This window comes from Tenrec ecaudatus, chromosome 13, assembly GCF_050624435.1.
Source record: "Tenrec ecaudatus isolate mTenEca1 chromosome 13, mTenEca1.hap1, whole genome shotgun sequence".
NCBI classification, from domain to species: domain Eukaryota; kingdom Metazoa; phylum Chordata; class Mammalia; order Afrosoricida; family Tenrecidae; genus Tenrec; species Tenrec ecaudatus.
The window spans coordinates 18,997,627-19,058,574 of NC_134542.1; the positions used below are offsets into that span (position 1 = coordinate 18,997,627).

At 60.3% G+C, this 60,948-nt stretch overlaps 5 protein-coding genes across 7 annotated transcripts; 2 read left to right on the top strand and 3 right to left on the bottom strand.

The window, feature by feature from the left end:
• Positions 1 to 3,271: 3,271 nt before the first annotated feature.
• On the bottom strand, positions 3,272 to 7,305 carry INHA (inhibin subunit alpha). The gene is made up of 2 exons (XM_075528963.1): positions 5,757 to 7,305; positions 3,272 to 4,603 (listed from the first exon to the last, which is right to left on the bottom strand). Exons 1-2 carry the CDS (start codon positions 6,208 to 6,210, stop codon positions 3,765 to 3,767), a joined length of 1,293 nt encoding a protein of 430 aa, XP_075385078.1. The 5' UTR covers positions 6,211 to 7,305; the 3' UTR covers positions 3,272 to 3,764.
• Positions 6,768 to 26,659, top strand: OBSL1 (obscurin like cytoskeletal adaptor 1). Of its 2 annotated transcripts, XM_075528962.1 has the most exons (20): positions 6,768 to 8,070; positions 9,932 to 10,201; positions 10,288 to 10,539; positions 10,689 to 10,991; positions 11,137 to 11,433; positions 12,872 to 13,144; positions 14,448 to 14,720; positions 16,124 to 16,396; positions 19,089 to 19,361; positions 19,954 to 20,229; positions 20,303 to 20,590; positions 20,743 to 21,018; positions 21,821 to 22,090; positions 22,241 to 22,513; positions 23,367 to 23,633; positions 24,434 to 24,546; positions 25,294 to 25,450; positions 25,582 to 25,743; positions 26,041 to 26,145; positions 26,382 to 26,659. In XM_075528962.1, the coding sequence occupies exons 1-20, from the start codon at positions 7,047 to 7,049 to the stop codon at positions 26,657 to 26,659; spliced, it is 5,703 nt and encodes a 1,900-aa protein (XP_075385077.1). In that variant the 5' UTR covers positions 6,768 to 7,046. The 2 variants fall into 2 exon arrangements, with proteins under 2 accessions (XP_075385077.1, XP_075385076.1); XM_075528961.1 differs by lacking the exons at positions 19,089 to 19,361; positions 19,954 to 20,229; positions 20,303 to 20,590; ... (7 more) ...; positions 26,041 to 26,145; positions 26,382 to 26,659 and adding an exon at positions 16,662 to 16,931 and having other exon boundaries at positions 6,771 to 8,070.
• Positions 26,660 to 27,493: 834 nt separating this feature from the next.
• Positions 27,494 to 33,740, bottom strand: TMEM198 (transmembrane protein 198). Its single transcript, XM_075528855.1, has 5 exons — positions 33,248 to 33,740; positions 32,775 to 32,984; positions 29,658 to 30,233; positions 28,592 to 28,797; positions 27,494 to 28,257 (listed from the first exon to the last, which is right to left on the bottom strand). Exons 2-5 carry the CDS (start codon positions 32,944 to 32,946, stop codon positions 28,120 to 28,122), a joined length of 1,092 nt encoding a protein of 363 aa, XP_075384970.1. The 5' UTR covers positions 32,947 to 32,984; positions 33,248 to 33,740; the 3' UTR covers positions 27,494 to 28,119.
• A 51-nt stretch (positions 33,741 to 33,791) lies between these two features.
• Positions 33,792 to 39,029, top strand: CHPF (chondroitin polymerizing factor). The gene is made up of 4 exons (XM_075528854.1): positions 33,792 to 34,412; positions 35,409 to 35,982; positions 36,950 to 37,129; positions 37,418 to 39,029. Exons 1-4 carry the CDS (start codon positions 34,105 to 34,107, stop codon positions 38,675 to 38,677), a joined length of 2,322 nt encoding a protein of 773 aa, XP_075384969.1. The 5' UTR covers positions 33,792 to 34,104; the 3' UTR covers positions 38,678 to 39,029.
• Positions 39,030 to 40,035: 1,006 nt separating this feature from the next.
• ASIC4 (acid sensing ion channel subunit family member 4) lies at positions 40,036 to 60,731 on the bottom strand. Of its 2 annotated transcripts, XM_075529539.1 has the most exons (10): positions 60,135 to 60,716; positions 44,553 to 44,697; positions 44,335 to 44,462; positions 44,044 to 44,206; positions 43,558 to 43,614; positions 41,923 to 42,076; positions 40,952 to 41,043; positions 40,741 to 40,820; positions 40,400 to 40,504; positions 40,036 to 40,215 (listed from the first exon to the last, which is right to left on the bottom strand). In XM_075529539.1, the coding sequence occupies exons 1-10, from the start codon at positions 60,714 to 60,716 to the stop codon at positions 40,102 to 40,104; spliced, it is 1,620 nt and encodes a 539-aa protein (XP_075385654.1). In that variant the 3' UTR covers positions 40,036 to 40,101. The 2 variants fall into 2 exon arrangements, with proteins under 2 accessions (XP_075385654.1, XP_075385653.1); XM_075529538.1 differs by lacking the exon at positions 43,558 to 43,614 and having other exon boundaries at positions 60,135 to 60,731.
• Between the last annotated feature and the right edge of the window lie 217 nt (positions 60,732 to 60,948).

A 60,948-nucleotide genomic window follows, 5' to 3' on the forward strand; every position in this document is an offset into this window, starting at 1 on the left:
GGCAGGAAGCTGCCTTGTGGAGGGAAGCAGCTCCCGGAGCAGCTGAAGCTAAGCTGGCTGGTTAAGCAATGAATGATTGATAGCTGGAGCCACCCTGCCAGAGGCCCAGCGCCATATGCACACAAATAGAGACCGTGGAGAAGAGATCAAACGTGGATACTTTATAAACGGCTGAGTGTTTATCTGACTACACTAAGGATGTTGAACGTTTCTACATGCTATTATAACCAGACCTACACGTGTGATAGAAACCAATATGCTCATCAGTGGATAAAAATTCATAGGGGTCAGGGACCACAGAGTTTGTAAGCTTGACTTCAGCCTGTACTGGATTGGCTCTGCTAACATGAGAATTAGGGATCACCTTGAAGGACGAGACTTTAAGCCAGAAGCCCATGTACTGTGGGGGGCTTTGGTGGAGAACGGGCTTGCACCCAGAACTTCTGAGGGAGCGAGTAGGTAGGACACACGGTTCACTCATTCTACTCCCCAGGCCACTTTTTAGGAAAAGGACATAACCCTAATCAGGCCGATCAGGGCATCAAACCCCATTCTGGAACTTTCGTAAGCAAACGTCCTCCGGCTGGACTGGGGGTGGGGATGGTGGGAGCCTAGAGCCACACGAGCTACCGTGGGCCTGGGACGGCACCCACCCCAGGGAGGGAGAGCTGGTGGAGGGGTCCTGGTAGCCTCTTTCGAGCCCAGAACCAAGCTAGGCCTGAGCCAGTTGTGCTGGGGACTTAGCATGAGCAAGTGATTATTTGTTTTGTTTTGGTCTAAGTCATTCTGAATGACTCAGAATGGAGCGTATTGAGTGTCCCTCACTCTTAGCAGTGGGGATGGGGAAGCATCTCTGAAGTCTGCTCCCCTTGGGCCCGTGGCAAAGACAAAGAGAGACGCCCTTAGCCGCTGCCATGACTCCCTTAGCTAGGCGAGCAGGCTTAGCACCCTACGCTGTGAACTGAGCAGAATCTAAGGCACCAGCGTGACACGGAGAACTGATGAAAGACTTAGGGAGTTGCCAACGAATATTGAAAGTACATGGGCTACCGGGACACACAGATCTGTCTTGGAGAAAGTAGAGCCGAAATACTCCTTAGCAGCAAAGGTAGTGACACTTCATTTCACATACTCTGGGCATGCTATCGAGAGAGGCCAGTTCCCTGGAGAAGGGCATCGTTCTTGGTCCAGTCGAGGGTCAGCACGACGGTGGAAGGTGGAGTGACACTGTGGCATGACAATTATGAGGATGACACAGGGCCGAGCAGGGTGTCCTTCTGTTGTTGTACCAAAGGTTGCTATAAGGCCTCAGAGCTAGGAGCCCTATGGTGGAGAGTTTGGCTGCTAAGTGGAAGGTTGATGGTTCAAACCTGCCCAGTAGATTCATAAGGAAAAGATTGCTGATCTGTTCCCTAAAGTAGGCAGTCTCTGGGACAGTTTTCTACTCTGGTTCATGGCTAAGTCAATTCAGTAGCATCGAGCAGTCATGCTTAAAGAGACTCGGAGTGACTCCTGGGTTCTGGGATTTCACGGCTGTCAGATTCCAAAGAAAACTCTTAGGGTCCAAACTAAAATTCCCAAGTTTTAATTTTGTTAAAGAAGTTAAAGACTGAAACAAAACACTGCCACCCACCATCACCACATCTAGAAGAAATCTCTCTTCCCCATAATTCTCCCTCATATACCCCTCTCTCTCTTCTCCCTCCCCGACTTCTCTTTCTAAGGATCATTTGAGCAAAAAGGGCCAGGCCCATTGCTCCGTGAATCCATTCCTTGCTGGCCACCCTGTACACACCCTTTGTAAAGGAGTACGTGCACTTCATGAAGGGCTCACTCTGCACTCACCTCTCTCTGCCAACACCATCTTACTAGGTGACAAGTGGAGACTCCCTTCCCCCCAACCCCCCCCCCCCAATGGAGTGCCCCTAGCCTCAGATCTCATGTCCCTGGGACAGGGAATCTCTGGACGACTGGGACTGACAACACAGGTCGGGGGTCCCAGGAGAAGAATGAGGAGCCCACAGCTCATCCTGTGTGAAGACAGCAGGGAAAGGTCTCACCCTCAGAGCCAGGGGGTCTGGCCAGGGAAGCCAGGCAGGAACAGAGTTGACCACAGATGGGCTAGACAAGAAACTTTGCATCCCCACCGCTGCACGTCCAATCTGCTCTTCACCCGACCACCAGCCACTGCTTGCCTGAAACCCCCCAGGAACCCAGAGCACAGAGAGGTACCAGTGCAGGGTCTGGAGGAAGGTGTGGGGTGACCTCAGAGCCATGCATCCAAGGGCAGCAGCAGGCTCCCTGGGGACTCCATGTCCACAGGGGCAGGGCATGTGTAGAACGTGTGCATGGCTGTGCTGGCCAGCCAGCGAGGGACAGAAAGCAGCTCATTCAGGGAGCGCAAGTGGGGGAATAGGGTGGGATCCTAAGTGTGACTGGATGGGACTCTGGCTCATAGAGGGAGTCTTTGACAAGTCGCACACCTTGTTAGCATAAGTACACACTAGAGTTGTGCAGTCTGTCTCAGAAGGGCCCTCAAAGTTTCCGTCGGAACACCACCACCACCACCCGGCTCCCACCCCACACCCCTTAATGGGAGACCGGCTAGAACCAAGCGGCTGAGTGCCAGGACCCTAGAGCAGGGCAGGAGGCTGGAAAAGGACGCTGCTGATGGAAAGGCTGGAGATTCGATCCATCCTGTGATGCTCGGGAAGAAAGAACCAGTGTCCTCGTTGCAGAAACTGAGCCGCTGAAAGCCCTCGGGAGCTTGTTTCTATCCCGACTCATGTGAGTGGGGTCGCCGAGAGTCTAGTCTTGTGAGAAGGGAAGAGCCGGGCAAGGAGACAGGCGGAGTTGGCAGGAAAGACAGAGAACCGTCTCCTATGCCCCTCACCGGGCTCTTGAGAGTACGCACCACCCAAGAGCAGCTCGGGACCACCTCCCTTTACAAGCAGATACACAGGGAGCATCAGGGAGCCAGGGGGGACGAGGCCCATGAGGCCCAGGACAACAAGGTCCAGAGCCAGCTGTAGATTCAAAGGGGCCCCAGGACCCTTGGCACATTGGCAATCACAGGTGACCTCCCAACAAATCCTGATAGCTGACCTGAACATGCCGCCACCTCTGTTCTTATACCCCCTCCCCAGCACCCCCACTTTCTGATGCTGCCAATCCACACGGCGGCTTTTTACTCTCCGCCCAAGAGACACCAAGATATGCCCAGCGTCTTATCAAATGCCAAGGCCACCGTCTCTGGCCAGCCTATGACCTCACTGACCTTGGGCTGGGTTGCCTATCAGCTAGGGCCAAGAACGGCAGGGAGAGGGGCGGCTGTCCTGAGTGAGGGCGCGGTGGGGGCACTGTGGGTGCGCTAAGGGCAACGGTCGGTCACCTGATTTCCAAGGGGTTCGACTTGCATGGCTAGTCTGTGTCCAGAGTGGCTGTCTGGGGGAACTTCCCAACAGCTGAGGTCAGGTGAGGCTGGGTGACCCGAAGTCCCACGGTAACATGATCCCAGATTGTCCCACCCATATCAAAGATGCCTGAGAATGCATGCCAAGCCATAGGCAGTACGCTGTTTACTGTCACACGTCACCCATGGAACAGCAGGTGTGGGGTGAGCCCTCAGGCAGAGAAGCGGAAGCCAGGGGGGGGGCGGTGAAGGAGGGCAGAGGGGGCCTTCATCTTTATCACTTCTCCTGAGTGGTCTCCCAGCGGCTAGCCAGGCCTGACCAGCAGCCGTGGGGCCATGAGACAGGACGCCCTCAGATGCAGGCACAGTCCTGTGTGATGAGGTTGGGTATGGTCTCATACTTGAAGGAGTAGCCCCCATCTGAGGTGGTGCGGACGTGGAGGGGCTTCCTGGTCCCCACGTGACTGGCACAACAGGGCCTGATCCCTGATACCAGAGAGAGGGGCCGTGGAGTGACGGAGGTGCCCGTCTGGGAGCTCAACAGGGGCTGGCCCGGGGAGATGGGCAGCGGGCAGGTCCCATGGCAGTAGTAGAAGGTGAAGCTGGGTGGGTGCACGATCCAGTGCTCCCAGCCCAGCTCCTGGAAGGAGATGTTGAGAGCGGCGCGGTGGCAGTGGGCATGGATGGACGGCTCATTGGGAGGCCTCTGCAGCAGGTCCAGCGAGGTCGGAGACCAAGGCCAGGCCAGCGGGGAACTTGAGCCTGGTGCGTGTCTCCTCTCTCTGTTGGCTGCTCTGGCCCGGGTGCAGGCCATCAGGAAGGGCCTGGTCTCGGGCCGGGCTGAGCAGGAGCAGAGGGGACAACGTAACCGGAACACCAGATCCGGCTGGGTGAACAGGGGGAGGGCAGAGGCGTCCAGGTGCAGCACGATCCAGTGAGGAGACGCTTGGCCCGGTGACACGGGCACTGCCCTGGGCCCCTCGGGAGATAACACTAACAGGCTGGGCTGGGACTCAGAGCTCCTAGAGGTTGCTGGGTCCTGCTTGGTCAGCCTGGTGTGTACCCACAGCTGGGCCGAGCTCACCTGCCGGCTGCGAGTGTGCTGGGATGGCCGGAAGACATAGGTGAAGAACCCCTCAATGGCCTCCCGGGCCAGCTTACCCGTGCCGGGCTCCCGCTCACAGCTGGAACCTGCAGAGAGAGAGGGGAGAGGACCATGTCAACGCAGGGGCCAGGGCCTCCTCCACTCCACGAGGGCTGGCCACCTGTCACATACTCTGTCCAGGACCTTACCACCCTTGGGGGGCTCCTAGACTTGGGGGGAGTGACAGAGGCAGCCCCTCCTTTACTGACTCGTAAAAGAACTCAACAACAGGGCCCAGTTAACCCTCATCTGTAACGTGTCAGACAACCCGGCCCCTGGGCCCTCGCCAACACTGGGCATTGTGGGGTCGCAACTGGCACGGCGCTGACAAGGCAGAGCTGTACCGGGAACCGGGGTGCTCCTGAGCTCTCACTCTATGGTTAAGTTCCTGTGTGGCAGAAATAGTACATGCTACTCGATCTTAAGTCATTCCCCTTTTTTTTAAATAATGTGTTCGCACCCCCAAAAAAGGGGGAAAGGAGGACAGAAGTAACTCGGCTTAAAAGACAGTTCTTTCTTAAGAGTACAGTTGGCATCTTTACTCTACAAAAGGTGAAGTTGAGGGCCAGCGCCGGGCAGAGGCCTGCCCAGGGGCTACACTGTCACATGCAGTCACATGGGGCTCCTAGCAACAAACTGTCCCTTTTGCAGATAAGGACACTGAGGCTTGATGGAGGGAGGTGGCGTTCGGCTCCTTGGTGGCCCACTGGGATCCTGCAGAATCCTCAAGCCGCATTTTTAGTTTTAGGGTACGAACCGATTCCAGAGAAGGGCGGGGCAGGTACAAGAAGCACCCCTGTCACCATCTCTCCCTCCCCCACCCCACCTCTGTGCTCACTGGCAGTGGACCGTGGGGAGTAGGGGAGGGATGGGAAGAGGAGGCAGCCACGGTTCCCAGAAGTTCCGCAGGTCTTCTTTTCCCATGGGTCGGCAGGCTTCTCAAGTCCCAGAGGACTTGGGTTCGAAGCAGCGAGCAGGGTCAGAGCAAGAAGTGGCCAGAACGGGCCTGGCCTCCAACACCTGCCTCTATCTGGAGGCCCTTGATCTCTCACACAGAGCTCCCAGACCCACGGTAGATCCCATTTCAACAGGTGAGACGTTGGGAGGTTTAGTCACCTGCGCTTGCAGTCAAAGTGGTCGAGTAGCCAGGCTGGCATTCAAACTCAGGTCTGCCTGGCTCCCAACCCCCACCTGACTTACCTGTGGCGGGAAAAAGGATGACTTTGGAGACATCCTCCTCCTTGTCTCTGGGTTCCCGGGCCTGGGACTCCAAGCCAGTGAGCATGAGGCCCCCGAAGGCATCCTCCTCTTCTGTGTTCTCCAGGGCATGTCTCCGGTGCAGCCGCCTGCCTCCGGGCTCCCCATCTTTACCGGTCACTGGCGCGGGCCCCAGGGCATCCAGTAACAGGTCCTTCACCTTGGCCAGGATCAGCTCTCGCTCCACCTCCACCCCGCTGCAGCCCCCTGCGCCATGCAGGGCCAGCAGCCCCAAGAACAGCATTGGCCCCAGGAGCACCATGGTCCACCTGGCTCTTGCCAATGACACACACCCACACACCCTGCTGTGTGTCCCTCTATCAGCGGCTGCCTGGGCCCTCCCCATGCCACATCCCACCTCTTCTACCCTTCTCATCCCCCATCTTCCCACGCCCATCTGTCCCAGCTGCCCCTGCCCATGGCATTGAGACTATCTTGGACACAGACGTCTGTGGCCCTGAGCCTTATCTCTCACTCCCAACAGGAATGTGAGGGAGGGGGCTGGTACCGCTTTTCACCCCAAGTGACCCGGCCCAGCAAGTACAGCCCCTCCCTCCCTGCACACCCTCACCCACTGCGCCCAGGTCTACGAGCCAGGTGACCTCAGGTGGAACCAAGCCTGGGAGATGGGGTTCTGCCAGTTCCTGAAGGTCTTATTTGTCAGGGAGGCAGACTGGCCAGCCCCCTTCCATCTTCTGGGGGCCCCTCGTAACCAAGTTGCTGTGTGGCTCGTCCTTGGGGGAAGGGCCAGGGCTGGGGCTTGAGCAGGGGGCCTGGTGGTCCCGCCCGCTCTATACTTAGCCCGAAGGGGCCCGTCTGGGCTCTCGTCCTCCGGCTGTGTCATCAGAGAATATTTTTGGGATTGGCAGCTGCAGGCGCCTCTGCCACTCAGGCCCTCGGCGGGCGGGCGGCTGGAGACCTGGCGGCTGGAGGTGGGAGGGAGGAGGGGAAAGAGGCCCGGGCGGTGGGAGGGGGCCGGGAAGGGAGGCTCCGAGAGCAGGAAGCCAGGCCGCGGGCAGAGGCGGCTGCGGGCCCCCGCGACGCAAGCAAACAGGAAACGCTGGCCCTTGCTCGCGCGCCCGGGCCTGGGAGGCTCGGTGCCGAAGCGCCGCACGCAGCTTGCAGCTCGGGCCGGCCGAGGGTAAGAAGGCAGCGCGGAGCGGCCGGCGAGCGCGCCGCGCGCCCCCCCGCGTGTCCTCCCCGCGTCCCCGCAGGCCGTCCCCAGGCGCGGCGATGAAGGCGGGCTCGGGGGTCCAGGGGAGCCCCCCGTGCTTCCTGCGCTTCCCGCGGCCCGCGCGAGTGGTGAGCGGCGGCCAGGCCGAGCTGCAGTGCGTGGTGCTGGGCGAGCCGCCGCCCACCGTGGTGTGGGAGAAGGGCGGGCAGCCGCTGGCCGCCTCGGAGCGCCTGAGCTTCCCGGCCGACGGCGCCGAGCACGGCCTGCTGCTCAGCGGCGCGCTGCCCACCGACGCGGGGGTCTACGTGTGCCGCGCCCGCAACGCGGCGGGCGAGGCCTACGCGGCGGCCGCCGTCACCGTGCTGGAGCCGCCAGTGCCCGCGCCCGCGCCCGCCCCGGAGCCGCCGGCCGCCGAGCGCGCCCAGTCGCCGCCCGAGACCGGGGAGGGCGCCCCGGTGTTCCTGACGGGCCCCGGGTCGCAGTGGGTGCTGCGGGGCGCCGAGGTGGTGCTGACGTGCCAGGTGGGGGGCCTGCCCGAGCCCACGCTGTCCTGGGAGAAGGACGGGATGGCGCTGGACGAAGTGTGGGACAGCAGCCACTTCGCGCTCGTGCCGGGCCGCGCCGAGGGCAGCCGGGGCGTGAGCCTGGCGCTGCGCATCCTGGCGGCGCGGCTGCCCGACTCGGGCGTCTACGTGTGCCACGCCCGCAACCCGCACGGCCACGCGCAGGCCGGCGCGCTGCTCCAGGTACACCAGCCCCCCGAGAGCCCGCCCTCCGACCCCGACGCACCGCCGGCGCCCGTGGTGGAGCCGCTCAAGTGCGCGCCCAAGACCTTCTGGGTGAACGAGGGCAAGCACGCCAAATTCCGCTGCTACGTGATGGGCAAGCCCGAGCCCGAGATCGAATGGCACTGGGAGGGCCGCCCGCTGCCGCCGGACCGCCGCCGCCTCATGTACCGCGACCGCGACGGCGGCTTTGTGCTCAAGGTGCTCTACTGCCAGGCCAAGGACCGCGGGCTCTACGTGTGCGCCGCGCGCAACTCCGCGGGCCAGACGCTCAGCGCCGTGCAGTTGCACGTCAAAGGTACCGCGGGCCTCCGGGCGTGGGTGCCACTCTGGGACAGTCGGGAGGGTCTCTAGAAGCTTCTGGAAACTCCTTTAGGGAGCCTCAGACAGAAGGTGCCGGGAGTGGGGGGGGGCACACCAAGAGGGGCCCCTTCCACCTCTTCCAGTACAGTGGTTGCCGGAGAGATAGCTGGCCCACCCCTCCTCGCTGAATGCCAAGAGATCTCCTGGTAGCCGGGTGCAAGAAGCATCCCGGGTGTGTGTTTAGGTCCAGACTCTAACATGTAGCTAAGAGTTGAGCTTTTGGGGTGGGGGATGCACAAACATTTAAAATGGAGGCTGCCCTCCAAACCCCGTCTAGCCTGTGACCCTGCACGGCGTCCTGTGGAGAAATCCCTGACTTACAGGCAGGGTGGTGGTCTGTCATCAGGGCAGTTTCTACACCTAGAGCCTCCAAGCCACATAATGGGGCTGCCCCAGGGGGTGCTCGGCTGTAACATTCCAGGGAGCCCATTGCAGAGCTTGTCCAGGGAGCCAGCGAGCGAGCTTTTCTGTTCACAGTGCTGCTCCGGCACCACTTGACACTAAGAGATTCGTTGCTGTTGAGTGGATTCTGACTCCTGGTGACCCTTTGGGACAGAGCAGAACTGCTCTGGAGTAGGAGTTTCCTGAGACTGTAAATCTTTGCAGAAACAGACCCCCGTGTCTTTCTCCCTCAGAGCTGAGCACCTTATCTCCTGCTCCCTGCCCCCCACCCCCAGCTGACCCTGACCACCTATCTCTCTCCAGCAGAACTGCCTGTCGGGCTTGGGGCTTAGCAGCTGGTTAGCAGTCCATCCCTTAACCCCACCGTGCCCCCTCTTACACTAAAACCGCACCTTAAAAAAGAGAGGCTGAAAAGTAACCGCTCCCTGGATCTGAAGGCAGAGGGAATCAAAGGAGCGGGAATGTGGGCTTCCACAGCGGGTCATTGGCGATGTCCAATCGATACTTTTATCAGTGATAAAGGAGAACGCCTAGGGGCCAGGGAGAAATACCCAGAACTCGCCCTGGAAGTGAATACTCTTCATAATAGGGCTTCATATTACACCTTCCCTAGGGGTTGCCCAACTTGTTCCCTCAAGGGAGGAAAAGCTGGTACATTACCCCCCCCTCCTTGTGCCCTGCCTGGCCTGCCTCGGGTGTGTTGGCTCCACCCGTGCCTTCTGCGCCCCCTGGGGAGGCAGGAGCAGCAGCCCTGTGCGGGGCAGAAACTTGCTCCACCAGCAGCCCACTGGACTTTCTTTAAGGACACAGTTTTGAAAGTGGCCAAAATGCTTTCGACGTGGAGTTTTCAAGGTACCCTCTGAGTGGGGCAAATGGCGAAGCGCTGAACTACCAGGTGGATGGTTAGAGCTTAGAGGCCTTGGAAGACAGTCCAGGCAACTTCCTTCTGAATGATCGGACAAGCTGGGAGCCACACGGGCATCGCCCCAGTCAGAATGGACTCAGCGGCTGCCAGCAATGTCCTGAGGGTCCCTAGTGAGCAGCCTGGGCCCTGGTGGCGTAGTAGGTACTCATGGGGCTGCTCACCACAAGACCAGCAGTTCAAAACCTCCAGCCATTGCAAAAGAGAGACGAGGCTTTCTACTCCTGTAAAAAGTTAGTCTCGGAAAACCACCGGGGCAGCTCTACCCTGCCCTACAGGGTCACTGCAAGTCAGAATCCACTCGGCAGCAGTGAATTTGGTTCTTTCAGTCTCTGTTCCACTTTACAAGGGTCATTAAAGGGGACTTGCTCGAGGGCCTGGGGCTTGGTGATGGGGTTTTGCTGGCGTCCACAGTGCAGGGGGACCAGGAGGATGTGCCCTGCACAGCCATCTCTGACCCCCTTCTCTGCAGAGCCCCGCCTCCGGTTCTCGAGGCCCTTGCAGGACGTGGAAGGCCGGGAGCAGGGCATCGCCGTGCTGGAGTGTAAAGTCCCCAACTCGCGCATCCCCACGGCCTGGTTCCGGGAAGACCAGCGGCTGCTGCCGTGCCGCAAGTATGAGCAGATTGAGGAGGGCACCGTCCGGCGCCTCATCATCCACCGGCTCAAGGCCGACGACGACGGCGTCTACCTGTGCGAGATGCGGGGCCGGGTGCGCTCCGTGGCCAACGTCACAGTTAAAGGTCGGCCGGCCGGCCGGCGGGAGGCAGCAAGGCGGCAGCAGGCAGATGCCCACACCCTGAGCTGATGGCACCCATCCGCCTCCTAGGGCCCATCTTAAAGCGGCTGCCCAGGAAGCTGGATGTCCTGGAGGGGGAGAATGCTGTGCTGCTGGTGGAGACACGGGAGGCAGGGACCGAGGGCCGCTGGAGCCGAGACGGAGAGGACCTCCCAGCCACCTGCCAGAGCAGCTCTGGCCACATGCATGCCCTGGTCCTGCCAGGAGTCACACGAGAGGATGCTGGCGAGGTCACCTTTAGTGTGGGCAACTCCCGGACCACCACTCTGCTCCGAGTCAAATGTGAGGGCCGAGGCAGTGGGCTGGCCTCTCAGGGGCAGGGCAGGAGCGGGGGGCGGGATGCAGGAGCCTGGGGATGGCAACGAGGATCCCAGGGAAGGGGGCATGAGAGGTCTGCCAGGCTCTGCAGCAAAATGCCACCTCTGTCTCAGGCGTCAAGCACAGCCCACCGGGCCCGCCGGTGCTGGCAGAAATGTTCAAAGGCCACAAGAACACCGTCCTGCTGACCTGGAAGCCTCCAGAACCGGCTCCCGAGACCCCCTTCATCTACAGGCTGGAGCGGCAGGAGGTGGGCTCCGAGGACTGGGCTCAGTGCTTCAGCATTGAGAAAGCCGGCGCCGTGGAGGTGCCGGGCGACTGCGTGCCCACCGAAGGCGACTACCGCTTCCGTGTCTGCACGGTCAGCGAGCACGGCCGCAGCCCCCACGTGGTGTTCCAGGGCTCTGCCCACCTCGGTGAGCCGGTCCTGCCAGAGCCTGCCTACCTGCTGTGCCCTCCCCACCAACCTATCCACACCTACCTTCCTGCCCCTGAGATGCCATGCCCCCTGTTGCCTCTGCCCCTCTCCTGGTCCTGATGCTGGCTCCACCCCCACCCCAGTGCCCACGGCTCGCCTGGTGGCTGGTCTGGAGGACGTGCAGGTGTATGATGGGGAGGACGCCGTCTTCTCCCTGGATCTCTCCACTATCATCCAGGGCACCTGGTTCCTCAACGGCCAGGAGCTGCCGAGCAGTGAGCCAGAGGGCCAGGTGGAGCCTGGGGCCCTGCGCTACCGCGTGGAGCAGAAGGGCCTACAGCATAAGCTCATCCTCCAGGCTGTCCAGCAACGCGACCACGGGGCCCTGGTTGGCTTTACCTGCCCTGGCGTGCAGGACTCGGCTGCCCTCACCATCCAAGGTGAGTGCAGGAGTGGGTGGTGCTCAGGTAGGGCCAAGACCTAAGTCCTGTCAACACTCCCCACTCCACACACCTGGGTGTCAGTGGTGGGCTCACACCGAGGGCCCAGTGGTCCAAAGGACCTATTCCAACACACATGAAATGGGGGGTTTGGGGGGTTGTCATGGTTATCTGCATCATCAGTCCCTCTAAAATTTCCGGATCACTTACGGAAACTTCCAAGCGGTTGCCGCCACGTCAATGCCGATTGGTGGGGAGCCCACGTGCTTCAGAGTAAACTGCTCCGTGTGAGGTTTGCGCCGGCTGGTGCTTCCAAAGAGATTGCCAGGCGTTTCTTCTGAGGAGCCTCTGGGCAGACTCAAACCACTAACCAACAAGGGCTAATGGTCTGCTCCACTGCGTCCTCTGGGGCCTCCCTAAGTCTGTCGCCCTAGTCATCTCACTCAAGAGGTCCCTGGTACCTGGTCCCTGGCCTGTCATCTGGCAAGGAAGCTTCAAGATGCTAGTGGGAAAATGGGATCCAGATAGAATGGAATTTTCCCATGAGCTTATTGAAGCCCCCTCGGACATTACGGTTTCCTGGGAGCCCAGCCCCATTCTAATCACCTGAACTCTGTCCTTCACGGCGCTGTAAGGGGCTGTAAGGTTAGGATTCGGGGAGATGGGAGCACCCTCCAGGGGGCCTCTCCAGGGAGGCAAGTGCTGCTACCACTGAGTTGACGGTGGGCCCATCTTACATGTAGGCAGATCCAGGCCCAGAGTAGCTATGCGACGCACCCAAGACCACCTCACCAGTGAGTGGTGGTGCGTGCGGGGTTGGAGCCCTGGCTGGCTGGCTCCCCCAGTGAATTGAGGAAGGAGAGGGAATGAATGGAGTCTGGGGGACACTCTAGCCTGTGTATCTCCCACCACTGGAGTTCGGAAGGCTGACCAGGGACTTATGGGTGCCCAGGTGTAGCTGCCAGAAATGCAGGCGGAGGGCAGGTGGGCTATACCCAGTGCCTGCCCAGAGTGGCTGGGCCTATCACATCTTTGTGATAGGTTGCCTCATCAGTTGCCGAAGGGAGCCCGGACTTCTCAGGCAGATTCCTGGCCCTTCTACATGTGGGGTGTAAGAACCAGTATTTGTAGCAGACACCCCTGTTCTCAGGCACATGAATGCCAGCGCTCTTACCACTTTGCCAACTGGTCATTTCCTGCCAAGACTGTCCCATGTGGCCTTATAAAATTATAGACAGAAGTGGGTTTCCTTCAGGTTAAAAACCTGAATAAACTAATGGAAGAGCAAACACGCGTGGCCTCGTGACCAGTCAGCACGACACCCAAGCCCAGAGCCTACTTTTTAAACCCAACTGCATCCCCAGTACTGACCATAATTGTCGGGCTGCCAGAGGGGGGTGTTTCTGGCGGTAGGTGACCCTGCTTCTCCCCCCTGCAGAGAGCCCAGTGCACATCCTGAGCCCCCAGGCCCCGGTGTCGCTGACCTTCCTGACCTCCGAGCGGGTGGTGCTGACCTGTGAGCTCTCTCGGGTGGACTTTCCGGCGAGCTGGTACAAGGATGGGCAGGAGGTGGCGGAGAGTGAGGCACTGGTGGTGAAGACAGATGGCTCCAAACATCGCCTGATTCTGCCCTCCGCCGAGGTCCGGGACAGCGGGGAGTTTGAATGCAGGACGGAGGGGCTCTCTGCCTTCTTCAGCATCACTGTCCAAGGTCAGGATTGAGTGGCCCGCGTGCTTCCCGCTGGGGCCAAGTGAGCCCTGCCCCTGGCCGCCCGGCTCTGCAGGTCACAGCAGGGAAGACCTAGTGGTGGGGACCCGTTTTACAGTCACTTGCTTCTCCTCCTTGCATGCACACTTGGTCCACACGTACCTCCTGCTGCGTGTGAAGCATGACGCTCCCTTCTGTTAGGACACGGAGATTTGGGAGGACTCCCCAGGGAGCCTCTCGAGTGCTGTGTTCACTGCTGCTGGTACCACTGAGTTGGCTTCAACTCTTGGCAACCACAGAAACGCTGCCAAACCCTGCCCCCACTTCACAGCTGTCAGGATTGCTCACGCGGCACCCAGCCAGATGCTTCCAACCCATAGCGACTCCTGTTACAACAGGACGAACCAGCCCCCGGTCCTGTACCAACCACCCTACCAATCGCTGCTGTTTGTGCCCAGTGTTAGCCAGAGTTAGATGCCAGGTACTTCCAATATGCATTCCCGCCTTTCATCTTCCCTGAATGAGAGGCAAGGAGCCCTGGCTGCTAACCACAAGCTCATGAGTTCGAACCCACCAGCCACTCTGTGGGACAAAGCTGAGGCTGTCTGCCCCTATAAAGATGTTTATCGCCTCTGAAACCCACTGGGGCAGTTCTGTTTTGTCCTGCAGGCCTGCTGTGGGTTGAGGTCCGCTAGATGGCAGTGAGTTTGAGATGACAAGGTCCCCAGGGGGCTGCGTGTGTGCCCCTCATCACGCAGCCAGCACACACCGAAATCACTGAAATCGGCATCCGGCTGAGCTTATCCTACTGCCCCTGTGGCTTTCCAATCAAAGCACAGCGGAGGGGAAGTGTCAAAGCCTGCCTGCTCTAGAACCGCTCAGGAGCTTGCTGTACAAGCCTGTCTCTGCCCCCGGGCCTGCAGAACAAGCAGGATGAACCCTGGGGGGGTCCTGATCCACAGACACTGATCTAGCTCAGCTTCCCACTTGAGTAGAAATCCTGAATGCCCCTGGGGAGCTCACTACTTGGAGGGATCGGCTGCCCCAGAGGCAGCACATGTAGGTTTCCTTGTGGCCCGCGGAGTGACTTTCCTCAGCCACAGTACAAACCCAGTGCCTCCCCACACCCACGTCCTTACCCAAGCACCTCAGGTACCACAAGACCTCCTGCCAGGCCTCTCCTGCCCGGTACAGCCCTCATCCCCAGCCCCTCCCACCACGGGGAACCTGTCCCCAGCCAAGTAACCAGGGTGAACTGGCAGCGCCCGTGGGTGGGTGTGACACCCCCTCTCCACCCCCTGCCCAGACCCCCCTGTGCACATCATGAACCCCCGCGAGCATGTGTTCGTGCACGCCATCACCTCTGAGTGTGTCGTGCTGACCTGTGAGGTGGACCGGGACGACGCTGACGTGCGCTGGTACAAGGATGGCCAGGAGGTGGAGGAGGGCGACTTCCTGGTCCTGCAGAAGGACAGGACCCGTCATCGCCTGGTGCTGCCCGCTGCCCAGCCTCCGAACGGCGGCGAGTTCCAGTGTGTGGCTGGGGAGGAGCGCGCCTACTTCACTGTCACCATCACAGGTGGGGACCTCAGGCCTCAAGGGCCAGGAGCCAGCCCTCCTGGGACACAGGTCCCAGACCCCCACCCCCACCTGGACCCCGCTGCTTTAACAGACATGCATCCTCTCGTTTAGGCAGCTAGGTGTTCGGAGTCAGCTGGCTCTAGGGCAGTGGTTCTCAACCTGTGGGTCACAATCCTTTTGGGGGATCAAATGACCCTTTCACAGGGGTTGTCCGATTCATAACAGTAGCAAGATGACAGTGATGAAGTAGCAATGAAAATAATTTTATGGGTGGGAGGGGTCACCACCACATGAGCAACTGTATGAAAGGGCCATGGCCTATGGAAGGTTGAGAACCACTGGTCTAGTGGAAGGCTTTGTGCATGCCCCCGGGGAAGAATGCTGGTCACTGAGCTGCTGGACCTCCATCCTCTTCATGTGGCTTGGCCTCTGTCTTCCTGTCTCTTCTGGCCTGTGCGGCCACTGCCCTGTGTATGTCTCCTGGGGATGGGTTGAAGGCACAGCCTGACTGTGCCCAGGGCCATCCATCAGTCCACCTGGCTGTCCTCCTGTACGACAGAGTGCTACTGCCCCACCGAGTGGCCTAGGCCAGCACCTCTGTGGACAGGGCTGGTGGCCTAGAGGTTAAATATTCGGCCGCTAGCCTAAGGGCTGGCCATGCGCACCCACCAGTCCCCAAAGGTCTGCGGTTCGAACCACCAGCCATTCTGCAGGAAGAAGAAAGATGGGCAGCCGCTCCCAGGAAAGATAGAAGCAAAGCACTCTGTCGCCGTCAGGCTGCTGGCTGCTGGTGGTGTCTTTCCGAGGGCAGACTGCTACCTCTTTCTCCCCAGTGCAGTGCCAGGGCCCCCTCCCTTCAGTGCAGGCGGCACCGTTCCCATGATGGAGCCCCGCCCCTATGGTATTGCACCACAGGCACGGGGGTTAAGATTCACAGTGCATGGTTTGGGGATAACATTGTTACCTCATTTCTCCCCACACCCTGCGTGTGTGCCGAGGGTACTCCTATTGCCCTCGGTCTCCCGAGGAGCCTGAAAGGGTGCCTGTAGGGAAAGGTGCTTCTGCTTCAGGGGAGGGTCTGGGGCAATGGGCCAAGGTCTGGGGGCCTGAGGACCTGGCTCTACTCTGGGGGACCCCAGCTCCGTCTGAGAGTCCCCTTCCCTCGGTATAGTCCAGAGTGTGGGGATCTACAGCTTGGACCGCTGGGCCTCCTTGCCCCAAGTGCCTGGTGTGCGTTGGCGGGGTGACTGGCTGGCTGTGTGTCGCTGACTGGGACCAGCCGCGTGTAGGGCTATGCCTCTGTCTTCCAACATGTGGCCCACTCCCAGGAGTAAGAGACAGGCCTGGGCAGGAGGGCTCGTTGGCCCCTCACACCTAGGAGCGACCATCCCTGTCCTCCAGACGTGTCCTCGTGGATCGTATACCCCAGTGGGAAGGTGTACGTGGCCGCCGTGCGGCTGGAGCGCGTGGTGCTGACCTGCGAGCTGTTCCGGCCCTGGGCCGAGGTGTGCTGGAGCAGGGACGGAGTGGAGGTGGCCGAGAGCCCCTCGCTGCTGCTGCAGAAGGAGGACACGATTCGCCGCCTGGTGCTGCCTGCCGCCCAGCTCGAGGACTCCGGCGAGTACCTGTGTGAAATCGATGACGAGTCCGCCTCCTTCACCGTCACTGTCACAGGTATGGGCGCCACCCCAGCCCCACCCACGGATCACCCTGAGCCTGGGGGAGCTGGCCCATGGCAGGGGAGGGTGGCGGGCCGGGGCTACCTGCCCCAGAGAGCCCCAGACCCAAAGCTCTTTTCCTGAGAGGGTGCTGGAGTGGGGGACACACACGTCCCTGCCCTCTGAGTTGCCAAGTCTAGCTGGGGAGGCAGCTAGGGGTCCCAAACAGGCAGTCCCCAGGGTGCCCTGCAGCCCCCAGACATGTTGTGCTTGGCCCACAGAGTCGTACCAAAGTCAGGACAGTTCAGATAACAACCCGGATTTATGCGTCCTCTTGAAAAAGCCGAAGAACCGGCCGCTGTGGTCCCGCTTCCCCCCTTGGCGGCGAACAGCCGGTGCTGAGTAGCAGCTGCCCCATCAGGCGGGCCGTGCCGCAGCCCCCACCCATCCCTTTCGCCTCACTCCAAATCGCTTTGACCACTCCTCTTCCTTATCCTTGGGGGCTCTGAGTGTGCACCCCCTGTGTTAATGCCAATAAACAAGACACGTGCCCGCCGCTCACACCTGTGGAGAGTGCTGTGGAGGACGGGGCAGTGGGGGGACAGGGGTAGGCCCTGGAGGACGCCGCCATCCACAGACAGACTTGGTGCTTCTCGCCTGCAGTGCCTGCCCAGCAGCAAACCAGACACTGGACAGGGCCCTGCTCCCTCCCCACCCACTGGCCAAGGCGACAGGCAGTGCCTCCTGAGCTGGCACAGAGGACAGCTGACCGGGCGAAGTGAATGGGGTGGAGGTTCAAAGCGGAAAGGGCACAGGATGCCAGAGGAATTGCAAGGGGCGCAGTGCCTGCAGCCCCGCCCCCCAGTGCCCATCCTGTTGGAGAGGTGGGCTCGGGGAGCAGACCTAGACAGCTCTAGATGACCCTGAAGCCCGCTGCAGCAGCAACCGAGTGGCATCTGCTGGAACAGTCTCGTGACCCTCCACCCCCGCACCAGCCCAGGCTGTGCTTTGTAGGGGCTTGCCACCCCCACCCCCGACCAGACAGCATGGCCACAGCTACACAATCCCAGCCCACATTTGGCCTCCCCATAAAACACCAAGCCCTTCGTGGGGACGCCTGTACAGATGCACTGTGCCCAGGGAGAATCAACTTTGAGGCCTCATGGCGGTGCCCCACCCCCATCCAGTGTTCCTCAGGGTCCCCTACCCCATCCCTCAGCCAGACAGCGCCCAGCCACTCTCCTCTCACCTTGCTGAGTCCCAGAGCCAGCTCGAGGCCTCCAGACTTACAGCAAGCCTAGGCTGAGCAGTGGGATTGACTGCTGGGCCCCGTTGCAGGCACTGTGGGCGGAGGGCGGAGAACCTGCGTGATCTGCTCCTGCACACACACACCCCAAACACACACCCCACACCCCACCGGGAGCCAGCAGTTCCGCATCCAGGCCACCAGGGGACCAGGCCCTAATGGCGCTGTAAACTCTGGGGAGCTTGGAGGTTTTGGGAGACAGCTAGGGTGAGTGGGTGGCAGGCAGGCCCCCCGGGCACAGTGTGCTGGTCACTATCAATGTTGACACGGCTCCCTTGCTGTGGAAGTGGGACCACTTTTGAGCAGCTAGAGATGAGCTCCCGGCATCGGAAGTCAGCATCCCTGGGGATCCCTCAGGCAGGTGCTGGCATTTCAAAACAAGCACAGATGGCAGAGCCTAACCATGCCTGCCAGCTTTGGCCTGTTTTAGTCCCTATAGCCCGCAGCTGAGTCTTCACAAAGCAGCCTTTAACCCGTGGAATCTCTCCTGCCTGAGAGTAGGTGTGGCCTAAGGAAGTTGCTGAAACTCTGCCTCGGTTTCCTAATGTGGGAAATAGGGGTAAAACCACACACACCACCTAGTGTTACCGTAGGAGTCCCTGGGGCGGGGGCAACAGTTAAGCAGTAGATGACTGAATGAAAGGTTGATGTGCAGACCCACCCAGAGATGGATCACAAGGACGGTCTGGCAACCTGCTTCCCAAAGACCCCAGCCATTGAAAACCATGTGTTGGAATGGACAGCAGCGAAAGACTACAGGACCGTTGTGAGGGGTTAGCGGGCTAATAGAGGTGTTGTGCTGTGGGCTGTGTTGTTTGTTCACAGCGGGGCAGCTCTGAACAAACATTTGCTATTGTTGTTAGGTGCTGTCAGGTTGATTTCCAGCTCACAGCAACCCCATAGGACAGAGTGGAACCGCCCTCAGGGGCCTATGGGTACCGATCACCCGGCCTTTCTCTCTCAGCACCCCAGAGAGGTGCCAATCCCCGACCCAGGCTCGTTGGCCATGACATGACCAGTCCAGGATTCCTTACCTACATCCGAACAACCAAAGTGCTCTCAAAATCAAACGACTTGTTGAAAGCTTGGTATTCAAAGTCAGCTTGGCAAAGCCGGAGTTTAACTGCCACCAAGCTCTGTATTTCTGCTGACAGTGACTGTTAAGCTGAGGACATCTTAAGGCGACTGGACTTGACATGTCCACACAGGGGCTGAGTGTGGTAGGTGATCCAGAGTCTATGCACCAATCCTGGAACCCGAAGCTGTCTGGGTGCTGAAGGGCAGTTGGCCTGGGGGGTTTCAGCCACTGGACGGGAGAGCTTGTTACGATTCTAGCTATCAAGCCGTGGCCCTGGGGAGGAGGGCGGTGAGTTTGTGACTGTGTGCCTGCCTCCACCTGCAGAGCCCCCGGTGCGGATCCTGTACCCCCGGGATGAGGTGACTTTGATCGCCGTGAGCTTGGAGTGCGTGGTGCTGCTGTGTGAGCTGTCTCGGGAGGATGCCCCCGTGCGCTGGTACAAAGATGGGCTGGAGGTGGAGGAGAGTGAGGCCCTGGTCCTGGAGAGCGATGGGCCCCGCCGCCGCCTGGTGCTGCCCGCTGCCCAGCCCGGGGATGGGGGTGAATTCGTGTGCGACGCTGGAGATGACTCGGCCTTCTACACGGTCACCGTCACAGGTGGGCAGGCTCTGGGGGTGTCCTGGGGAGATCGAAAGGCAAGGGACTCCAGCCCTCCCCTACTTACCACAACCACCCCTCCAGCCTGTCACCCCTCACAGCCTTCCCCATCTCTGGCTGCAGCCTCCTCACTCTCAGCCACCTTTGCCCAAAGCAAGAGGGGACCGTGATCAAACCGCCCAGCCCGGAGGGGGCGTCCTGGGTGCCTTCGTTCTCTCAGTCAGCAACTACGATCTGCACAACTGCTTTGTGCTAGGGGCCTTCTTCAGTTGGTGGGGCCACCCCGGGGGACAAGAGGAGAATGCCTCATGGGCTTTCCTAGGGTGGGACCTTGACACAAGCAGATAGATGGCCAGGCCTCTACCCCGGGGGTGTCTGGGTGCAGTTTTGTAGCCTAATGCTTAAGCGTTACATCATTTGGAAAGTGGAGTTGAAGGTTATGGAGCGAGCCGCAGGAGTCCCAGGAAAAGGGCTGCCGGGCCCAGCCCAGCTCCTGGCTCACTGTCTGTCCGTGCCCAGGGCATTCCAAGGCTGGCGGGAGGGAGGCTGGAAGGGCCCTGCTGTTCAGCTCACCAAGCCTCTGCCCCACCAGCGCCCCCAGAGAGGATCGTGCACCCAGCAGCCCGTGCCTTGGAGCTGCAGTTTCTGGCTCCTGGGCGCGTGGAGCTGCGCTGCGAGGTGGCCCCAGCCGGGTCCCAGGTTCGCTGGTACAAGGACGGGCTGGAGGTGGAGGCGTCGGGCACCCTGCAGCTGGGTGCCGAGGGGCCTGCTCGCACCTTGACCCTGCCCCACGCCCAGCCCGAGGACGCTGGCGAGTACGTGTGTGAGACCCGAGATGAAGCTGTCACCTTCAATGTCAGCCTAGCCGGTAGGTGCTCCCAGCCAGCCGGGGTGGGAGAGGTGAAGGCCAACCAGGGTGACACCCTCCTGTCTCCACCCAGAGCCCCCTGTGCAGTTCCTGGCCCCAGAGACGGCCCCCAGTCCACTCTGTGTGGCCCCCGGGGAGCCGGTGGTGCTGAGCTGTGAGCTCTCGAGAGCCAGTGCCCCTGTGCTCTGGCGCCACAATGGGAACCTGGTACAGGAGGATGTGGGCCTGCAGCTGCGGGCAGAGGGGCCCCGCCGCCTACTGTGCATCCAGGCTGCAGTCCCTGCCCACGCCGGCCTCTACACCTGCCAGTGTGGGACGGCCCCAGGGGCCCCTAGCCTTAACTTCACGGTCCAGGTGGCTGGTGAGTTTGAGAGCAGCTGCCTGGACCCCATCTTGTCTAGCATGCACCGCCCACCCCTTCCCCACCTTTCTTAGCACGTCCCCGCCCCCTCCCTGCCCTCCGTGCAGCCGGAGCCCCTCCCTGCCCAGTGACCCCCAGCTCTGACCCCACAGAGCCCCCTGTGCGGGTGGTGGCCCCCGAGGCAGCCCAGACGAGGGTCCGAAGCACCCCAGGCGGGACCCTAGAGCTGGTGGTGCACCTCTCCGGGCCAGGGGGCCCTGTGCGCTGGTACAAGGACGGGGAGCGCCTGGAGAGCCAGGGCCGGGTACAACTGGAGCAGGCCGGGGCCAGGCAGGTGCTGCGGGTACAGGGGGCGCAGAGCAGGGACTCGGGCGAGTACCTATGTGATGCGCCCCAGGACAGCCGCATCTTCCTCGTCAGGATAGAAGGTAACCGAGCACCCCACACCCTCTGGGCCCTGACCCCCTCAGGGAGCATGTCCTCTTCGATGCTCTCACCACTGCCTTCTTGCCTCTGGCTCCCCCCTGACCCCCCTCCGCACCACGTGTGTTTGAGTTTGACTTTGAGGAGGCTCACCTCCCTCTCTCGAGACCTCACTAGAAGGAGAGCTAGCCCAGTGGTTGGAAGTCAGGACCAGCTCAGGGCTCTACTCGGTGACCTCTCCAGGGACCAACAGGGACATACCTAGGGACCTGCCCAGGGACCAGGGCTGGAATCTACCTAGGGATCTACTCAGGGACCCCACAGGGATTTAACTTACGGATCTATCTAAGGGATCTGCCCATGAGTCAATCTAGAGCCCAGCCCAAGCACCCAGGGACCTGGTATGAAACTCCCAGCTTGGAATCCTCTTCAGATCTGGATTTGGCTACCCATCGTTCAGCGACATGGACCAAGTTGCTTCACTTTTCTGATCCCAGCTCAGAAATAGTGAGGGAAGCTGGGGGACAGGGCATATCTCACAGGGCTGCTGTCACAGCTCAGCGGTATAAATGGGGTCCCTGGTGAATGGTGCGGTATGAGGGAGTCAGGGGGCCGCTAGACCTGGGTTGAGAGGAGTTGGCGAAGACGTGGTAGGGAATTGGCATCTTGACCTCAGGGGACACCCTCAGGGCTGATGCACAGTAAGTCCACAGGACACATGTGTTAGGGGGCAGGGACCCCCAAGGAAGGGGATGCAGAGGGAGGAGGGGAAGAGCCAAGTGGCTCACTGCCTGACCCACTCCCCAGAACCTCCACCTGTGAAGCTGGTCTCAGAGCTGACACCATTAACCGTCCATGAGGGTGATGACGCCACGTTCCGCTGTGAAGTGTCCCCACCAGACGCCCACGTCACCTGGCTGCGCAACGGGGCCGTTGTCACTGCAGGGCCCCAGCTGGAGATCGCTCAGAACGCTTCCGGCCACACACTGACCATACGAGGCTGCGGGCTCCAGGATGCGGGAACCGTGACTGCCCAGGCAGGGGGAGTGACCACCAGTGCCCGGCTTCACGTTCGAGGTTTGATCCCGAGGGGGACACAGTAGCTGCACCCCCATCCCCGGACTTGCGGCGCTGGCCCTGGCCTTTCTGCCGGGGGCAGGGTAGCGGGATGGGGGTGGGGCGGCTTCAGCCCCACCAGGCTCCATGGCCTTGCCCTCCTGTTCCCAGAGGCGGAGCTGCTCTTTCTGCGGAGGCTGCAGGACCTGCGGGTGGAGGAAGGCCAAGACGTGTGTCTCGAGGTGGAGACTGGCCGAGTAGGCGCGGCCGGGGCAGTGCGTTGGATGCGCGGCGGGGAGCCCCTGCCCCATGACACGCGGCTCTCCATGGCCCAGGATGGCCACAAATATCGCCTCTTCATCCACGGCGTCGTGCTGGCCGACCAGGGCACCTACGGCTGCGAGAGCCGCCATGACCGCACCCTGGCCAGGCTCAGTGTGAGGCGTGAGTGCCCTGTCCTCTCCTAACGCCTGGCTAGCCCCTCAGACTCCCACCAAAGTGCCCCTCAGTGCCGAGGAAAATCACCCCTGGCCGTCACAGTCCAGCCTTAGGCCCAACGCTGCCCACCCGCCCCAAGCAAAACCTGTCTTTTTCTAACATTTTCTACTTCGCCTTGGAAGGCCATGTGGCTTATACATTCCCTTTCTAAGGTGGCTTTGCTATAAACATAACTTCGACTCCCGAGGGCTCCGTGTGTGGGTCCTCTGCCTTCAGGAGGTCCTGTGTCTGTTTGTGTGGCTGCAGACTAGCACCCCTGCCCCTGAGTTGAAGACACCTCCCCCAGATTAGCTGTGTGACCTCATGAAAGTTACTTAACCTATCGGAACCAAGTGTGTCCACCTCTATTTAGGAACAGCTAAAACACTCACACAGCCCGGGAAATGGTGGCCGGCGGCAGTGACATAACATGGTTCATCTCAGCTCATTTATGTCACGCCTTGAATCCTCACTATAAACCCATCTTTCAACACCCCTTAACTATACACATGGGGAAACTAAGGCCCAGAGAGGTCAAGCAGATTGCCAACGGTCACATAGCAGACAGAAAAGGAGACAGAATGAAGGGCCAGCCAGCCCAGCCTGATTCTAAATCTTCCTCCTCCTCCTCCCTGCATCAGGGCACCCCTGACCAGACTATACCCATCCCCCCTTAGCATAGCTCACCCTTACAACGCTTCCTTTACCCTGCCCACTGAACTGAACTGTCTGATGCTGGGGCTGGTGCATGCAGGGCCAAGGGGTGAGCACCCTACGCTGGAAAGGAGCCCTCACCTTTCTCCCCCACCTCCCCCACCAGCCAAGCAGCTGAGGGCACTGCGGCCCCTGGAGGATGTGACCGTTACCGAGGGGGGCAGTGCCACCTTCCAGCTGGAGCTGTCCCAGGAGGGTGTGTCCGGGGAGTGGGCCCGGGGCGGAGTCCGGCTACAGCCAGGGCCCAAGTGCCACATTCACGCCGAGGGACGCAGCCACTGCCTGGTGCTCAGTGGCCTGGGCCTGGCCGACTCTGGGTGTGTCTCCTTCACCACCGACGCTCTGCGCTGTGCGGCCAGACTCACTGTAAGAGGTGCGACTCCATGACCTCGCCTGCCTGCCTTGCTGACCTGTGTGGCTCTACTGACCCCACTGCCCGTGTGTCCCCACTGACATGTCTGCCCCAGTGTGGCTCTCACTGGTCTCCCGGTTGGAGTGGGACTCCCTGAGCCCTTGGCCCTGCCTGAGTGTGGCCCTCTGACCACTTCCATCCCCGTGTGACCCACTGACTGTGCCACTGTGGCTGTGCCTAGGCCAGTAGGGGCCCTGTTGTCTATCTCCCTGAGTACAGCTCCACTGATCGCTCTGTGTGGCACCTCTGCCCACTGCCCACACAAGTATGGCTCCTGACCACTCCCGTCCCTGGGCTCTACTGCTTACCTGTTGAAGTGGGGTTTTCCCCAACAATGTTCTAGTCTCCCCCACTCTGGCGCCCCCTGTGTGTTCCCCACTAGCTATACCTGCTCTCTGGTCCCCCCACTGCCACTCTGAACCCACTGTAGCCCCAGGTGTGACCTCCACTGTCCACTGGTTCCTCTGACCCAGTTTATCCCTCGTGCCTCTAGCCCCAGCATGTTCTGCTTAAAAGCATCCCCCATCCTCAGACCTTACCCCCCCCCCACCTGGCTCAGCCAGTCACCTGGAAGTCCTTAACACATCCCTCCGCACTGACCACTGACTAGCATCCTCTGGACCACTATGGCCCAGCACGTCTCACCCCTCCCCATCCCCTTGTCTACATGTGCCCACCCACCACTGTGTCCAAATCTGTCCTTGTCCGTCCACATCCTTACCCCAGCTCTCTCTCCACTCTCCACCGTCTTCTGCTCTTAGAGGTCCCAGTGACCATTGTGTGGGGGCCACAGGACCTAGAGGTGACTGAGAGCGACACAGCTACATTCGAGTGCGAGCTGTCCCAGGCCTTGGCTGATGTCACCTGGGAGAAGGTCAGAGCCAACCCCAGCCCACCTCATCACAAGAACAACCAGCCCCATTGAAGAATGGGTCTGGCACCATGCTAAGTGTACATCATAGTTCACCATCTGATCCTATGAGGCTCACTAGGATTGGTCACCCGCGGTGGTGGGACTGGGGCAAGAGGTCCACCCTTTCCCACTGGCCACGGCAGAGACCCTTTCCTCTGCTCAATAGTAAGCACGGAGGCTGGTTTGGCTGGACCCTGACTGGTGAGTGCCATGGAAGACGGGAGTGTATTATGACACTGGGTGATGGGGGACACCAACAAGCTACTGTCTTGTCAGTCCCTGCCTGCGCAGCACCAGACCCTGTAGTCATTAGGTGCGGCCCCTCCTTGTCAGGGTGTGGTCCAAAACACTACTGCCTCCTCTGGCGGCAAGCTATAGGAGACAGGCTCGGCACTGAAGCAGCTTGCCCAAGGTCAGACAGCAGAGGCAGAGCTCCAGTTTGAACCTGGCCTAGCCCAATCACGGCACCCTAACTCTGGCCCCAGGCCACCCATCAGGATGTGGCTCTGACCTTCCCAGGCCAGTGGCTCTCCTTCTGGAACCCCGAGTGGTGATCCTCCCATGGTGGCTCCTACAGCGGCCCTGCCGGCTGGGCTCCGGACGGCCCTCGACCTCAGCCTGGGGGGATAAACTCCTCCGAGCCACCTGACACCAACCGAGGGCGCTGACGCCTTATTGGGTGCCCGCCTCTGCCCCTCCCGCTCCTAGGACGGGCGCGCGCTCTCCCCGAGCCCCCGACTCCGGCTGCAGGCCCTTGGCGCGCGCCGCCTTCTGCAGCTGCGACGCTGCGGCCTCTCAGACGCCGGGTCCTACAGCTGTGCGGTGGGGACAGTCCGTGCCGGGCCCGCCCGCCTGGTCGTGCACGGTGGGTATGGGCGATGCGGGCTGGGCACTGAATCGGGGCGCTTTCTCCGGACCGGACCTGGAGCTTCTTGGGAGCGGAGCGGGGGCGGGGCTAGGTATCCATCGCTCCGCCCCTCCACGCCCCCACCCCAGAGCGCACAGTGGCGGTCCTCTCGGAGCTCCGATCGGCGCGCGCCCGGGAAGGCGACGGCGCCACGTTCGAGTGTACCGTGTCGGAGGCTGAGACCACCGGGCTCTGGCAGCTCAGAGGCCGCCCGCTGAAACCCGGAGGCCGCGTCCGCATCCGGCAGGAAGGTCTGACTGCCTTCTAGGATTTCGGACCTCCTGCGCGCGGCCCTTTCCCCATCGGCCCGGACAGACCCCGCCCACTCGAATAAGCCCCGCCTCCAACTCCTCCCCTGGGCCCGCCCTCTCGTCCCCAGTCTCCCACGTCCGGATCCTGCGGGACCCCGGCCGCCTGTCTCCCCTCTCCATTTCGCCCACCCTGGCGCATGTTTACCGGCCCTGGCCCACCTGGGCAGCCCTGCCCCGCCTCTCACCCTCCCCCTTCCCTGGTCGGCTCCAGCCTCGCTAGTGCCCCCTCACTCCCAGGGAAGAAACACATGCTGGTGCTGCGCGAGCTGCGCCCCGAGGACGCCGGAGAGGTCCTCTTCCAGGCCGGACCCGCCCAGTCCACGGCCCAGCTGGAGGTGGAGGGTGAGCCGGGGCAGGCTCGGGAGGGGTCTTCACCTCCTGCCCTGGGATCGGCGGCTGCCTGGCAGGTCCCGGCGGGCGAGGAGCTTCATGGAGAAGGCGGGAGGAGGGAAAGATTTGGGGCTGGTGACTTGGAGGCTAGCGGACCGAAGCCGAGGTCTCCCCGCAGGGAAGATGCGCCTCTCTTTCGGGGGACCTCCGTGCCTCATTAACTTGGGCCTCTGCCCCTCCCACCCCAGCTCTGCCGCTCCAGATATCCCGCCGGCCCCCCCATGAGAAGACTGTGTTGGCGGGCCGCAGGGCGGTGCTGGAGGTGACAGTGTCCCGCGCCGGGGGCCACGTGTGCTGGCTGCGGGAGGGGGTGGAGCTGGGCCCAGGAGACAAGTACGAGCTGCGCAGCCACGGCCCCACCCACAGCCTGGTCATCCGTGACGTGCGACCCGAGGACCAGGGCACCTACTGCTGCCATGCCGGCCAGGACAGCGCCTACACGCAACTGCTGGTAGAGGGTGAGTAAGCTGCCCGGGTAGAGGTCAGAGGGACAGGCGGCTGGGCGGGCAAGGTGGGGTTGGGGCCTTTGCAGGATTGCTGAAGCAGGTTGTTCTGGGATGTGCTGGGAGCTCTCTCCCAGGGCTCAGGACAGAAGGCCGACCTGTTAATCAGCTAGCCAAGCCCACTTTCCTAGCGCCCATTCCTGCCCTGGCCTTCACGCCCTCCTGCCTCTGGATCCCACCACCCCAGGCCATTTCTGACCTGGTTTCCCCCTTCCTCCTCACGGTGGCCTTTGCCCGCCACCTGCCCTGCCTTGCCTCTCACATTTCTGCCAGTTCCACACCAGCCTGGGCCCCTGACCCAGTCTCGGAACTTGTGCCTCTTTCAAGAGCTAAGCCACACCCACCACCCCTCTTCCTGCACAAGCTGGACCTGCCCCCTCCCCCAGCCCCTACCTCCTGGCCTCCCCAGACAGAGCTCAAGTCCCAAAACTGGTGGGGCAGAGGAAGAGGGCAGCCCCCTTCCTATGTGGGTGCCAGGCTCCTAGGGTACTGGGTGGGGGGCCGGGGGTGGCATTACTCTGTGCCCCATGTGGAGTCATTCCCCTGCAGGGAGCTAGAAGAACGGAGCCAGCCTCAGGCCGAGCAGAAACCAGGGCCCATACTCTGGGCGCGGGGGCAGGCGAGCTCTCGGTGACAAGCCAATAAATGCCTACAGCCTCGTTCTTGCTTGTGCGTGTGACCTGGGAGGGCAGGGCAGACCCGGTCCAGAGCTCTGGGTGTGACCTGGGGACCAGGGGCTGCTATAAGTGTAGTTTGGCTCATGGCAGTGCAACTGCTGAAGACCATGACTCCTGGCAGTTTGGCACATTTATAAAAGTTGTAAAAGGGGGAGGGGGGGAGAACAAAAGCATGAGGTGTCCAGGGTGGCATGACAGACACCACACATGCACCGTGCACTGGAAACCGGCAGGCCTTGCCCTCTGGGGCTGGTGGCTCTGCAGAGGACAGGGGACCCCAGTGAGGAGGGCTACAGTCTTCTCCCTCCCTCCCACCCAACAAGGACGAGAACCCCTAGATGAGAAATCTGGGTGGGAGGCGGGGAGAGGGAGGGAGGCAGGCCTCCACCATGTAGTCATGCAGGAGGGTGGCCTGTGGCTCCAGCAGGGGGCAGGCGATAGGTTGACCTTGGCGAAGCCCGACCAATCCGAAATGGAAGGCAAGGGTCCCAGTGCCCCCTCCAAGCCCATCCCCTCCACACACACAGGCAACACACTCAAAATCCTGAGCACACCCCAGTGAGGTTCCCACCTCACTGAGTTCCTCAGGAGCCCCGAGGGAGCCTGGAAGAGGGATGTCCCCTCAGGCCAGGCCTCACCTGAGGATGATCTTCCTTCTTGGAACCAGGCCAGTCCCCTCCCAGCCAGGGGGGGCCAGTCCAGCAGAGCTGGTGACGAAGAGTCAAAGCAGGTGGGGGCTTGTCCTGCTATACTCGCACAGGGGGGCCTGTGCAGGCTGTCAGTGAGCCCTGGGACCCACACTCGTAGTCTGCCTCGGTGGGTGGGCTTAGGAAGGAGCTCAGGGAGCTGCCAGTCTGCCGGTCCCGGAAACTCTGGATATAACTCTGTAGGGAATGAGAAACAGGGGCAAGAGTCCCATGGCCGCCCAGCCGCACAACCTGGCGGGCAGGCAGCCTTTCCCCCTCCCCCGCACTAGCCTGAGACACCCCAGACAGCTGTAGACCCAGGGCCTGCTCCTACATCCCATGAAAACTACACTCGGAAGCCTTGTGCCCCTGTCCCAGAGCTGACCCACCAGGCTCCTCTCTCTGGGTGACAATCGGTACACAGACATAGGCCACTTCTAGACAGTGACATGTGGACAGCCCCTGGAAGAGACCCGCTGTGCGTGGACAGTCCAGCCTCTTCTCACTCGGCTGGGCAGTATGGCCTGCTCACCGGGGATAGGATGTCTCCGTTGAAGCGTTTGATGGGCACCGGTCGCCGCCGATATGCAGGGTCAGGGGGACCAGGCCGTGGAGGAGGAGCGCGGGGTCCTCTTGGAGGAGCCCTCGGGGGCCTCTTCTTCCTCCGCTTCTCCTTGCGTTCTTCTTGCTGCCGAATCCGCATCAGCTGCACACGTCGCCGCTGCCGGCTGATGACCACTTAGAGAGGATGGGAGAGTAGGTCTCAGAAGCTCCCAGGCCTCCGTTGCTTTCTACCTGGGGCATCAGGCTCCCCCGATGCCCAAGCTATGTTGCCCCGCCACCCAAGCTGGTACTCCCTGCACTTGCCCCTGTTGTTGGAAGGTTGGAGAAGACTTCCGGGCACCCCTTCAAGCCCAGGTGACTCCCCTGGGCCAAGCACGCTGTCACTCAGCTGTTCAACTACTGCTGCTTCCTACCCCAGCTGCCCTTGCTGGACCCAGCAGCCAGAGGGAGCGTCCCAATTCAGCCTTCAGTGTTGCTTCCCTGGCTCTACTGCTGCCGCCACTGCTTTCTCTGTACCCTTCTAACGAAATCCAGAGTCTCCACCGTGGCCCAGAGGGACCTATCAACCGGCATCCCTCACACAGGACCCTCCAGCCCCACCTCTTCAAGCTGGACTTTCTTCAGGGTCCTGGCCCTTGCTGGTTCCTATTCTCTGCACGGTGGCTCCTCATCCTTTTGGCTGCTGCTTAAATGTCCCCTCCAAGTGGCCTTCCTTGACACCACCCCCCTCCAGCTCAATCGGATTATGGTGTACATCATCTCCTTCGTGTCTCCCATGCAGCAGAGCAGATCTTACTCGTTTACAGGGCCGCTGTCTGTCCCCCACGCCCCACAGACCCCGTGGTAACCCACAGGGCAGGGGGGTCTGTTTGGGCTGCTGTAGCCCTAGGGCCTGGGATGAGGTTTGGCCCAGGCACCCAAGCTCCATAGTGATGCCTGCCCTCTAAGACCTGGCGCCTACTGGCTTCTGACTACCCCCACCCACCCCCTGGCACCCACTCCCTTCCTGCCCACCCTGGCGCGTGACCCCTCACCTTCTGTGTGGGAGTCTCTCTCCGCAGTCACCCGCCACTGCACCAGGATGCCCCCCAGGCTGAGGAGTGGCCAGAGTGCCAGTAGGGCCCAGCTCCGCCAGCAGAGCGGGGGCACGGGGGTGGCCCGCAGCCGTTCCACCGCATAGCGCCCCAGCAGCAGCAGCTCGGCAAAGTAGTCCGCGGCGGTGGCGATGAGCGCAGCCCCGGTCACCGCAGTGGCCAGGGTGGTCAGTGGGCGGGGCCAGCGCAGCGTGAGCAGGGCGCAGAGCAGGCCGCCTCCCAGCAGCAGCCCCAGCGGGCCCCACACGGAGCCGGGCTGGTAGTAGGGTGCAGAGCCCAGCAGGGCGGCGGCGGCGAGCAGCAGGCCAAGCAGCAGCCCCACCAGGAAGAGGCCCACGCTGCGCACCAGCATGGCCACCAGCCCACACAGCAGCCCGATGCCCAGGGCGATGCCGGCGCTCGCGCCCGCGCTCAGCTGCGTCTCCAGCACCCGCTCCCGGTAGCACAGCAGGAAGATGACCACGGAGCCGAAGAGCAGCCCCGTGAGGAAGAGCACCGCCTTGAAGCAGCGGTAACCTGGAGGGGGACAGGCCCAGGTGGGGTCACGGCTCTGGAGGGCGGAGGTCAGGGGCAGCCACGTGGGGTTTCCCAAATCAGAGGGAGGGCACTGAGATCAGAGACTGGGGGGGGGGGGCGGGGGGCACAGAGGTATGAGATCATAGAAGTAAGGGCTGTCCGGGTCCCTGGGGAAATGGGAAACTGACAGAGCTAAACGTTGAGCTAAATGGATTGGGGTTTCCTGGGATCAGAGCTGGGTCGTCAGAGTCAAGAGGTGTGGCTAATAGGGCCACGGGTGTCTCAGGATCAAGCTGGCCAGAGAGGAATCGTTGGGGGCCATGAACTGGTCAGCCACAGTCAGTGGGGTCCTTGAGGGAGGGCTGTTCAGCGAGACAGTATTTGAAAATCCAAAAGAACCGGATCAGTCGGGTCACATGAGACCCGCGGAAAGCCGAGGCCTCTGAGGGGTGATGGGTTCAGAGACCAGGTCAGCAGAAGGGGAGAGCGAACACAGAGAAGTATGGGCTTTGGGGCCAGGGACTGGGAGATGAGGTCTTTGGAAGTCCGGGTGGAGGGTCAACCCACAGGCAGAATTGCTGAGAGTATTAGAGGGGTACATGGAGATGAGAGAAATGGGCACCCTGGAGCTCGCAGAAGGAGAAGGGCATCAGACAGCGAGGTCACAGGGATAGGGAGCAGTCAACAGCTACCGGCAATAGGAGGAATGGAGGGGACCAGAGGGATGGGTGGTAAGAGACAGGGGGAAGGAGGTCACTAGGTTTTACAAGGGATTATAGGGAATCAAAGAGGATTATAGAGGAGGGTTAAAAAAAACGCCCTGGAAGTTCTAGGGCAGTGGGTCCCATGGAGAGGTGATGGCGGTGTAGGTCCTGAGTAATTGGGAAGATGGACATGAGAGGTAGGGATCAAGGGGTCAGGGGAGCCAAAGAGAAAGTCAATATGATGAAATTCAGTTCCAGCAATGAGGGAAAGTAGCAGCATCCAGAAGGTTCTGGGATCAGAGTAGGATGTGGAGGGGGTTCAGAGTCTTGGAGTGGGGACATCCCAGGGGGCGGGGTGTTAGGGCAGAAGGGTATCAGCACCATGCATGTGGGTGAGGGTGGGTCCTAGAAGGGGTACAGGGATGCAGACTCCCTGGAGGCCCACACACCTACACCCTTGGGCAGTCACCTCCTCCTTCCCACTATGCAGTTGTTCAGTCCAGTGTTTGGGGGTGGGAGGGGAGAGACCATCTGGCTCCCATTCCTGCCTACTGAGCCATTCTGGGGGTGGGTGTTGTGGAGGCTAGAGAAGACAAGTTTTGCCCTACTTTTGTCCAGCTTGAAACCCCAACCTCCCTTCCTCTGTGGTACCCAGTGCTTCGAGAAGCTCATAATCTTCCTCTCAGATACTTCATGGGGGCTTCAGCCCATGGCGCCCTCTCCCTTCTTGTAGAGCCCCTGGGCACTTGCTTCAAGCTGCCTCTAGTCCACACGGCACCTTTGTGAACATTTGGAAAAGGTATGCTTTCCTTTAGGCCAAAGACACCTTGTGCTCAGGCCCGAAGTTTGGCCTGGATTTCAGCCCCTTCTTTTCTAGTCAACAGCTCCTTTGTGCAGTGCCTGTCCTGTACATCTGTCCACAGCAGCTCTGATGACTGGAGCCTGCCTTGTAGGTGAGGTCCACAGGAAAAACCACCACGCAGGTCGCTCTAATATGTATCACCAGTGGGATGTTCCAGGAGTCTCTCCCTATCAGATGATAAACTCTGTGGAAAGGGGCCGTGTTTATTCACTCTGCTCAATACTTCCAGCATCTACCTGGTGCGGTGACCCTAACCCTATTATTATCTCTCCACAGTAAACAAAACAAAAGCAACAAAAACCTCACCGCCATCCATTTAGACTCATAGGAATCCTATAGGGCAGAGTAGAATAGTTCTGAGGTTGCAACTCTTCACGGAAATAGAAAGCCTCAGCTTTCCCCTGTGGAGGCAGCTGGTGGTTTTAAACTACTGACCTTGACATTAACATCCTAACACAGCCTGCGACACCACTTGAATGCCTACTGATTTTCACAACAACCTGTGTGAGAGAAGTATTATTGTTCAGGTAAGAAAACTGATGCTCTGAAAAGTGAGGTTCATGTGCTCAGGGATCACATAGAGTAAGGTACAGGGCCCAGCTCAGACTCAAGTGGGTCTAATTCGAAAACCTGTGTCCTCCAGCATGGAGAGCAGCTTCCCAAAGGGGGTGATACCGCCCCCTGCAGGGGACTAGAATGTCCAGGGAGTTACAAAAGCCTGAACTTTACCCTGGATGATGGAACAAACGTTTTTCATTGCCAGGGGACCCTGAATAATTTTTTTCCTTAAAAGGAGGCAGTAGTCTAAATATGTTTGGGAATCTGTGATCTAGAGTCTGCCTGATCTATAAACATATGGAACAAAACACAGAGAAAAAAATAGTTCTTCATGGTGGTGATGGTCCCAGAGAAGATTGGGGTGCCCCTGGGGAAGCAGTGGGGGAGCTCAAGTGAGGGATGAGATGGGGATCTCACCAAAGAAGCAGTAGATGACTCCAAACAGACAGCACATGATGCAGACGAGAGCTGGGAGCGCCTGGTACCTGCGCTCTGGGGGCTGCTCACAGGGTGCCCCCCAGAAGGCGTCATCTGGCTCGGGGGGCAGCAGCTGGAACCGCAGCGTCGCCACAGTGCCGGGCATGGGCATTGTACTGAGAATGGAGGGGGTCACCCTCCTCTGTCAGCCTGACAGAGAGGAAGCTGGGGTCAAAGAGGAATCTTGGGTCTCCGCTGGGATGAGGGTGGGAGTGGGAGGACCGGGCAAGGGCACAATGGACAAACAAGGGGAGGGGTGCCCACACCATGCAGCTGGAGTGGGGTCCAAAGCTAGAGGGGGCTGGGTGGAGAAGTTAAAAGGGGAGCTGAGAGGAGGGCCAGTGTGCAGCCGGTGAGAAGCGGGCAGCCTGGAGACTCGTAGGCGGCCAGGTCTGGAATTGTCCAAGATCTACCTGGGCTGGAGGTGACCTGAGCTTCTGAGCTGAAGAGGCAGGATAGGGGCCGGAGGGGGCGGGGATGCGGGGCGCCAGGGCCTCCAAGTGACAGGGGTCCGGGAAAAAGTCCACCGGGCTGGCACGGGGGCTGCTGGGCCCGAGCGACCGGTCTCTGCGCGGCGTCGGCGTCGCTGCTCCGCCTACAACATCCGCGGGCACTCCAGAGCCGCGGCGTCCGGGGACCCGGGCTCCTGGGAAAGGGAGAGGAGCAGGAGCAGGGGCTCGGGCCGCCCCAGAGCCGCGGCCCCATGCCCTGAGCCCGCCCGCGGCCTTTGGTGCTGATGGACAGCTCCGGCCTCTGCTCCTGACGTCACTCAGCGCGCACCATCCAGCCAGGGGCAGGCTGCTTCTGACGTCACCTGGGACGCACCAACCACGCAGGGAGAGACAGGGAACTCCGCCCCCGACGTCTCTCTCCCCGCACTGTGGAGGGGGCACTTCCGGGGGGTCCTTCCCCTTTAAACCCCCCTCCCTCCCCCCCCCCGCCCATCTCCTCCCTTCAAGGGAGCCGGAGCCTGAGACCCCACCCCGGGGCGGGGCTCGCGCAGTGACACGTCGGACAGCTGCGGTGGCGGCGGAGCCTGGGGCGCCGAGCGCAAGGACTGCACGGCATCGAGAGGCAGCTGGAGGGCAATCGGAGCGCGGCGCAGAGCCTTTGGCTTGGGCCGCGGGCTCTGCTTGGAGGGGAGGGAGCGGGCCCGTCCGCTGGGCCCAGGCCCCCCCCCGGATCCGCCCCCTCCCCGGTCCCGCCCCCTCGGAGCCTCCCCGGCTGCTCTGGAGCTGCGCGGGGGCCAGGGGCCCGTGGTCCGGGCGCCATGCGGGCGTCGCTGCTGCTGTCGGTCCTGCGGCCCGCGGGGCCCGTGGCCGTGGGCATCTCGCTGGGCTTCACTCTGAGCCTACTCAGCGTCACCTGGGTGGAGGAGCCGTGCGGCCCAGGGCCGCCCCAGCCCGGAGACTCTGAGCTGCCGCTGCGCGGCAACACCAACGCAGCGCGCCGGCCCAACTCTGTGCAAGCTGGCGCAGAGCGCGAGAGGCCCGGGCCTGGTGCCGGGGAGAACTGGGAGCCGCGGGTCCTGCCATACCACCCAGCACAGCCCGGCCAGGCTGCCAAAAAGGCCGTCAGGTAGGGCTCGGCCCCGCCCGCCCCGCTCGCCCCGCCCCCTGGGCACCGGTGGAAGGGGGGCGCACGCGCCGGGGAAGCAGCCTGGAGCTGGGTCAGGCTCCGGAAGGAAGGAGACTGGCCGGCCAGGAAGTCTTTGGGCTCTGATAACTTCCGATCCCTTGTTTCCTCGGGAGCTGTGGGACCCTTCTGAGGCCCGGACTGGACTCTGTCCCTGGCTGAGCTGAAATCGCCCGCGTCTGCCCCAAATCTGCTCGACCTTAGGGTTTTCCAAAGATCCTCTTAGCTTCCTAACTGGGCAACATGCTGGGGTTGGAGAAATGATTAGTGTGTGAGTGTCCAGAGATGAAAACGTTGGATTTTCCTATTGCTCTTCCTCCTGGCTAGGGCACGAGCCAGCTGGAGAGTAGGTGGTCCCATTTCAATACTGCCTCTCCTGAGGAGGTTAGGTCATTTCTCCTAAGTAACGCTGGTTTCAGAATTCCAGCCCTGCAATTTACCATTCATTGTGAAGGCAGGTAAATTACTGGAACCTCTGAGTCCTAGGCTAACCCTTCTCAAAAGATAGTCAATTCTGCGTGTTCCTTTAGATCGTTTATGCTGTGTATTTCTGGCATAATGGCATATTTATATAGAGATGTGTGGGTACATAGGATATACAGTAACTACTATGTGCCATGACTTTAGCTGGGTGTTTTCCATAGATAATAGTTACCCCCATTTTACAATGAAGTGACTATATAGCTCAGATGGATGAAATAACTGACTCAAGGATACATAACTGCTAAGTTTTAAGAATTAAATCCACATCGCATCTGCATAAAGATTTCCATATCCCAAATGCAAAGCACTATAAGGCAAGGCAAATATTTCCCTTAAGCTCTATGGCCCGATTCATAAGGAAACAGACCCAGAGAAGAGAAGCTGGCCCAGGCCATGCCCTTGACACTGCTACCCCTGCCCTCCTGTTATTTTATAACGGGCTGTCTCCTCTCCCAGGACCCGCTACATCAGCACGGAGCTGGGCATCAGGCAGAGGCTGCTTGTGGCAGTGCTGACCTCACAGGCCACCTTACCCACGCTGGCCGTGGCCGTGAACCGCACTCTAGGGCACCGGCTAGAGCGCGTGGTGTTCTTGACTGGTGCTCGGGGCCGCCGGGTACCACCAGGCATGGCTGTGGTGACACTGGGTGAGGAGCGGCCCATCGGGCACCTACACCTGGCACTCCGCCACCTGCTAGATCAGCACGGCGACGACTTTGACTGGTTCTTCTTAGTGCCCGACACCACCTACACGGAAGCGCACGGACTCTCGCGCCTCGTTGGCCGCCTCAGCCTGGCTGCTTCTGCTCACCTCTACATGGGCCGGCCCCAGGACTTCATCAGCGGGGAGTCCGCCCCAGGTCGCTACTGCCATGGTGGCTTTGGCGCGCTGCTGTCCCGAACGCTGCTGCAGCAGCTGCGCCCCCACCTGGAAAGCTGTCGCAATGATATCGTCAGTGCGCATCCGGATGAGTGGCTGGGGCGCTGCATCCTGGACGCAACCGGCGTGGGCTGCATTGGAGACCACGAGGTGGGAAGATAAGCCGTGCTTGAGCGAGTACTCATCCCCCTGAGAGGCAGGGGAAGAAGCTGGCCTGGGTTTCTGTGTCGATTCTGTTATTTCCTATCCGTGTGACCGCAGACCAATGATTCCATCTCCCCGGCTTCTGTGTTCTTACTCGAGGTTGTTAATTGAAGATGAGAGAAAAGAAGTCCTGGTGGTGTAGTAAGGAGCCCTTGTGGCCTAGTGATTGTACATTGGACTGCTAACTGTAAAGTCAGCAGTTCAAAACCACCAGCCCCTCCATGGGGAAAAGATGGTGCTTTCTGCACCCAGAAAGAATTATAATTTTGAAAACCCACAGGGGCAGTTGTACTCTGCCCTATAGGATCGCCACAAGTCAGAATTGACTTGCTGGCAGTGAGTTTGGTTTTGTGTTTTGGTGAAGGAGTGGTTAAGCATCAGGCTGCTAACTGGGAGGTGCAGTTCCACCCTGCCCTTTAGGGTCGCCATGTGTCGGCATGGACTCGAGGACAGTGGGTTTTTAAGTTTGGTGGCACAGTGCGGAAGCCCGCGGCTGCAAACAGTAAGGATCACAGCAGAAACCCATGCAATTGTTCCATGTCTCTGCTGCTGTGAAGGCTTGTGGCTTAGAAAACCTTATGGAGCAATGCTCGGTTGCCTGGGGCTGCTGGGAGTCAAAATCGACTTGATGCTGGCACCAAACAACAGTGGCATAGTCGGTGTCAGTGTCGGCTGCTTCTAGTTTATTTAAAGCTCTGCCCCGTTCTGTGAAGTAGGTCAGGTGTGTGTGTGCGTCCATTTCACAGATGAGCTAGCAGAGGCTTGCCTGAGGTCAGCAGATCAAGGTGGACTTAATCCCCCTGACCTCTGACTCCAAGTCCACCGCAGGCTGTGGGGATAGATACTCGCTGTCAGACCAGGAGCACACTGGCCTTAGCACTCTTTTCCTGTGCCCCCCCTTTCCTCTCCCCAGGGGGTACACTATAGCTACCTGGAGCTGCGCCCTGGGGAACCGGTGCAGGAGGGGGACCCTCGTTTCCGCAGCACCCTGACAGCCCACCCTGTGCGGGACCCTGTGCACTTGTACCAGCTGCACAAGGCCTTTGCTCGAGCGGAGCTGGAGCGCACTTACCAAGAGATCCAGGAGCTGCAGGTAAGGCCGGGGCTGGGGTCAGACAGGGCCAGGAGGCCGTACCAGGGGAGCCTGAGAATCCGAGCAAGTCTGCCTCCCAGCCCCTCTGTCCCCACCTTCCTCCAAGGAACCCCAGCAAGGCATCCCCTTCCCACTTTAACTCTCAGACTGCCACCATCTGGAGAAGAATGGGTGGAAGACCTCGGTGGGCAGAGGACCTGTCCCATGTGGCACCTGCTGCCTGCTCAGTCCTCCAGCTGTGGGCCACCCCCGAGTCCCCTGCCTGTTGACGGTCCCTTTTTCCTACAGCAGGAGATCCAGAACACCAGCCGCCTGGCAGCGGACGGTGAGCGGGCAGCTGCTTGGCCCGTGGGCATCCCCGCACCCTCCCGCCCGGCCTCCCGATTCGAGGTGCTACGCTGGGAATATTTCACAGAGCAGCATGCCTTCTCCTGTGCCGATGGCTCACCACGCTGCCCGCTGCGGGGGGCTGACCGAGCCGACGTGGCCGACATTCTCAGTGAAGCCCTGGAGGAGCTCAACCGCCGCTACCACCCGGCCCTGCGGCTCCAAAAGCAGCAGCTGGTCAATGGCTACCGACGCTTCGATCCTGCCCGGGGCATGGAGTATACGCTGGACCTGCAACTGGAGGCGCTGACCCCCCAAGGTGGCCGCTGGCCCCTCACCCGCAGGGTGCAACTACTGCGGCCCCTGAGCCGTGTGGAAATCCTGCCCGTGCCCTATGTCACCGAGGCCTCCCGTCTCACTGTGCTGCTGCCGCTGGCCGCTGCCGAGCGTGACCTGGCCCCAGGCTTCCTGGAGGCCTTCGCAGCTGCAGCCCTGGAGCCTGGCGACGCTGCGGCCGCCCTGACGCTGCTGCTGCTGTACGAGCCACGCCAGGCCCAGCGTGCGGCCCACGCTGACGTCTTTGCCCCTGTCAAAGCCCACGTGGCAGAGCTGGAGCGGCGGTTCCCCGGCGCCAGGGTGCCCTGGCTCAGCGTGCAGACATCAGCGCCCGCCCCGCTGCGCCTCATGGACCTGCTGTCCAAGAAGCACCCGCTGGACACGCTCTTCCTGCTGGCCGGGCCGGACACGGTGCTCACGGCCGACTTCCTGAACCGCTGCCGCATGCACGCCATCTCCGGCTGGCAGGCCTTCTTCCCCATGCACTTCCAGGCCTTCCACCCCACCGTGGCCCCGCCGCAGGGCCCCGGGCCACTGGAGTTGGGCCGAGACACGGGCCGTTTCGATCGCCAGGCGGCCAGCGAGGCCTGCTTCTACAACTCGGACTACGTGACAGCCCGCGGGCGGCTGGCGGCGGCCGCGGAGCAGGAGGAGGAGCTGCTGGAGAGCCTGGACGCGTACGAGCTGTTCCTGCGCTTCTCCAGCCTGCACGTGCTCCGCGCCGTGGAGCCCGCGCTGCTGCAGAGGTACCGGGCCCAGCCTTGCAGCGCCCAGCTCAGCGAGGACCTGTACCACCGCTGCCGCCAGAGCGCGCTCGAGGGCCTGGGCTCCCGCACCCAGCTGGCCATGCTGCTCTTCGAGCAGGAGCAGGGCAACAGCACCTGACCCCGCCCGTGCCTGGCCAACACCCCGGAGCACCCCTCAACCTGCCCAACAGCCTCGCCAGTGAGGCTCAAGCCTCAGACCGCAAGGTGGCCCTGAGCCCTGTCTGGCTTTGTGAGTCACTGGGCTTGGGACAAGCCCTGGCGACCCAGCCTCCCCTTCCCACCCCCTTGACGCTGCTGATTGGGGCTGTGGCCTTGCAGTTCAGTCTACCTGACGCCAGTCCACCTCCTGGGGGAGGTCCCCAGGGAGCTGGGCTGCAGATGAGTTGTTGGGGGAGGGAGCGGAGGGAGGAGGGTGGCCCTCTGACTGATGGAACCCCCTGCCTTGAATAAACAGGCTGAGCGAGAACTAATGATTGTGTTCGTGTGTATTATGGGGGTGGGGACACGTTGATGGTTGGATCCACTCAGCAACATTTTGGAGGAAAAGCCTGGCAACTTGTTGCCTCAAGAGCTCATCCAAGAATGCCCTCATCCCCTGAAACAGGACTTTTCTGCAGATGAGGCTGCCAGGAGGCCGGCCAATTTGATGGTACCAAATTTGGGGGGTGGGTTTTCAGTAGGGGCAGGGGAGGTGGGGTGCTGTGTGTGTGTGTATGTGTGTGTGCACGCGTGTGTGCATCCCCTTGTCCCTGCTGGGCCTGGATTTCCTCTTTCTGGATAATCAGGCAGATGCCTAGTCCTGCACGTGACAGAAAACACACACACATGCACACACACACACATCTTTATGCCTCTTTATTCCCAGTTTCGTCAGCACTTTATAAAACCAGACCAAAGACAGAGAGGCCTGAGAAGCCTCCCTTCCCCACCTTCACAGCTTAGCAGGGATCTGAAAGGTCTGCCTGCTCCCAGTGGTGGGAGCGAGGGATGGGGGGTACAGGGGGAACTGGGAGCTGGACCAGGCCTGCTGGGCCACCCACTCCCCCTGCCAAGAAGGGAGGACCAGGAAGCAGGTGGCTCAGTACCCCTGAGACCTAGGGGGTCACCCTCTGTTGCTGACACTAAGGCCTGGACCCTGGTTGTCTCTGAATCACCCCTCCCTGAAGCCCTACCCAGCCTTCTATATTGGTACCCTCACCCCCCACCCAGCCTCCCTAAGTATAGACAAATGTACAATAGGCTCCTCCCCTGCTGGGGTGGTCACCTTCCTCCCACCCCCTCCACAGGGCCCAAGGCCTGGTCTCCTGCTGCCTCCACCACCAGCCTGTGGGAGAGGGTGCAGACACATACGTAGACTCTTGTGCAAAGTAGCTGGCTCCAGGGCCAGGTGAGAACAGGAACCGAGCCCCCACCCTCACATACAGCACCCCAACACACACAGCCTTGGGCTGCCCCCAGGTCTTCGAGGTCCCAGGAGCAAGAGATGTTGAGGGGCTCACGAGGGGTCCCAGACGCTTGGGTCCTTTCAGACACAGCACCCGCTTAGCAGGCGAAGTCTTCAAAGAGGCCTCCAGGAGGTCCATGGGGGTGGTGGTGGTTGGGGAGCAGGCTGCTGGCCCCCCCGCCCTCAGCACGGCCTCGGCTTGGGCAGGGACTCTGCAAGGTGAATGGGAAACAGGATGGTGGAGCTCCTACAGTACCCCAAGCCTGGCTCTGCCAGCCTTCTGGGCTCCTGGAGGGCAGTACCCCCAGGCTTGTGATGTAGGAGGGCAGGGATACCAGTCTGGGGAGACAGTGGGCGGGGTGTGGGGGACAATCATAGCTGCCCACTCCTCCTCACCTGCTCCTTCAGCTCCTGTAGCCCCAGGGTGGAGATGCCCCCACTGGAGGCCCTCAGGGGGGTCTTGGGACGACGCCACACCCGCTTTAGCCGGTCCCAGGACACCTTGGGGTTCAGGGTGGGGGTGGCGAGGGGCTCAGGAGATTTGGTAGCTAAAGAAGGACCTTTCTAGACCTGCCTGAGAGGACGTGCAGTCCCAGCAGGCCCCCACCAGACTCCCGGTGTCCACTTCTGGGCACCTCAGAGCCTTCAGCCCTGATAAAGGGCCTGTCCTGCCCACCCCGCAGCTCCTGGCCCCCTCTGTGCTCCCCACCCCACCCCACCTGGCCCCCCAGCCCTGCCTCATAGATGTAGTCCAGGATCTCCAGCAACGTGAGGATGCTGGCCCCAATGAAGAGGCCCATCTGTCCCCCGAGGTCACCTGGGAGGAGAGAGCTGGGTCAGAGGGAGGAGGCTCACGTGCAAACACACACACACGCACATGCATACAGGCGCCCTGCTGACCCCCCACCCCCACCCCCCTGCAGGGGAGTGGAGCGGGGCGGGGCTCACCCAGCAGAGCTGAGAGCCCATAGGCTGCTCGCTGCTCCATGGCCTCAGAGGTCAGGGCCTCGAAAAAGATGTCCAGGACCAGGAAGTTCTCTCTGTGGAGACCGGAAACAGGGGGTCTAGGAGACCACTCTTCCTTAGGAGGTGGCCGGTGGACATCTCAAGTCCACAGATTCTGAGGCCACCCCCTGCATCAGGAAGCTGGGGACCACCCCCTCAGGCTCTGAGAGAGAGGTTAGGAGGCTGGAGTACCAGATGCACGTGCCCAACAGACTAGGAGACAAAGCGGAGCCTGATAACACAGTCAAACTCCTAGGTCAGAAGGATTAAGTTTGCGTCCTGCGAAGCGTCAGCAGCTCCCTAGTGCCCAACAATCCACTCCAAGCTCCTCTTCCGGATGTTCCAGGCTGCCGGTGATCAGCTCTCTGCCCTCTCTGCTGCCCTCCACTCAGACTGGTCCCCGCTGCTCTCTGGGCCAGAACCACCCCTTCTTCCTTCTCTCAGATCCAAACCAGGGTCCTGAGCTCCTGCTCCCACCCCGCCCCCGCCCCTGCTGGACTCTGAAACTGAGTTCTGTGCCCTGAGACCTGAGCTCACCCACACAGGCTTCCTGGATGTCAGATCAGAATCATGTCATACGAAGGTGCTCAACAAGTGTGGATCAGCAGCGAGGGACCAGACGCAGGGCTCTGCTCAGGGCATCCCTGCACAGAACCCCCATCCCACCTGGCTCCCCTCCCTGAGCACCATGCCCCTTGTCGACGTGTACTCAAGGGCGCCCAAGTTGCTGAATGAATGCAACAGTGTGACAGCAGCAGGGTGTGTGAAGGAAAGGCACCCCTGAAGTGGAGACTCCAAGGCGGGGTTAGACCCAAGGGCGCTTGGACACAGAGGACTTGTCCTGAACAAAGGTATAGCCCGGTTCAGTCTCCACTGAGCACGTGCACCCAGGCACACACGTGCGCCCCACATACCTTATGTAGGTCTCATTGCGATTGTACTTCCTTGCCAGGTATCGGGCTGAGCCCCTGTTGGGGATCCTGACCATGGAGATTTCTTTCCCGTAGCGCGTCAGGTTGCAGGGGGTGGGGCAGAAGCACGGGCCCTCAGGGCCCCCTCCCAGGGAGTCTACAACACAGAGGCACCAGCTGCAGGGGGAGTAGGGGCGGGGCGCAGGAAGGAGGCCTAGGGGCTGCTCTGAGCCAGGCAGGGCTGCACTGAGGGCCTCTCCTGGACAGTCCTGGTACTGCCAGGGGGTCTGGGGACTTTCCTGAACCAACTTCGGACTACAGACAGCAGGTAAGCAGTGGTTCTCACGCTGTGGGTCCTGACCCCACTGGGGGTCGAACAACCCTTTTGCAGGGATCGCCCGATTCATTGCAATAGCAAAAATGACAGTTAAGTAGCCACGAAAATAATTGTATAGTTGGGGGTCACCACCACATGAGGAACTGTCTGAAAGGGCCGCTGCGTTAGGAAGGGTGAGAACCGCTGAGGTATAGGAAGATCCCCTTGCAAGCTCCCATGGCTGATTGCTCAGTGTTGGCAGCCCCTTGGGGCAGAGAGGTCCTGTGGCTTGGAGAGATGACAGAGCCCACCCACCAGAGCCACCACAGGAGGCCTCAGATGCAGGAGTCCTGGCTGGGTGAATAGAATGGGTGGCTGAGTGGATGGATGGGTGAGAAGATGTGTGTGTGCATGGTTGAGTGAGTGTATGGTGGGTGATTGGATGGGAGGGTGGATGAGTGGGTGATGAATGAGTGGGTGGATGGATGGGTGGTGCATGAATAAGTGTATGTGTGTATAGGTGGGTGGGTAGGTTTATGGTGAGTGAGTGGAAGGGAGGGTGGGTTATAGATGAGTGGGTGTATGTGTGGGTGAGTATATAGATGGGTGGTGGTTGAGTGGGTGGATGTGTGGGTGGGTGAGTCCATGGGAAAGTGGATAGGTGGGTGGATGGGTAGGTGGGTGAATGGATAGAAGAGTGGGTGGGTGTGTATGGTGGGTGGGTGTGTGGATGAGTGGGTGATGGATGGGTAGGTGGTGGTGGGTAAGTGGTAGGTAGATGGGTGGCAGGTCAGGAGTGGTCAGTGCACAGAGGGGTTCACCTTACCCATCTGGGGCGAACACTGTACTTTTCTTGAGACCATGAAAGAAGTAATTGTACTTCCCCAACAAGGGCAAGCTTATTTGCTGAATCCACACTAGAAGGCCAGACCTACACACGCAGGCATGAATGCTGCCCCTCAGCCTCCACTTACCCAAGTGTCCACACCTGCAAAGGCCCAGGTCCTCAGACCCCCTAGGCCAGTGGTTCTCAACCTGTGGGTCACCACCCCTTTGGAGGTTGAACAACCCTTTCACAGGGGTCACCCGATTCATAACAGTAGCAAAATGACAGTGATGAAGTAGCCACGAAAAAAATTTTATGGTTGGGGGGGTCACCACCACATGGGGACCTGTCTGAAAGGGTAGCAGCATTGGGAAGGTTGAGAACCACTGCCCTAGGCTATGGGAAAAGAAAAGCCCTAGGGGCCTGGAAGAGGTGGGCAAAGGTGGGCAGGGAGGAATAGAGGGAGGTGGGGAGGGTGGGAGCAGTCAGCACGGACCCAGCGTGTGGTCAGCACACTCGATGTAGATATTGGGCGGGCAGATGGTCTCATTGCCTGGAAGGAGAGAAGACGATGCCTGGGGTCTCTTGGGTCCAGCCCCTCCCCAGCTACATGCCCACCCAGAGGTGGGCACAGACAGATGAACTTGCACACTCATTCACGTAAGCACAAAAACGTACACATGCATCTATCACGTAGCACACGCCCATTCCTACGCACACATTCTTAGCCTTAGGCACATGCTCACACACTTGTATACAGCACATGCACAACCACCTAAGTATACAGCACGTGTACAACATACCTATATGCATACACACGAAGAGATATGCGTGCGTACCCCATACACATGTTTACATGCGTAGATGGCATGCGTGTTTGGGCAGAGGCACGCCCATGTGGCTTGTACACAAGGCCAGCCGAGCATACGAGCGGTGCCCTCCCCGAGGTTGTGACCTGGGACCCGCTGTGGGGGACGCCCACCTGGCATGTGCACCATCCGGCAGTGGCAGCGCTGTAGCACCGCCTCCTTCTCACAGCGCAGGCGGCAGGCGGACACGCTGTAGGCCGAGTAGCCCAGCAGCTTCGGCTCCCAGAGCTCGCTCTCCGCCCGGCAGTTGCCCCAGGGCTGGGGCAGGTAGGTCAGCTGCAGGGTCAGGGAAGGATGGGGTCACAGGGCCCTCTGCCTCCCACAGCCCCAGCAGGGGCTTCAGCAGGGGCTTCTGCAGGGGGGCTCTGGTGGTCCCCGCCCAGAGCCGCGTGCAGGCTGCCTACCCGCTGCTCCTGGCAGGACACGAAGGTCTGGAAACCGGGGGACACGCCAAAGCCCAGCTGGTGGATGTAGGGCGGCTCCTCCTGGCTGTGGATCTGTACCCGGATGCCAGCCTCGAACGAAGTTTCATCTGCACAGGGGAGATGCGGACCCCCATGGAATGCCCTCCAGGTCAGCTGAGCCCAGCTCAGCCCGTTCCCTCGCCCACCCGCCCGCCTACTTGTCTCTCTCCAGATAGGCAGGTACTCCTCCTGCTGAATGTCCAGCATAATCTCCAGGCCACTGCCCATGCCCCCCGCCCGGCTGGGCAGTGGGCGCTGCAGGTCTGCATTAAAGGTGTAGCACTTCCCATAGCGAGTGTAGACCTAGGGGAAGAGGGAGAGGAGGAGAGGTGGAGGGAGCAGCTAAGGATGCCCCTGGGCTCCCTGTGCCCCTGTGGGCTCCCAAAAGCCTCCCCCGGATTCACTTGGACATTCCCCAGCCTCTTATCCACAAGAAGTAACATTCTCGTGTGTGTGTGTGTGTGTGTGTGTGTGAGCACACACGTGTGCACACCATGAGCCAATGCTTGACTCACAGTGGCCCTATAGACTGAAGTCAAACTTCTCCCACAGGGCTCCCAAGACCCACTTTACCGGAAATGGCCACCGCCTTCTCCCATAGAGCGGCTGATGGATTTGAACTGCTGCCCTCTCAGTGCACAGTCAAGCACTTAACCATGCATGACCAGGCCTTCTTCATCCTCCTTTGGAAGAAGCTCCAACTTTTATCAATAACAGAACTCTTGATACCACCACCCCCCAATCCTGTCCCTCACCAATATCTTCCTTCTGAGTAAAGGGCCCACCATCTACTCAGTTTCATGAGCCAAAACCCCTGGAATTCCCTCTCCCTGTGCCCACACCCCAAACAGCAGCAATCTGTGTAAATTCTGCTCCTGACATATGTCTAAGCTCCATCCCTGCACTCTCTCTCCAGAGGCTTTATCATCTCCAGCCTGGACCTGACTGCTGGCCTCCCTCCCCCATCCTGGTCCCTCCCTCACAGCCAATTCTCCTTTTAAACTGTTCCCACCACCGCCAGGTACTGTGAGTGAGCCCTGATGACCACGTGTGTCCGACTACAGCTGTGCCCCGCAGCATTTCCAAGGTTTCCACCTTTCGGCAGCAGATCACCAAGCCTGTCTCCCGAGGGGCTGCTGGGATGACTTGAATCTTTAACCTTTCTGTTCGCCGCTGGCCTGTTTTCACCCCCCAGGGACTTTCCTGAAAGCCCAGCACTCACTCCCATCATTCCCTTGCTTACCCCCTGACAACAGCTTCTGCTTTCCCTCAGAACAAAGGCCTAGAAGTCTCCATGTGAAGTGACCGTGTCCTTCTTGTCCTGCTTCATTCACAGAGAGCTGGGGACACCTCACCTGGTCCCATGTCAGTCCAACCGAAGCATCCTCCTGCCATCGAGTCAATTCCGACTCACAGTCACTCCATAGGACAGAGCAGAACTGCTCCTGTGGGTTTCTGAGACTAACTCTTTACGGGAGCAGAGAGCCTCATCCGTCCCCCATGCAGCGCCTGGTGGGTTTGAACCATCGACCTTGTGGCTAGCAGCTCAACATTTAGCTCACTGCACCAAGTCCTTTCTTAAAGGGGTCCTTTCTTAAAGGGGCCCTTTCATAAGGAATCCCTCGCTGGCGTAAACAGTGAACATGCCGGGCTGCTCAAGGGGAGGCCTGGGGCTTGAGTCCACCTAGAGCAGTGGTTCTCAACCCTCCTTTCATGCAGCTCCTCATGGCGTGCTCACTCCCCAACCATAACATTATTTTCGTTGCTAATTCATAACTGTCATTTTACTGCTGTTAATGAAGCGCGTGACCCATGTGAAAGGATCATTTGGTTGTAACCCAAAGGGGTTACAACCCACAGGTTGGAGAGCTGCTGACCTAGAGGCACCAATGGAAGCCTGGCGGACTACTTCTCTAAAACCAGCTATTGAAAATCCTGTAGGAACAACTAGGACACAATGAATCAGAATGTTGATACATTGTGTTTGTTGGTATGTCGGGAGGGTGGAGGATATCTAAAGTCACTGAAAGACTTGTGTAGAAATTGTTAAATGGGGATCTAATTTGCTGGGTAGACATTTACAGAAAACTCAGTTAAAAATATATATGTAAAACTAATCTAGCACCAAATATATGTATATATATGTAAAATGAATCTAGCACCAAATGTATACATACATATATTTGGTGCTAGATTCATGTTACCCAGTTACTAATTCTGATGTAATGGTCACTAAGCACAGGAAGTGGGGGGAGTCGTTTTGAAAAGAAAGAGAAGAAGAAAGACGAAAGACCTATGGGGTGGCCCTGAGTCAGAATTGTTTTTAAGACCCTGCTGTAAGGATACATGAACCTCCTGGCTGCCTTTTCCTTTTGCGGAGAGTTCTCTCCGATGGACACCAGATGGCGCCGGCGCACAAGAGATGGAGCGGAGGCTTCTAGCCGGAAAGCCGCGCAGCAGTTTTGGTGGGAGAAGGTTGAGGATGGGAACAAGGCTAGTTCCTAGGCTCCCTGCAGAGAGATGGCTCCCCCCTACCCACCCCCGGGTCAAACCCATTGGAGGCAGCACCTTCCCTGGGGCCTGGGGGCCGCGCACTCAATCACTCTCCCTCCCTCCTCCTCGGGAACATTTTCACCCTGGAAAAGGCTGGAGGTGGGGGGTGGGGTGATGGATGGGGCAGTGTGGATGGGGAAAGACTCCCAGCCAACGCCTGGGTGCACAGGGAGAGGGATGAGCTGAGGACAATGGTGGTGAGAGTTCTGTTGTAGGGCAGGCTCAGGTCCCCCATCCCCTGCTGCGTTACAGCCCCCACCCATCTGTATAGGTTTTCCATCACCTGAGCCCCTACTCAGCCTCCTGAGACAAAAGCACATGCAGAAACAACCCTCGGTGTTCACAGAAGGTGGCTTTGCCACCGGCTACTCCATGTCATCCACCCAATGACTCCTTTGGTGGGCATCCCAGTTCTTACGCATGTAGAGCTGTGACGTGACTGGCCCAGGGTTATACAACAATGGGGGCATTGGATGCTCAAGTCCTTCTCACGCCCCTGCGGACATCCCAGCCCCTTCCCTTCTCCTTTCACCACCTCCACCTTCGCTGCCTCTTGCCTGCCTATCCTCTCCAGTCTCTGGTGCTGCCTGGCTTGCCCTGCCTCAGCCACCCACCCCCTTCCAGCCCATCATGACCACCTTAATGGCAGCTGCACTTGCAGGCCAGAGAGGCTGGTCTGAGTGAGGCAGGAGTGGGCAGTGAGATGCCCTAGGCTACAAACTCAACTGCTCTACCGGCCACAGTTCTCAGCTCTGCATTCCCCAGAGGCGGATATGTACACAGGGGGGCTGGCCTGCTGAGGGCTGCAAGGGCAGCGCTGCTCCCCCCTGAATGTGCCTATGTGTCTGAATAACACACAGATTTGGATTCAGTGTTTTTGGGGGGGCTTTGATACTCTGGGCCCTGCTTTGAGTAGCAAGACTCCCAGATGAAAGAGCTGGAGCCCAGGGAGCGAGTCTGGTTCTTGGTCTGGGCTCATAAGACCTGTTCCTAGGAGAGAAGGAGAACCTGGGGTGGGCTGGGGTGCAGCTCTTGGAGCCCTACTGCTGTGGAAAGGTGGGTGGAGGGGATTAGTACATAAACATTCACACACACCTCAATCTCAAAGCATTCCCCCTCCTCCTATTCCAGACCAAGAAGATGCTGGAATCCGCTCTTGCTGATGCAGCCCATTTTCAGCATGCTCTCCAGCTGAGAGGAGAAATAAGGCCTGGGCTGCACTGGGCCCCTGGTCTGTGAACTGCTCGAATCCCTTCAGCATTCTGCACCACCTCGAGTCCCTAACCGCAGGGTCTGGGCTAGCCACAGCTTGGCCTTATCCCCGCAGCCCCCACTGAACCAGGACCTCCCCGGGGCCTCTCAGAGCAATGTGCAGAGGGAGAGGCGGGGATCTGGCCACAGAGTGAATGCTATCAAGCCTCTCCCACTTGGTACCAGGTGCTTCTGAGCAACTTTCAATCGTGAGCTTCCCAAGGCGCGCACATTTGCCATGCGCGGTTCCTAGAGCTGCCCCCATTCCATGAGGAGGTGATGCAATAAGCACAGAGAGGGGAAGGGACTCTCGGGATGACACACAGCAGTTAGGGACTGGCCAAGACTCAAACGACTGACCCTGATGCCGAAGCTCATTGAGCATGAGTCGGTGCTCATACAAGTTGGTGGAGGAGCAAGTAAATGCAAGGATAAGGATAAAAGTGGCCTCTAAGTTTTCTGTCATTCTCTTTTATATACTTAGTAAAGTTTCTGAAGGAAGAAAACAACTCAGCGGGTCAGGAGAAAATGACTCTGGCAGACTGCCAGCCCTTTCCTTGGGTAGGACTGGGACCCCCTCGCACCTCCTACCTCCACCACACCAAACCACACATGCCAGAGTGTAGAGCCCAGGGAGACTGCTTGCTTGGGCAGGGGGTGGAGTGGGGGTACTGATCGCTGGCACCCTGTCCTAGGGGTGATTTGTGAGAATGGAGCAGGTGGAAGCAGGGATGCTGGGTCTGAGGGACGCCCAGCAGGAAGTGGACAGGCCAGCCTGTTGCAGCCAGACCACCTGCACAGTCCAGATCAGACCCCACTGCTGGGCAGAGCACAGCGTTGCCCTGGAGACGGTCCCCAGGCCAGGCGTGGTATAGCCAGCTCCTAAGTGACAGGGCCCTGGTGGCAGCACAGCCCACAGTCTCTTCCATGGAGACGGCACGCCACTCAGTCACAAGGTCCCACCGCTGTCCGCTGCACCTTCCCCACAGACTGGGCCAGAGTCTAAGGCTGGGCCCCCAAGAGCAGCAGGTCCTGGGCCCAGGAGTGCTGAGGGGCGGGGGGCCAGCTCCAGATCACCCGCCAGAGCCCCTCAGCCTGTGAACCTTGCCTCAGCCCCCACCTCCTCACTCCTCTTGGTCTGAAGCCCCTGGCCTTGTGCCTTCACCCCAAGGCCTACCCTCCTGGCCTTAGTGTAAGTGGGTGGCCTCCCAGAGCCCTCTGGGCCCAGGATGAAGGCTTCTAGACAGAACTGTGGGGACATGACCGCTGGCCCAAGGTCCCTCCACTGCCTTCCTCCAGCCAGCCTGTCCTTCTGCCGGATTCTACAGTGGCCTGTCCCTTGTGACATCCCCCCCCCCCCCCCCGGCCTGGCTGCACCAGCCTCTACTGCCTGCTCCCCACCTCTCTGACATGCCTCTCTATTGGAACCCCTGACATCTGATAGCCTGTCCGGTCTGGGCTTCCCATCCCCCTTGATCTCTGTCTTTCTCCACCATTGGCCTGGTGGCTCCAGCTTCTTGATCTCTTCTAGTCCGCTGTTCAGTCTATCCTTCCATCCCTGTCCTCCAGAATCAAGGCCCTTCCCAGGGGCCCTCCTGCTCCTCCAGGGTGCCAGGGATGGGAGAGCCAGGGCCAGAGCACTCCTGCTGCCAGTCGTGGGCTTTGCTCATCCCCTGGGCTCCATCTATTCACAGTTCCCATCTCCCGGATGCCTTCCTTACATTCTCTGCACCCCACCCTGCCCCCCTCACTGCCAATTCCCATCTTCCCTGCAATCCTGGTGCGGGGTTAACAGGCAATTAGCAGGGCCAGGGCTCAACACTGGGGGGAAGGGCCCCAGGCCGCTGGGAGATAAGCAGCCGTCAGGAGCAGCCGAGGCTGGGCTAATCCCGGCGCTAATCTTCGGCCTGGGTTTTATCTCTGCCGCCTTCTGAGCACCCTGCTTCTGCCAAGGCCTTGACTCCCTCCCACCCCACTTCTCCACAGCAACCCCATCCCCCAAACGCAACAGCCAGTGCCCTGCAGCTCCTGTAAGGCCCCTGAGATGAACCCTAGATCCCTGCAGGCCTTGGAGCCCAGGGTGGGCCAGTAGAAAGTGGGGGGGGGGGCATGCTGGAGTGGGCTCAGCAGCTTTGCCTGCCCCTTCCAAAGGCCCCTCCTGAGGAGTCTTCCCTGGCAGAGCTCAGGACCCCCTCAGCCTGCCTCCCACTGTGCCAGGGCAAAAGGAAAGCCCACAGTTGACAAGGCACATATTCACAACCACATAAAGAATGGGGACAACTTCAGAAATCTAATGCAGCAGTCTGCCTTCCACCCTAACATTTCCCACTAACTTCTGTCCCTCCTCCGGGGAATCAATAGACCTGCCCCAACTCTAGTGTCCTATGAGACCTGTAGGCCAAGTCATTTGCTAACTCCTCTGGCCCTCAGGGACAGTCCTGAAGGCACAGTGGGTTAAGTATCGGGTTGCTACCCACAAGGTCAGCAGTTCAAACTTACCAGTCAGTCTGCAAGAGAGAGACGAGGCTTTCTGCTCCTGTAAAGATTTAGAGTCTTTTTATTTTTTAAGACTTAGTCTTGGAGAGCCCACGGGGCAGTTATGTGTTGTTTCTTCACCTGTCAAACAGGGACAGAAATCCCTGCTGGGCTTATTTTACTAAGTGATTGTCATAAGCCCGTGAACAGGTGTTGGGACCAGCGCTAGAACCAAGCCGGGCAAAGACTGACCATTGGATGTGGTGATGGAAACCCACATGTCCAATCTCCACACCCAAACCACTGCAGATGGGTTGATCCCCGAGAGAGACCCTACAGGACAGAGTAGAACTGCTCCAGACGGCTTCTGAGACTGCATCTCTCTGTAGGGGGGCAGACAGCCTCCTTTCTCCATTCTCCAGAGGAGAAACAAAAGAACACATATTTTGGAGCCTGATGAAACAGGTGTTAATTGCTGATCCAGCCACTAGCTAGCCTTGAATATATGATCTCTTTGCCCGGGTGGCGCTATCTGGTAAGTGGTGGACTGCTACCAGGGAGGTCGTCGGTTCAAACTCACCAGCTGCTCAGAGGAAGAAAGATGCTCCCATACAGATTTATACAGCCTGCTCAGAAAGCACGAGGAGGGGCCCTGTGAGTCAGAATTGACTCCTCGGCAGTGGGTTTGGCTGGCTGGGGCTTTGCACGCGCATGAAACAGGAATGGCAGTCCCTTGCTCTGAGGAGGAAAAGCTGGGAGGGCTATATAGAGCCGTGGTCAATAGAGGTCAGTCCATCGTCCTGTGGATCTTGGATCAACCACTGGGCCCACCCCCACCCTGACCACCTTAGTAAAAGCACCCTCTAGTGCTTGCTAGAGGACAAGGCTTGCCTGTCCCCTTGGAAGGTACACAGCCGCTGTAGGCCTGCAGCCTGAGCTGCTTCATGCCCTAGCCCTGTCCCTTCCTCTGGGTGCAATTCGACCTGTAGAGCCTCTACTTTGCATCTGGAAAAGGGGACTAGCGATCGTGGGACTGAACGGAGTGCCATGGCTGAGTGTACCACTGCTAACTCAAAGGTCAGCCCCTTGGAATCTATAGGCTGCTCCACCGGAGAAAAGACCAGGCAATCGGATTTGTGGGAAGATTCCAAACCCAAACCTAACCCGAGACCCTGGAAGCTCTGAGGGCTGTCCTACTCTGTCATATAAAGTTATCAGACTAGACCGCAATCAACAATCATTTAGTGTCTGCAAAGCACAGCCTTAGCACCATACAGAAATGAACTCCCGAGTCCTCACAAAAGCCCCAAACCAAAGGCGCTGGAGTCTGCGTGAGATAGGGACCAGGTCCCAAACCCAAACCCAACACACTACCACTAAGCCCATGCCGATTCAGGCTGAGCCTGTACACCAGAACACAACTGCCCTGTGGATTTCCAAGGCTGTAAACCTTTCCGGGAGCAGACAGCTTCATCTTTCTTGCAAGGAGTGGCTGATGGATTCAAACTGCTGACCTTGTGATTAGAAACAAACTCATTGAGCATTCCACCACCAGGCCTCCCTGCATGGGGCACAGGAGGAGGTGCTCAATGACGGGCATCCCAGCCCACGCCCGGGAGCCTGCCTGAGAGCTGGGCACGTGTCAGAGAACATCCAGGACATGGCCTCTGCCCCTGCCCTGAGGGCGGGCGCTGCCTGCCTGCCAAGGCATTCATTCACTCGAAAGTGCTTTCTGAGCACCTCCACCATGTGCCAGGCTCGTTCTGAACGCTGGGCACAGGGCCGGGAACCAAGCACACAACACTAACAAAGAGATGGCGCCTTACCAGCGGCGATCTGGGCAAGATAAAGGGAGCCAGCAAGAACTGCCCCCACCCCCACGGAAGACCTGCCAGTAAGGGTGCAGGCTGCCCCTCCTCCACCCCTACCTGGTTAAGCCGGCCCGCCTAGCCCCTACCCAACCTGCACCCACTACCTTTCTGGAAATGCCCACAGCGGGCAGAGGGGTCTAGGGATGTTGCTAAGAGGAAATGGTGGCTGGTGGCGGTGTCTGTTCAAATGTAAATGTGTGAGTTGGTGGCGGGTAAGGAGTTGGGGGGGGGGAGGCGGGAAGAGGCAGGAGGTGGTCCAGGCCCGGGCCTCGGTAGAGGCGGAGCCCAGAGGGCTAGGACGTGTCCCGGAGTCGGTGGTCCCGGCCTGCGAAACGGCGCACTCCACAGGACATCAGGTAAACGGGCCAAACCTGTCCTAAGGTCCGCCGCCGCTGAGGCCTCAGTCCCTAGAAGCCCCTTTTGCAGGCGGGCCTGTTTCGAAGTGCTCCAAGGCCCTTCGCTGCCATTCCCGCCCCTCGACGCCAAGTTCTTGGTGGGAGTTTGGCTCCCCGTGTGTGTGTGTGGGGTGGGGGGTGTAGTGCCCCCTCACGGCCCGGCGGGGATCCGTGTGTGTGCGTGGGGTGGGGGCGGCCTGCAGTGGCCGTGGCCGTGAGGCAGCCCGGGCCCCGACGCGCCCCCCGCCCCCCCGCCGCGCTCCCCGCCCGCCGCTAGCTCGCTCCCGCGGGGCAGGCATCCGTCAAGGCGCCCCGCGCCCTCCCTGCGGCTCCGCGGGCGCCGCGCCCTCCTCCCAGGGCTCGCCTCATTTGCATTCCCTCGGCTCCCGGCTCCTCGGCAAAGTGACCTCCGCACACAGCCGCGCCAGAGGCTTCCACCGCGGAGGGGGACTCCGCCGCCCGCCCGCCGGCCGCGGCTGGGGAGGGGCGCGCGAGCAGAGCCCAGGCGCCGGGCGGGGGACCCCAGGGGGTTGGGGTGGCCCGCGGACTTGGGGGTGGGGTGTAGGGCCTGGGTGCGGAGGAGCGCTGAGGGCTTCGGAGTGGGACTTGAACTCGCGCCCTCAGCTCCGCGAGCAGGCAGGAGTGACGTGTGGAGGTCGGCAACAGGCCCGGGCAGCCGCGGCCCGCCAACGGAGCATCTACTTGGATCCCGCACCCCACTGCCTTCCCCCGCGCCCCCATCAAAGAGGAGGCCCGTATGGGGCAGTCGCCCTGGGGTCCCCAGAGCACCCCTAGAGGCCCGTCCAGCCCCCCTCCCCCCTCCGTGCCCGCTCCCCTGGCCCGCCCAGCGCCACCCCTCCCCCCGCCTGGTATTTACACCTTTCACACATTTGTAAGCTATTATCCTGTCCACGCTTAGTCACCGCTGAGCCAAGCGCCACGGATTTAGCTCCTTTAATCTTTCCTCCTAAATCAATCCTCCATTTCCCCTTAATCATCCCGTGGCTCCTCTCTGAACTCTCGCTGCCGCCTGGGCTGCTGCAGCCTCTGCCCGGCTCTCCGGAACTGCCCCATTTCAACCCAAAATGGGTATCCCAAGGGCATGCAGGAGATGGGGAGGTGGCGTTCAAGTGCTTCCAGAGCCCTCACCCACAACCTGGGAGCCCAGGGATAGACGGACAGAACCCCATTTCTTGAACCCCCCTATCCCCAACTCTCCACCCTCCCATCCCTACCCTGGCAGCCTGTCTTCTCCTGCGGCAGGGCCGGCCCCTTCCTTCCTGGCTGGTCCTGCTGGCTCTGAGTGCCCAAGCCTCTACCACATTTGCCCCAAACACAGGCAGGTGGGTCGCCTCAGCCCTACAGTCCAGCAGTTTAAAGGAGGTCGGATTGCAAGGGAGGCTGATCAGGCAGGGGCTGTGACCAGTCACACTGCCGGCCTAGGCTGCCCTCTCACCCCTCCACCAGGCCTGCTCTCCTGGCCAGGGCCACCTGCAAGTTCCCCCCACTTCCTGCCCCAATAGGACCTCTGCTGATTCCGGCCTCAGTCCGCCCGGCAGCCCCTTCCCAGGGAACACGAGGGCAGGGCGAATCTAGGAAGGAGCCCCTGGTAGGCGAGGGGGGGCGCGGGCATGGGGCCATTTCTTCAAGTCCTAATCAGCATCTTCCGGCCTCGCTTCCAGAAGCTGAGCTGATAATGAGCCCAGCTCGGGGCTGATTCCTGATTAATGAAGAGGCCACAGGCCTGCTGAGTGGCCCGGGTGGGGTACGCCCTCCCCACTGCCCTTGAGGCTGGCCCTCTGAGATGCTGATGGGCCCTGCCTTCCCTCCAGGCCAGGCCACGCCCATCAAGCCCCTCCATAGGCTCCAACCACCCAGTCAGATAGCCCACCTGGGAGGGCCCCCTTCTGGAGGGCGGGGCAGCAGCCATCAGTGGGGCAGCGGTCTGTAATCTGGCCTCTTGGTTGCAGGCAGGCCTCAGGATTTGGGGCTATGTGTTTGGTTTTTAAAGATTGCTAAAGCGTGGGGCTGTTCCTGCCCAGACAAAGGCCTGCCAGCCTTGGGTATCACCTCAGCACAGGGCAACGGAGCTGGTGCTGGCATCGGCTGCCCCTTCGGGAATTGGTGACCGCCAGCTCACCTCAGCCCCCACACCCTTCCTTCCTGTGTCCTCGCTGACCTCACCTGCCTGACTCCTGGGGGCAGAACTGGACATTAAACCATCTCCAGGTTTCTGTCTCCGGAGAAGGTGGGAACTGTGGGGACCAGAAAACTGAACTGGGGTTGGTGGGGGGGGAAGAGGCCTCTACCACTCTCGATGGGAACCTTCCATCCCAGAGCCCAAGGGCTGAGGGGCAGCGCCCAGGGCCCCTGACCCAGTGGCAAAGGTATGGAGTTGGGGTGGACCCTGAGCAGGTGGGGAGCAATCCTGGCCATAGGCCACCTGGGAAGAGAGGGAGGCCAAGGGAAAGTAAGATGGAAGGAAGGGGACTCTGGAGTAGCCCTGGACTAGGGGTTGGGGGCAGAGAGTGACAGCAGGCAGGGGGTAGAGGTAGGGCATTACTCTCCTCCTCCCAGGGTTGGGTGGGGCTGGGTGAGAAGGGAGGGGGACTGCCCGGCTGGAAGAGGCCTTGTCTAATTGTGCCTGATTAGTAGAGAGGGAGAGAACAGGACGAGTGATTAATAGGCCCGGCAGTCACCGGCGGGTGGGGAAGCAGGGGCGGGCAAGAGAGGGAAGCCTGAGAGCCCAGACAGGACAAGGCCAGGAGGCACAAGGCGGCCACAGGTTCGGGTTCCCTGCCCCACCGAGGACCGCTGGGGGGGCCCCACCGAGAGGGACTGGGTCCTGCCTTCCTTTTCTAGGAAGTGGGATGGAGTGGAGAAGACCAAGGCCCCAGCTTGTATTTGTCAAGCACACGGCTTTTCCAGACACCTCGGCCCCCTTCCGCAGAGACAAGGCCCCCACTACCCCCAGCCGAACCAGGAGCGCAGCCTGAGGAGAATCAATCAGCTGATGCCCTTTGGTCCCAGCTGTCATTCCTAGCCGGGCCCCATCCTGGCAGCATGACCCTCACACCAGGAGCCAATCTGGAGCCACGTGTTGCTATTCTCAAAAAGCGCTCAGCCTCTCAGGCACACAACCCACATTTCAAGTGCCCCCCTATCCAGGGGGCACTACCACACGGGCGGCTCATTTCCATCAGCACAGAACCTTCTATTGGACAGGACTGGGCCCGGGAGGGCATGCACACGCCTGCACATCTGCACACACGTGTGATCACCTGGGAAGCTTGGGTACCATAGGAGTGCCAGGGTGGGTAGAGGAAGTGAGTCTGGAGATTAGCGGATGGAGAGCGGGTGTTGCCAGGGCATGGCACGGGGTGGAGAGCAGGGGGTGTGGAAAACAACCTGGCCTCCAGCAGCAGGCTTGGGGCAGCTGAGCTCCCAGCACATGCTGGGGGCCGGGCTACGTGCTGAGCCCTGACAGGAATCCACTTTTTAACACTCAGGACCACTGGGATGGGTTTGGTTTCAGGGTTCGGTGGTGGAATTCAACTCGCCTATGTGGGAGACCTCCAGTTTGATTCCTAGTCCCTGTGCATCTCAAGAGTGACCACCACCCATCTGTCAGGGATGGGGTAGGGTGGGGCCTTGTGTGTTCCTGAGATACCCAAGAAGTGTCCGTGTAGCTTCTAGACAGACTAAAAGGGACTTGGAAGAAAGGCCTGGCGACCGAGCTAGTTCAGCTCTCTCAACTCGGCCAACCAACACCTGACCCTGTTTGGATTCCAGAGGGAAGGGGGAGGGAGACAGGGAAGGCAACAGAAAACACACACATGACGTGTGTTTTCACATGATTCAGGGAGCACCCCAACAGCAGCCAATGCCGACACACATCCTGGATGTTTCATGGGTGCAGAGACCGCTATTCGTGGGAGCCTTGTCACTGACAAGCCACACAGTGGGTCAGGTCGAGCCAAGGTTCGGATCCCAAAGCCTGGCTCACTCCAGAGCCCACATGCGGGCAAGGATCCCCCCTGAGAGGAGGGGCTGGACTCTAGGGCAACCCTGAAGTTTTGCAGCTAAAGACAGGAACCTGGGAGCAAGCCTAGAGGCAGGAGAGACTAGATGGGGCTTGGTGTATCGTCGTGGGGTGGGGCAGACAGAGGTGGGCTATGGGCTGGGGAAACCAGGACGGGGTTGTTGGTGGGAGTAAGCCAGTGTGGGGCTCGGTGACGAGGAGGGCCGAGGGAGGACTGGGTGGAGGAGAACCTCCCCACCACCCTGTGAGGGTGTGTTCTTCCTCCTTTCCAAACCCGCTGCCGCCCAGCCTCTCGCCTTCTCAGCCCTCTTCAGCCCCGAGGGGGGGGGGGGTGCTCTCTGTGAACCAAGCATTTACACGCCAGGCCCCCTGCTTGGCAATGAATCCTGACCCCTTATGACAGACATAGTGTGCAGGGCTGGTTAACTCTTTGCATGGTTGGTTAAGCCCCTGAGCCTCCTCATCCCCACTCCACCTGGAGATTGTAGGCGGCTTGAGGACAGGGACAGAGGGCCCGGGGCTCCTCATCCTCTGTCCTGTCCCACAGCACCTAGCAGGGAGTCTGGCACCCAGTGGGCCCTCCGGAGCCTCCGGGTGATGGTGGTTTGGCTGTCTGCTGGGGAGAAAGTGAGGGGATATAGGGAGTGTGGGGGTGAGCGCAATTGCAGTGGTGGAAGAAGCGGGAGTGGCAGCTTGGGGGACTGGGGGAGGGTGCCTTACCCGGAGTAAAAATAGGCTGGAAAATGTGACATTTATTAACTTGGATTCCAGAGGAAAGGTCACAGCAGAGTGGGGAGTGGGGAGGAGGAGACAGGGAAGGCAACAGAAAACACACATAGCAGCCCCTTACCCAAAGCTGTCACCACCACCATCACCGGCAGCCTGCCTCATCAGCCATGTGCTAGAAGATTCCCCACTAACAGGTTCAGGCGGGGACCCCACCACCACCACTGAGACTCTGCTTCTCCCCCTCCTCCACCCCCGACAGTCCCCATGGAGTCTATCCTGATTCAGGTCCTCGTCAGACCCCAGACCTTCATGTCCACACATCTTCTCCCTGACCCATCCCTGGCAGGCCATCTCCTCCTCCGCATCTGTGGGCCTGCGGCCTAGCCCATTGATTCCAATGGTGTGTGGGTGCCGCAGAAAGGCTGAGCTCTTGCAAGCCAGGTCTAGGGGAGCATGGTGCTCAGCAAAGGGCAGAGGGGCATGGGTGGAGGGTAAGGGGGCTTGGCCGGGCTGAGTAGAGAGCCAGATTCCCCAGAAGGAATGCCTGTCGCCCAGGTTGGCTTTACCCCTCCAACCCCTGTCCATTCTCCTGGACAGCCAGAACCCCACAAACTTCTACCCTCCAGCCACACCCAAGAGACAGGGGGATCCCAGACTCCCTGCATCCTGCAAGCACCCCAGCCTGCCCCAAGGCCAGACAGGACACCCCTGCCCACCTCACCCCTCTCCTCACTGCCTTCCTCCTTCTCTTCCCCCCTCCAAGTGAGATCACCCCACCCCTTTCCTGCCCACCCCCAGCGGGGCTGAGAGACACAAACCCTGCTCAGGGACACAAAGACCCCATTGATTTCTGCCCCCTCAGCACCTGCTGAGACCAGACGGCCCCCCCACCCCCAACCCGGAGGGGTGAGGGTGGAGGGTGGAGTCACGCAGGGGTCCCAGAAGCCACATTCCCACCCCCACCCCTCCAACCCTGGCTTTGGGGAACTCTTTTCCTCGACCAAGGGGCTAGGGTGCGTGCACGCAGCCAGGCAACAAGCCAAGCTTCCTGACTTCTCCCAGAAAATTCCTCCCCTTCCCATCTCTTCACCTCTCCTTTGGCAGGAGGCACCAGAGGGTCAGGCCTGGTGGGGACCAGGCAGCCAGCTGGAGCCTCTTTGTGGGAGGTCTTGAGGGAGTAAGGGAGTGAGAATAGGGGTCCAGGAAATGTGACATAAATCACCATCTCTGGACCACAGGCATGGGAGGCCGGGCCTGAGGGGACACCATTGTTGACCCCACCGGGCACCAGGGACAAGGATGCAAACATCCACCCAGCTGGGGGTCCACTGGGCCGGAAAGACGCCCTCCAGCCCATGAATAACAGCTGCCTGGTGACGGTGAGTGGACTGAGGGAGGCCTGATGGGTACACAGACAGCATACAAGATGCACACACCCACTCTCATGCCTTGGGGAGGGCGGTTGTGGAAGGTGTGTGTGGGGCAGAGGTTGCGCACTGTGTCCACACATGGGTGAGAGCTGGCACCGGCAGTCCGAGCTGTGGGGTGGGGGTGGGCAGGGCGGTGGCGGTCACTGTGCGACCCTACCCTTGGCAGTGAGGTCAGAACTAGGCTTGAGCAAGATGAGCAGCCTCCCTGCTGTGTGGGGCGTGGGTGTGCACGTGTGCATGTGAGTGTAGTGACAGGGACGACGAGTGTGTATGAGCAAAGCAGCGTGCAAGAAACCGTGCCCCAAGCAGGATGCTTGTGTGCATGTGTGTGTGCGTGCATGCTCTGGGCAGCAGCCACGGTGAGTTATGGACGTAAGAGTGAATGAGTGATTCTCAGTGTAAGATCTCCACGCGGGCAGGGAGCAGGCAGAGGGAGGGACTGAGCAGCCTGGAGCTGGAGGGACAGCATGAAAGAGGGATGTGTGTGGAGCCTGGGAAGGGGATGTGAGCCCCACAGAACCAGAAGAAGCCCTGGCAGTGTCCACCACGCTCTGCTCTAACCAGTCTGGCTAGTTCCCCAGCTGGATGCCCCAGATACCCCCTCCCCAACACTCTCTGCTCAGTGGGGAGATGGATCCCTGAGCCACAGAAGAGCAAGAGAGCAAGAGGAAGGTGGGGGTCCATTGGCCCTGTCTTGGGAGGGTGCATCTGCCTCTTTCCTGCAAGCTGACCCAGCTTCAGGGTTCCCGGGCCTTGGGCCCAGGGCCTGACCCTATAGGAGCATCAGGACAGAGGAAGAGGAGCAGCCGAATCGCCAGGGTAAGCCCCTCCAAGCTGCCCCTGCTCCAAGGCTGGGAAGCCCAAGAGAGACACCAGAGCTAGGGGAGACCCGAGACCAACCTCTGGTGGCGGCCAGAAGGGAAATCCTGTGGGAATGGCCCAACGCGCCCTCCCTGGCCACCCCGGGCCGAGCGGAGTAGCGGGCAGGACTCACCACCGAGAAGTTACTGGCAGAGCAGTGGCGCCCACTGAAGTTGCAGCTCTTGAGCATGTCAGCCAGCTGGTGGCCGGTGCGGTTGAGGATGTCCACCATGTCCGGCTCTGGGTAGCGCAGGCCGGCTGCACGGTGCCCATCCCGGTCTTTGGGGGGCAGCCCCGTCAGATTGGCCAGGTGGAAGATGTCAGCGTCGCTGAGCGCTGAGTGCCGGAAGCGGTTGATGTTGCAGAGGGTGACAGCTGGGAAGCCGGCCACAGGGGCTGGGGCTGCCGGGTCCATGGCCAGCAGGTGGGGGCGGCTGAGGTAGCCCCGGGTCAGGCTGGCCGCCTGGTACAGGAAGGCCGCCAGCGAGGTGAGGAGGGCCAGTGTCCACAGGGCTCTGCGCAGTCCATGGGGGCCCGGCCCGCAGGCCCGGCCCAGCCCATGCAGGGTGCTGGTGCTGGCGAAAGCGGCCAGGTCCCGGGGGGCCACAGCCCCCCGAGCAGCCCCCAGGAGGCTCTGCTCATCCCCCGCTTCCTTCTCCTTGGGTTTCCCATCCTCCTCAGCAAATTTGATTTTGCACACAATCTCGATCGGCATCTGTCCCCGGCTGCTGGGACTGGCCGGAGCCTCCCTGCCCTGTCCCTCTCTGGCCAGCAGCCCCGGTGCGGTGGTGGCGGCGGTGGTGGCGGCAGCAGCGGCTGCTCTTCTTAACTCAGGGCAAGCAGGATGAGGACGGGGACGGGCTGGGGGGCCCAGGTGGGGGACTCACTCCCACTCTCAGCCGCTCCGCAGCCGGGGCGCTGCCTCTGCCGCTGCTGCCTCTGCCGCT

Excerpts from the sequence above, each read along its gene's own strand:
- ASIC4 (XM_075529539.1), bottom strand. The coding sequence starts at position 60,716 with ATGCCGATCGAGATTGTGTGCAAAATCAAATTTGCTGAGGAGGATGGG. Across the intron at positions 44,207-44,334 it reads TGTCCTGCCAGGAGCAGCGG|CTGACCTACCTGCCCCAGCC; the intron begins GTAGGCAGCCTG and ends CTGACCCTGCAG. Across the intron at positions 40,216-40,399 it reads TACAGGAGCTGAAGGAGCAG|AGTCCCTGCCCAAGCCGAGG; the intron begins GTGAGGAGGAGT and ends TTCACCTTGCAG.
- TMEM198 (XM_075528855.1), bottom strand. The coding sequence starts at position 32,946 with ATGCCCATGCCCGGCACTGTGGCGACGCTGCGGTTCCAGCTGCTGCCC. Across the intron at positions 28,798-29,657 it reads GAGAGACTCCCACACAGAAG|TGGTCATCAGCCGGCAGCGG; the intron begins GTGAGGGGTCAC and ends ATCCTCTCTAAG. Across the intron at positions 28,258-28,591 it reads ACGGAGACATCCTATCCCCG|AGTTATATCCAGAGTTTCCG; the intron begins GTGAGCAGGCCA and ends CATTCCCTACAG.
- CHPF (XM_075528854.1), top strand. The coding sequence starts at position 34,105 with ATGCGGGCGTCGCTGCTGCTGTCGGTCCTGCGGCCCGCGGGGCCCGTG. Across the intron at positions 35,983-36,949 it reads GCTGCATTGGAGACCACGAG|GGGGTACACTATAGCTACCT; the intron begins GTGGGAAGATAA and ends TCCTCTCCCCAG. Across the intron at positions 37,130-37,417 it reads AAGAGATCCAGGAGCTGCAG|CAGGAGATCCAGAACACCAG; the intron begins GTAAGGCCGGGG and ends TTTTTCCTACAG.
- OBSL1 (XM_075528962.1), top strand. The coding sequence starts at position 7,047 with ATGAAGGCGGGCTCGGGGGTCCAGGGGAGCCCCCCGTGCTTCCTGCGC. Across the intron at positions 20,591-20,742 it reads CTTCACGGTCCAGGTGGCTG|AGCCCCCTGTGCGGGTGGTG; the intron begins GTGAGTTTGAGA and ends CTGACCCCACAG. Across the intron at positions 22,091-22,240 it reads TGCCCGGCTTCACGTTCGAG|AGGCGGAGCTGCTCTTTCTG; the intron begins GTTTGATCCCGA and ends TCCTGTTCCCAG.
- INHA (XM_075528963.1), bottom strand. The coding sequence starts at position 6,210 with ATGGGCGTGGGAAGATGGGGGATGAGAAGGGTAGAAGAGGTGGGATGT. Across the intron at positions 4,604-5,756 it reads CATCCTTTTTCCCGCCACAG|GTTCCAGCTGTGAGCGGGAG; the intron begins GTAAGTCAGGTG and ends CTCTCTCTGCAG.